Source organism: Nyctereutes procyonoides, unplaced genomic scaffold, assembly GCF_905146905.1.
Source record: "Nyctereutes procyonoides isolate TBG_1078 unplaced genomic scaffold, NYPRO_anot_genome, whole genome shotgun sequence".
In the NCBI taxonomy this organism is placed as follows: domain Eukaryota; kingdom Metazoa; phylum Chordata; class Mammalia; order Carnivora; family Canidae; genus Nyctereutes; species Nyctereutes procyonoides.
Genome location: NW_026575049.1, coordinates 28178066 through 28248010, shown reverse-complemented (window position 1 = coordinate 28248010; position 69945 = coordinate 28178066). Strand labels below are relative to the sequence as shown.

General features: G+C 54.5%; 2 protein-coding genes across 3 annotated transcripts in view; one reads left to right on the top strand and one right to left on the bottom strand.

Annotated features, from left to right (window-relative positions):
* The window catches only part of RAC2 (Rac family small GTPase 2), a 16146-nt gene extending 14523 nt beyond the window's left edge, over positions 1-1623 (bottom strand). For both annotated transcript variants that reach the window (XM_055328543.1, XM_055328544.1), the window contains exon 1: positions 1465-1623. In XM_055328543.1, the coding sequence (XP_055184518.1) occupies positions 1465-1499 (35 nt within the window). In that variant the 5' untranslated portion in view covers positions 1500-1623. The remainder of the gene's footprint in view (positions 1-1464) is intronic.
* A 26873-nt stretch (positions 1624-28496) lies between these two features.
* On the top strand, positions 28497-58947 carry CYTH4 (cytohesin 4). Its single transcript, XM_055329484.1, has 13 exons — positions 28497-28591; positions 36544-36626; positions 38695-38759; positions 40146-40212; positions 41710-41828; positions 42973-43053; positions 44964-45076; positions 46872-47020; positions 52676-52787; positions 54328-54404; positions 54749-54820; positions 55347-55501; positions 56982-58947. The coding sequence occupies exons 1-13, from the start codon at positions 28573-28575 to the stop codon at positions 57052-57054; spliced, it is 1185 nt and encodes a 394-aa protein (XP_055185459.1). The 5' UTR covers positions 28497-28572; the 3' UTR covers positions 57055-58947.
* Positions 58948-69945: the final 10998 nt, after the last annotated feature.

The following is a 69945-nucleotide window of genomic DNA, read 5'->3' as shown; positions in this document are numbered from 1 at the left end:
TAAAATGGGCCTAGTGTTAGGTTGGTGGGAAGATCAAATGAGAGGGGTTCCAGGGGGTCCAGCTCCTGGCCCGTAGTCAGTGCCAGCAACGGCCGTGGCGCGCTGCCTTCCCTGGGCCTGCGGGGCCGCTGGGTTGTGAGGTGGCCTGGGCCGTGCAGTGGGAAGTCCAGCAGCCAGAGGGGCAGCCCTGTCCCCTCCAGCTCCACTCCCGTGTTGCCACGTCCTGTGCTGAAGAGGCTGGCCACCTTCTCCCCACGGCTGCCCTCCCCAGAGCTTGCCACCAAGGTGACTGAATGACTGGACGCTGGCTTCTGCCCTCCCCTCCTCAGATCAGATACAAAGAGGAAGTGAGCGGGGCTGGGCCGGGGGCAGATAAGGCCAGACCGGTGCCTCCGAATCAGCAGAGGGCTGCCTGGTAAATGGACCCGCTCCTATGAGACTGATCAGAGCCCAAGTCAGGCCGACAGGTCAGGGCCACATCAGGGCCACGGTGACCCGGGCCCGGGAAGATCCGGGTCTCTTCAGGCCTCAGGCTGCCCCTCTGCAGAATGGGAGAGTTGCAAGGGAGGCCCGCCCAACTAGAAATGCTGGGGTGTTTGCTGGGTTGGACTCACGGAAAACCCCAGGTGGCTGGACCCAGAGACATTGTCGCTGGCCAGCACCAAGATGGGCAGCTTAGACCAGTCGTTACACAGAGACCCGCGGGAACCTGACAACCTGAGGCCACTGAGACCTGACAGCTGAGGGGGCCCCCGCCAGACCCCCCCCCACAGCCCAGCCTGGCCCGCATTGACCCTCCCAATCACCCTCCTGTCCCTCCTTGCTGCACCTTCCCTTCATGTCCCCCTCCCCCTTCTGCTCCTCACCCACATACCCGCACATCCTCCCCAACCAGGCAGGCTGAGGGGGAGGGGACAGTACCGGAGGGGGGAGGGGGGTTAATACTTCTTGAGCACTCTCTGCACCGGACAACCACTCAAAATATGTCAGGTGACCCTCACATCAATCCCGGGGGCGTGGTCTCTTCCCAGATGGCAGAGCTGAGGTTCAGAGAGGCTCTGTGGCTTGCCCAAGGACACACAGCCGTGCAAGCCAGCCACTGGAGCCCAGGTCAGCCTGATGAAAAAGGTCACCCCAACCTGCATCCACAGAGTTGAAGACGGTTCCCGTAAGAGACCTGCTCCAGCTCTCAGGGTGCAAGTGAAGGGCCCCAGGCTCCTCCACCCTCAGTCTTGTGCCCTCCACCCACCTCCACCCACCTCCACCCAGGCAGCTTCCGGAGTGAAGTGGGCAAAGAGGATGAAGCTGTCCTCTGCCCACCTCGGGGGCTCTCCCTGGGCCTCAGGACAAGAAGGGAGCAGTGGTTCCTCCCAGCTGCCCCCCAGAGACTCCAGGGCAGGCGGGCCTCAGGGGTAGCCCAGGAGAGAGCTTCTGCCAGGTGAGGAGGTGCAGCCAGGTACCTACCCGTCTCCCACCACCACACACTTGATGGCCTGCATCGCGCTCCGGGCCTGGGAGGCAGCACCGGTGACAGCTCAGGGCACAGAGCGTTTCCGCGGGCTCCAGGGGTTTGGAGAGCCTGGCAAGGCGCCCCGCCAGAGGAGCAGCAGCAGCAGGACAGGAGACAGGAGGAAGCGGAAGGGGAACTTACCCAAGCTGCTGCCCCAACAGCCGTTTGCAGAAGGCGGAGCATGCGGTCTGGTAGGACTCGGGGCCCCTCAGGTGCTGGGCTGGGACGCCAGCAGGGGACCTGGGGACCCTCTGTGCTGGGGCCTCCCTGCTTGCCCTTGGGGTAGGGCCACAGTTGTTCTCCAAAGACTTAAGGCTTCCAGAAATTCAGTTCATCTTAATTCTAAGTGTCAAGCATTTAATGAGTGCCTGCTGTATGCCAGCCATAGTGTCAGATGCTGGCGAGTCCAGGGTGCAAAAGGTACAGCTGATCCCTGGGGAAGATGCCACCTGACACATGTGTCCATAAGACAAGGCAGGAAGTGATGGGGTCAGGGTGGGGGATCTCCGGGGAGGGGAACTCAGAGCTACACAGAGGGAGAGCTGGGGCCTCTGAGCATTTGAGCCAGTGCCTGAGAGGTGGTGCCAGAGAGAGGGCACTCCAGATGAGGGATTGTGTGAGCGAAGTGCAAGGCTCCCCCAAGCAGGTGCGAGTGTGGGGGTCCTGGAGTGTGGAAGGATGGGAGGTATAGGGGGATGGGGGCGCAGCGGGGGCAGGCAGGGGGTGGAGGCCAGCTGATGGAGAAAAAGTAAAAAGGAAGTGATGGGCAGTACCCCACAGGAGCCAGTCTTGTGCTGGAGGCTGCCTTGGGGGACTAGGCACCCCGGAACGAGGATCCGTGGCTCATTTTAACAGCGGGCAAATGGAAGGTCTGAGAAGGCAGTTGGCTGAAATCGGACCCAGGGCCAGGTGACTCCAGGTTTTTCTGGCATCCCAGCCACAGAGAAGAGAAGGAGACAGAAGCCCGAGTTCTGCAGCTCGTGGGGAGGGGGAGTTCTCCCCCTTAGCCATGAGTACACTTGGGATCTGGGCCTCACTGGGCCTCCCTGTGGGATCCGAGTTCACCTGGCTCTTACTGTTCATTGTCACTGCTCCCCAAGCAAAGAAGTAAGCAGAGCCACTGGTCACCCACCCCCGACTGTCACTGAGGACAAACCAGGAAACCCCAGGACTGCGGCCTGCTCCAATACTTGGCCAGTCGATGATTAAAACCAACCCACAAATTTTGATAACTTTCCTCTGCCCTTTGCATAAGCTGAGCTGAGACTGTGGAAAACACTTCACGGTGCTCAGACCGGGTCAGGAAGGCCAGTGTCCTCCCCCGTGACCCACCCTGGGCTTCCTCCCTCACAAATCACCCAAGGACTTTATTCCGGGTGCTCCCCTGTGCCCACCTTCTTTTTCCCATGCACTGCTAGCCCCTGAGGCAACCTCTGTTAATCTAAACAACAACAGCAACAATAATAATAAATCTAAACAACAACAAAAATCTAAATGTAATGTGATGTCCAGGTTGGATCCCGGAACAGAAAAAGAACATTAGCAGAAAAGGTAGTAAAATCCAAATCAGATCTCAAATTGAGTGGACAGCGTTGTACCAATGTTTGTTTCTTAGTTTTGACAAACGGACCATGGTTGTGTAAGTGATGTTGATGTAAGGGGAAACCAGGTGAAGGATATAAGTGAATTCTCTTCCTAGCTTCGTAAACTTTCTGTAAATCTAAAATTGTTCCAGAACAAAATGTTTATTTAAGAAAAAAAAAAGAAGAATGCACCTCTTTGGTAAGACACGTATGACTTGGAAAGGGGTATATGTACTGGGTTTTATCCTGCATTCACCCCTCCGGGGCGGAGCTTCCTTATGCAGTTAACAGCCTGCCCAACCATACAGAGTGTGGCCCTCCAACTGCACCTGCCCTCCGTGCTGAAAAGCCACTCCAAAAAAACCCAAGCAAAGTTCTCCCTGACGTAGGGCTGTCAGAGTCCCTCCTTCACTCGGCATGCATTGATTATATACCACTTGAATACCTAGCCCTGGGCTTGGTACTTTAGGGGACACAAAACCAGATTAGAAAGCTGGCCCCGAATAACTTGTGAAATGTAGTGAGAGTGACCCAGGCACCCTGCAACCACTGTCTTGGGAGGTCCCGAGCTGCAGGTGGCCCTCAGGCTGTGGAGAGGCCAGGGTTGGCAGAGGAACAAGATGGGAGGTGAGCAGCCCAGACTCAGCATCCGGGTGGACACAGGGCTGAGGGATGGTAGCCATGGCTGCATGCTTCCAGCGTGACATTCACTGCTCTGAGCATGTGGCTGCAGGGGGTTCCGTTGTTCCCCCACTTTACAGATGAGGAAACCTAGGCATAGAGAGACTCGCTGACTTTTGTGGCCGTCCACTGGGAATGAATTTAGGTGCTCCCTCCTTTCAGAGGGACACTGAGGCCCTAGTCGTGTGACCACAGCCATGATGCAGCAGCCCTGGCCTCCTTTCCAGTCCTTTCCACCTTCTCTTTCTTCTTCCTTTTTAAGTGTCTATATTGAGATGTAGGTTACACACAATAGATGGGTCCATTTAGAGTACATGATCCCATTCATTTTGACAGATCTAAACACCCCCGCCTCGGATCAAGATTCCGGACATCATCACAGAACACTTCCACCACTGTGGGAACTTCCCTCCCTCCCCCCACCACACACAGAAGCTGTGATGTGCACTACTTTGCACTTTCTAGAATCTCGCATAAAGGGAATCACGCAGTATGTGACCTTTTTGCAAAGGCCTCTTTCCTTCAGCGTGTCCTGGGGACGCATCTACGTTGCCACGTGTGCCAGGGCCCATCCCCTCTCAGCAGCAGGCAGGTTCCATCGCCGGGATGTGTCACAGTTTGGTTATTCAGTCAGTCCTGTCCCCCTAACCACCCTGAATCACAGAACCGCGGGGCCTCTGAGCATGCGTGCAGGGAGCACCAAGGCCGTGTTTACCCAACCCCGCCCTTGCATCACTGGTATCCAGCCCTTGGCTCCACAGGGCAGCTGCCCAGTCCGTGCTTACATACTTCCAGTGATGGGGAACTCATTTCCTTAGGAGACAGTCTCTCCCATCCTCGGGCACCTGGGCCTATTGTAGAATCCCAGCTCATTTCAGCCCCAGTCTACCCCTCTAGCTTGTCCTCGCTGAGGTCCTGGTTCTTTTTTTTTTTTTTTAAGTTTTTATTTATTTATTCATGAGAGACACAGAGTGAGACGCAGAGAGAGACACAAGTAAGGGACAAGCAGGCCCCATGCAGGAAGCCCGATGTGGGACTCGATCCCAGGTCTCCAGGATCACGCCCTGAGCCAAAGGCAGATGCTCAACCACTGAGCCACCTGGGCTGCCCTGAGGTCCTGGTTCTGAGGCCACTCAGGTCAGCACACTCCCTCCTCACCACAAGCCTGAGGATTTGGGAGGCCCAGCCTCCACCCAGCCACGTGCTGGTAAATGTTTAACTTCTCCTTCTGGTTCGGTTATCTTTGCTGGGATGTAATCTTCCGTGATATGAAGGATATATTTATCCAATGTCCTGTGAATGGATATGTGTGAGGTTTGCAAAGCTTGCTTTACAAACAGCTCTGCTATGATGCATGCGGACTCCTGGAGCTGGTGTGTGAGGTTTCCCTAGACATGCAGTTACATAGCTGGAGGCCGCGTCCACCTTTTCCCCCAAGAGAGCTAGGAGACATGCTTCAGGGGCGCTCAGGGTCCACACTCGGCCTTGTAGGCTTTATGCTTTGTTCAACCTCGTGGATGTGAACTGGCATCTCATGCTGGTTTTAATTTATGTTAACTTACTTCTGGTGCCATCGAGCATCTTTGCAAGTATTTATTGGATATTTGTGTGTCCTGTTCCCTAAACTGCCTCTTCATATTTTTTTGGTCCATTCCTCCATTCTTTTATATTTCTTTGGAGGAAGTTCTTTGTATACTCTGATTCCCAAACTTAAACTGCCAAGTGCATTGCATATCTTTTTTTCCAGTCTTGGAGGTGTCTTTTCAGTAGTCATGACTTTTCAACAGTTTTTATTTGAATGTAGTCTCCTGTAAACCTCTTCTTTGGTGACATTGCTTATGGAGTGAGTCGTAAGAAATCCTTCTCTAGGTACTCCCATTTCATAAAGACGTCTTCCTGTGTTTTCTTCTAAAGTTTTTAAAATTTGGGGGTGCCTGGGTGGCTCAGTTGGTTAGGTGTCTGCCTTCAGCTCAGGTCATGATCTCAGGGTCCTAGGATCCAGCCCCACATCAGCTCCCTGCCCAGCAGAGGAGTCTGCTTCTCCCTCTCCCTCTCCCCACCTCGTTCTCTCTTTCTCAAATAAATAAAATCTTTTAAAAAAAATAAAGCTTTTAAAGTTTTGCTTTTCATGTTCAAGTCTTTACACACTTGGGGTGGATTTTAGGATATGATGAGATATGGATGTAACTGTGTTGTTTCCATGACCAACTGTTCTGGCACAATTGGCTGAGGCACCCTGCCTGCCTTTCCCCAGGGAGCCGCAGCTCGCCCACCTGTCTCCTGGCAGGTGTCTGCCCGGGTGTGAGTCTGCTCCTAGCTCCTCTGCCTGTTGGCCTATTTGTCATCCCTGAACCCAGCATGACGCTGCCTTAATTACCGAAATCCTATGCTAGGTCTTTATGTCTGGCAGGGTAAAAATTCTCCTCTCTTGAACTTTTTTCAAAATGGTTATCACTGACCATTTGCTCTTCCGTATAAATTTCGGAATAAGCTTGTCAAGTTCTGGGAAGAACTATGTCAGGATTCGAATTAGAATTTGGTTCAATTTATAGAGGAATTTGGGGAGAATTGACATCTTTGTAATATTGAGTCTTCCTACCCATTAACATGTTATATTTCCTTTTTATATCTTTCAATAAAGTTTTATAATTTCCCCCCAGAAAGGTCATGCACATTTTTGCATGAGATTTATTCCTTGATACCTTATTAGTTTCACTGGCATCGTAACGAACACCTTTTAAAATTGCATTTTCTGTTTGTTGCTTCTATGGAGGAAAAATGTCAAATTTTGCATATTGGACTTATATATATATTATACTTATATATATGGCCATATGGATAGAAATTCTTATTATAATTTATCTGGAGATTTTGCTACTAGCAAGTCTAAGACTGTCTTTGTAGATAGCCTTCATTTGTGGAACAGGACAGTTTTACTCCTTCCTGCTAAGCCTTACAATATTAATTCCTTGGGTTGTCTGGCGCTCCCACCACAGTGTTGAATAGAATGAGTGATGATGGGTGTCTCTGTTTCATTTCTGATTTCTAAAAGTGTGCTTCTATCTTTTCACCATTAAAGATGATGTGGGCTCCTGGCAGATATTCTTATCAGTTCAAGAAGTCTCCCTGCTATTGTTAGTAACAGCAGTTTTGTTCTGTTTTTATCACAAGTGTTTAATTTTATCGAATGCGTTCTTTTCCCTGTGTCTATGGAGATGTGAATAACACTAATCCATTTTGCTAGTGTTCAACTACCCGTGCATTCCTGCATGAATCCAACTTAGTCACTCTGGGGAGTGCTGCTGGCGGTCCTTCACTAGCTACTCTCTGTTCCTTCTTTTTAGTAACAGAGCTGCAGGGCTTGCAGCCCCACCACAGGCTCACCCAGTTCAAAACCAAATTTCTCAGTGTCCCTTGCAGCGATATGTGTCCTTATGATTAAGTGTGGCAGAGGAGGGCACACAGGGAATTAATGTGAGCAATTTCTGAGTCATCATCTCCTTGAAGGTTTAAACCCTTTGTCCTGTCCATCTTTTTTGCCCCTCTCCCCACTGGCTATGAAATAGAAATGCTGGTGCAATCCTGGACGGGTGGGGAATGGTAGATAGAGGTGGCTCACTCTGGACTTGAGACAGAAATACACTGTGCTGGGTCGCCTCGGTGGCTCAGTGGTGGAGCGTCTGCCTTGGGCTCAGGTCAGGACCCCTGGGTCCTGGGATTGAGTCCCTGCATCAGGCTTCCCGCAAGGAGTCTGCTTCTCCCTCTGCCTGTGTCTCTGATGAATAAATAATTTTTTTTTAAAAGAAAAGAAATACACCGTACCTTCTTTCAAGCCCTGTGCTTTATCAACTTTTTGTTATCACAGCTTAAACTGCACCCTTAGGAATGCAGTCGGGATGATTGTCTTGTGTATGTAGCCGACATCAAATTGTCAATATGAGGTGGGGATGGGGCCCCTGTTCATGGGTACGATTGGACATTATGTTCCTCCTTTTCTCATACTGTCTTTTGTGGGCAGGGGGAGGGAATCAAGGTTGTGCTAGTTTCACTAGAAGAGTTTAGTGACCTTATCTCTTTTTCTTTTAAAAAAAAAACATTTATTTATTTACTTATTTATTTGTTTATTTATTTATTTGAAGGGGGAGGGGCAGAGGGAAAGGGAGAGAAATCCCCAAGCAGACTCCCAGGCACCCCCTGACATTATCTCTTTTTCTATTTTTAGAGGAGTTTGAATAATATGAAATTGTCTCTACCTTGAATATTTTGTACCATTAACAAAGCCATATGGGGGCCCCTGGGAGGCTCAGTTGGCTAAGTGTGGGCCTTTTTTTTTGTTTGGGTTCTCAAACTTATTGATAGAAAGCTCTTCATAGTATTCTATAACTTTTAACATCTCCTTTTTAATTTCTGTTACAGCTCTTCTTTTCATCCTATATTGATTATTTTTGTTTCCAAACTTTGTTATGAATTGGTCCCCAGATTTGTTAGTTTGACCGAGCTTTTCAAAGAACCAACTTTTGGCCGTTTTAACCCTATTATACAATTTTTCCTCACTTAACTAATTTCTGTTTTTACCTTTATTTTTTTCCTTTGGGTTTATTGCATTGTTGTTATTTTACTTCTCAATTTTGAATGCTTGGTCCAGGAATTTTCAGCCTTCTTGTGCTCCTAATAGCAACTTTTTATGGCTATAAATGTTCCTCAAATACAACTTTAGCTGCAGCCTACCATTTTTTCTTAGTTGTGGCAAAATATACATAATATCTGTCACAACCTACAACTTTGATATGTAACATTTTATTATGTTTTAGTTCTACATATCTTAAGATTTTCATTCTGATTTTCTTTTTGATCATTGAGTTATTTGAAAGTGTGTTAATTTTCAAATGTTGGAGGAAGGAATTCGTCTTTTTGCTACCATTTTCTTAGTGGTATTGTCAAAGAACATGGACTGCGCTGCGTCACACCAATACTTTTAAATTTGTTGAGACTTGCCTGTGAGCTAGTACGAGGCTCATATTTCCATAAATATGTAGATAATCAGTGTTCTCTATATGTCTAATAAACCAAAGGTATCAACTGCCCTGCTCAAATCTTTTATATCGTTATAAATTGTTTTCATTTTATTGCTTGATCTATCAGCTACTGGAAAGGTATGTCAGTTCTTCCACCATGATGGTAAATTTGTCAATTCTCCTTGTAATTCTCTCATTTTTTCTTTTTCTTTTTTTAAGATTTTATTTACTCACGAGAGACACAGAGAGAGAGAGGGGCAGATATACAGGCAGAGGGAGAAGCAGGCCCCATGCAGGGAACCCGACACGGGACTCGATCCTGGATCTCCAGGATCAGGCCCTGGGCTGAAGGCGGCGCTAAACCGCTGAGCCACTGGGCTGTCCTCACTTTTTCTTTTTCCTTTATAAATCTTTAGGCTATATTACTATCATATGCATAAAACTCTAGAATTACTTTATCTTACTAAAAATATGTAAACTTTTATTAAAATAGCAGCCAGCATTTTTAAAGACTTTATTATTATATTTATTATGTTATATTTTAAGCTAGCACTTAAAAATTATTATAGAAATAAAAACTTAAAAAAAAAATGAGGAAACCCCTGGGAGGTGGAGGTGCCCTTGGTGTCTCTGGCAGGCCCCCTGGAGGCATCCTGGGAAGCCATTTGGGTGGAGGTCCACTCTGCCTTGGATCAGCTACAAGTTCAGTGTCACAACCAAGAGAAGTGACCAAAGAGACGTGGCCAGTTCTAAGAGCAGCCCCCAGGGGCTGGAGTCTGGTCCCCAGCCTGGCAGGGTCCTCCCAGAGTGACTGGGCTCTGGGGTCAAATTACTGAAGGTGGATTCAGACAGAAGCTGATGATTATTCCCCCACATCCGACGCATCCACCTGCAGCCAAACTCTCTGGGCCACTGGTCAGTTCCAACCATCTCCTTCCTTCCTGGTAGAGGAACCATATTTGGGGCTAACAGCTCCATAGGACAAATTCCAGATTCAAGGAGGGGATTTTTCCCATGAAGCCCTAGATGCAGAGTGCAGACCCCTCTCTTCATTAGGGGCTTTTCTTCTGCCCCAGACACACCTAGAGACCCAGCACAGCCAGCCTCCCATTGTCCCCTGCCTGGACCTCAGGGAGCACTCCCAGGCCACCCTCCTCCAATGGATGGATGCATGGAGTGGCTCCTTCTGGTTCCTCTGCAGGCACACTCTGCTGCTCTACTTCATACACCTGCTCCTAGTACACTGTCTTGGCCTTTCTCTTCACACCCTCGGGGCCACCCCAGCCACCCCAGGGCTCCCGTAGTCATTCCAGAGACCTGCTGGAGATGCCCTCAACCGATCCCAGACACCCATCAGCCTCTCCAACTCAACATCTCCCCCATCCTCCTCCCAGGATAACACAACCATCCCGCTCCCCAACCTGGGATCTAGACAGCAAACCTTTTTAAGTTTATTGGTTATAATTTAATATTTTCGTATTACTTTTAAATGAGTAATACAGGGATCCCTGGGTGGCGCAGCGGTTTGGCGCCTGCCTTTGGCCCAGGGCACGATCCTGGAGACCCGGGATCGAGTCCCACGTCGGGCTCCCGGTGCATGGAGCCTGCTTCTCCCTCTGCCTGTGTCTCTGCCTCTCTCACTCTCTCTGTGACTATCATAAATAAATAAAAATTAAAAAAAAAAAAAGAATATTAAAAAAAAATAAATAAATAAATGAGTAATACATTCACCTGGCCCCAAATTCAAAAGCTACAAAAGAGCTTATTACAATAAGTCACCCTCCTGACCCACCGCCCAGCTACCCAGTTCTTCCTAGAAGGTCACTTCCATTGCCATTTTCATGTGTGTCCTTCCTGGGATCTTCAAGCAGAAAAAAAAAAAAAAAAAAAGCATTCTTCACTTCCTTTCTCTCACCCCAAAAAGGAGCCCAGGATGCCCAGTGTGCTGCACTTTGCTGGTTTCCATTTACTGTGTACCTTGAGGTTTGTTCTGAATTTGGTTCAGAAAGAGCTTCCTGCTTCATTGTTGCAGGTGAATCCCATGTTCAGCCTAAGTTATTCAGATTAGTTCCAATGAAAGGACAGGTAGGGGCAGCCTGGGTGGCTCAGGGGTTTAGCACCGCCTTCAGCCCAGGGCCTGATCCTGGAGACCCTGGATTGAGCCCCACGTCGAGCCCACGTCGAGCCCCACGTCGAGCCCCACGTCGAGCCCCACGTCGGGCTCCCTGCATGGAGCCTGCTTCCCCCTTTGCCTGTGTCTCTGCCTCTCTCTGTGTGTCTCTCATAAATAAATAAGATCTTTAAAAAAAAAGGAAAAAAGAAAGGACAGGTAGGTTCCCCCCACCTTTTGCTCCTCCTGCCTCGTGGCCTGTACAACAGTGCACCTGCACAGTTCCCCCAGGTGCGAGTATCTGAAGGCCCCTCCCTTGGGAAGGGCTGCTGGGTGACAGGGGCGTCCTTTGTGCCAAATACCCTCCACTGGGGCTGTACCCCTTCACCCTCCACCAGCAGCGCCCGAAAGCTCCTCTCCCACGTTCCCAGCACAGGCTTTCAGACGACTTTCTTATTTCTGATGCTCCAGGACAAAAACAGCTATACTGCAATGGAGCGTTCATTTGCATTTCTTTTAGTATGAGTGAGCATTTTTCCAGAGGGTTAAAAGCCATTTGTATTTCCCTTCTCTGTGAACTGTGTTTTCATACCCTAGCTCATTTTCTTCTTTGGCGTTGGGGCTTTTCATTGATTTCCATATTAGGGAAATTAGCTCTCCCTCCATCGCCAGAGTCGTGTTTTCCCAGCTCCATCATTGGCTTCACTAAATAGTGATTTGAACCATGGAGATTTTTTTTCATCTTGATATTGTTCAGTTCATTAGGCTTTTCTTTTATGGCGTCTAGGTTCTTTGTGATTCTCAGAAAGGCCCTGCCACTCTGAAATCACATTTTAAGAAACGTTCTTCTATGGTTTCTGTGCACCGTGTTATAGTTTACCTTTTTACATTTGGTTATTTGCTACATCTCTACAGAGTAAATGCTGTTTTTTTTTTCCAGATGGCTACTCATCGGAGCAGAGCCACTTACCAAACAGTGGATTTTCTCCCGGCTGACTGAGAAGCTACCTTGACCTCCCATAAGTTTGCTCACGCATTTTAATACTCCTCTGATGGGGCATTGTTTGCTCAGTCCCAGCACCCAGCACCAGGCCCCTGCAGGGCCCTGCGGTTCTTCCCTCCTATTGTTTCTCCACTTGGGCTCCCACTTTCCACCCATAGCTTTAGTTTAATTCTGTTTTGTTTTAGAGATTTTATTTATTCATTTATTCATTCATGAGAGACACAGAGACAGGCAGAGACACAGGCAGAGGGAGACGCAGGTTCCCTGCAGAAAGCCCGATGTGAAAAGCCTGGAGTCCCAGGACCCCAGAGTCACACCCTGAGCCAAAGGCAGATGCTCAACCACTGAGCCACCCAGGTGCTGCGCCCTCCCATCCCTCTCCTCCACAGCTTTAGTTAAGAATGTAGATAGGTGAGTGCCGGTGCTGGGGGCTGTGGGAGGAAGGCCAGGAGCTTTCCCAACTGGTAATGGGATCATGTTGGCCCTTGGGGAAGCTCACTCTGATTCAAGGTCCCCATGTTTGTCCCCACCCCCACTCTTTTGTCCCTCCACCAGGCCCAGACCAGACCGTTGGTAGGTCTTCAGAGCCACACTCAGTCTGGCCTCGCACCTGCCATTCCCTCCACCCAAAATCCCTGCCCTCCCCCTCTACCTGACCAAATCCTGTTTCTCCTCCAAGACTGAGCATTTGGTGTCCCCCCTGGAGCCCCGCACCCTCTGCTTACTTCCCCACACCTCAGTCCTTTTCACGGAAGGGCAGAAGCAGAGAGCTCAACCGCAGCCTGCCCGGTAGCCTTCAGGCAGGCACATAAAGGGCACAGAACAAGCCAAAGTAGGGACACAACTTTGCCCTGGACAGACAGACTCTAGGAGTCTGGGGGCAACTTCTCCATGCCATGCAGTACATCCTCCCCATCTTGTCCAAGCATGGGTCTTGGGTTTTGATTCTCAAAGTCTCCTTCCTCCTCCAAGTACCCCCAGGCCATTAAACCCTTTGGCTCCTGCCTTTCTCCTTGTGCCCTGGCCTTGGATGCCAGCCCTCTGGTTCTGCTGGCTCCACTGCTGGATGGGCCAGGGGACTCGGATGCTGAGCAGGGAGGGGAAGACACCTGCAATCTCTGGGGCGCGGGGCTGCGGGGAGGATGGCCTCCTGCCTGTGAGCCCGTGGGCCCTTTTCGGAACACACACCAGGCATCATGCAGCCCGTATTTTTTTAATATAATTTTTTTAATTTTTATTTATTTATGATAGTCACAGAGAGAGAGAGAGAGGCAGAGACACAGGCAGAGGGAGAAGCAGGCTCCATGCACCGGGAGCCCGACGTGGGATTCGATCCCGGGTCTCCAGGATTGCGCCCTGGGCCAAAGGCAGGCGCCAAACCGCTGCGCCACCCAGGGATCCCCCATGCAGCCCGTATCTAACAAACTAGTCCTGGGTGCTAGGCCCTCGGGGAAATGGCAGTGGGCAAAGCCAAGTCCCTGCCCCGGGGAAGGTCACATGCTGGTAGGGACCCAGACAAGACACAGGTTAATGCATACAATGGTAATACAGGTGGTGAAAGTGCCGCAAAAAGCTAACAGGGGAGGCCGAGGAGAAGAGAGACGGAGAAGGGAAGCAGTCAATGGGATTAGAAGCCAGACTGCGCTCTGCAAAGACGGGGAAGGGTACTGCGGGCGGAAGGACCCGCCAGGGGCAGAAGCGGGGAGGCGCTGGGCGTCTTCAGGGGCGGCAAGAAGGCGGGCACCAGCAGAGCGGCTGGGGGCCTGGAGGCTCCGGTGACCACCGCGCCCTCCTGCCCGGAGCCCAGAAACCCCATCCGCATCGAGAAGGCGCCCCCTGGCGGCCGCCTGAGGACTAGACCCCAGTGGGACAAGGGCGCCGCGGGGAGAGCCTGCGCTCACCGCCCTGCCCTGTCCAGGCCGGAGCACCGGGAGCAGGGAGGTGGTGTGGAGGGTAGGACATCGGACATGGGGCGGGGGGGGGGCGGACCTCGGGTATCTTCTGTCGGTCCACGGGATTTGCTGATGCAGTCAACGGTGGCGCCAGTTCGATTCCTAGCGACCGCGAAGACGGACGTGTCCTTTAACCAGGAAGGAGCGACTGGGAGGACAGGGTTTGCAGTGTCAGGAATCAGGATTTCCATTGAGAAGCCTTTTATTTTATTTATTTTTATTTTTATGATTTTATTTATTTATTCATGAAAGACACAAGAGAGAGGCAGAGACACAGGCAGAGGGAGAAGCAGGCTCCCTGCGGGGGGCCCGGTGTGGGACTCGATCCCGATCCCAGGACCCCGGGTTCACGCCCTGAGCCAAAGGCAGAGGCTCAACGGCTGAGTCACCCAGGCTTCCCTGTTGAGAAGCCTTTTAGACAAGGGCATGTCAAGTGCACTGTCGCAGGATGAGTCTGGAGCAAGGGGAAAGATCCTGGATGGACATAAGCTGGAGTTGTCCCGAGGCAGTTGTACTCAAAGTGGCAGGAGGTCACCCAGGGGAGGAGTGCCCCTCAAGACAGGCAGGACCACCCGACGGCCCTACTCGGGGCTGCCTCCTTCTCTGCCTTGGGCTGCATGAGCTGAGGCTCCCTCCCATTGCCAGCCTCCCCATCCAGACAGAGGAACTGGGAGGCATTAGGAGAGAAGAAAGCCCCTTCTACCACCTACCTGGGGCCTCTCTGTGTCCCCCTCCAGGCTTTTCCGGCCCTGCCCCCAGCCATGTGCCCAGGGCCTCCTCCCCCTGAGCCCCCAGCCAGCAGCCTGTTCTTAGATCCCTCATCCTGCAGGAGCTACCCAGACCACCCTGATGTCTTCCTTCCTTGTCCTTGTCTCCACACACCTGACTGGCCCCCACCCAGGAACCTAGACCTCCTGACCCACCCCGTTCCCCTCCATGGACTCCACCAAAGGCTCAGCAAGGCCCCAGGCGCTCAGCAATCCCCTTACCAAGCCTCCAGTGCTTTCCTTCACACACACCACCCTCCCCTGACCCCATTCTGGAAGCCCCGACCTCTCCTTCAGGAAAACATGGTTTCAGCTTCCACCCCACCCAAACCCATCCTGAGAGGGCCCTGTCCTCCAGCACTGGCCTGTACCTCCCTGGAGGCACCTGTGTGCTCACAGCCTCCCCACCTTGGCCCCTGCCTCCTCGGCTACAGCGGCTCCTCCACGTGCACAGTTGCCAGGAGCAGCACGTACACCTTCCAGACCCACACAGCGGATCTAGCTGGTGCAGTTGCCTTGGTGTCCCAAACCACAGTTGGAAGGGACCTGGGAAAAACAGTGCTCTGAGCCCTCCAGGCTCCTGTATTCATGGGAGCACAGCAGAGCGGGTAGGGCAGAAGGCCAGTGAGCCAGCCCACAGCTTCATCTCAGGCCCCCTGCTCCCAGATTCTCTGCATCACCTGCTTGGGGGGCTCCTGACCCCCTTTGAAGTACTTCTGATGCGCTTACCTTGCATTGCTTTGGGCTCCTTTGCCCAAAGGAGCCCAGCTGACTCTCAATTGCAGGTAACAGAAACCCAGCAGCGGAGGCCTGAACAGGCAGGGGTTTATCCCCTTGTTCAGCAAGATGCCAGGAGGAGGCAGCCGAGGCCTGGAGCCACAGCCTTATGAAGCCATCAGGAACTCAGACTCATCCTGTTTTTTGTCCCCACCGTCCTTAGCTCTTATCCTGCATCTCAGGCTTGCTGTCTTGGCTGCAAGATGGTGGCTCCCAGCCTCATACCCACATGCCAAGAGGCAGGAAAGGGGAAGGGAAGGGGGGCCCAAATAGCATTCTCCCAATGAGCATCTCCTTCTATTTGGGAAGGGACCCCCCTCCCCAGGGACTTCCTCATTGGTCAGAATCAGATGGCCACTTTGATCACAAAGGACACTGGGAAATAATTTAGCTTTCCAAATTCTATAGGAGAGGAAAAAAATTGGGAGACAAACTGAAAATAGGTGTTGAGGGAGCCAATTTTTAATATTTGACACAGCCATAAAGGGAATTCATTGGCTTATGGAAGCAAGTTGTCCAGGCTTCAGGCATTGGTAGATCCAGAAGCTCCATAGGATATCATCCAGACTCAATCTCCTGCTCTCCATCTGTCACTAACTTCCTGTCAGGATCCCTCTGGTGGCACTAGCAGCTCCAGATTTGCATCATCCTCATGCCTGGAAATCACAGCTGAAAGGAGTTTGGTTTTCCTAGTTGTTCCAGCAAAAATCCCATGATTGAATCCCATTGGCCTTATGTTGGTTGCAGGTCCACCCTTGAGCCAATCACCGCAGCAAGGAAATGGAATATTATATTAGCTGGATCTCTGTATTGCCTTCTCCTTCCCGGATCTAGGGATGGAGTCAGCCTCGTCAATCACATGGACTGGAAGTGAAGGTGTGGTGGTCCCAAAAGACACTCTGAATCTGATGCCAGATAAACATCAATGACAAATGCCTCTAACTCCCTCCATGGCCTTCCCTGAGTAGTCTCCTCTGATCCTTCTACCTCTCTGACATCATCCTCAGCTCTGGGCCCTTCTTGCAGCATGGACCCCACAGTGCTGGTTTCTGTGAGGATCTGAACTCAATTGTCCAAAGCCTCCACGAACATGCACATGCAGTCCTACGACCTCATGGTCACCTGGATACATGTCAATGACACCCAGATACATTTCTCCTAACTAGATCTTGCTGTGGAGCTCAAGACCCATTCAGTGAGCCAATTTTTTAATATTTGCCACAGCCAGAAATACACATAACATCAAATTTCCCATCCTACCCATTTTATGCAGACAGTTCAATGGTATTCGATATAGTCATGGTGTTGAACAACCAGCAATGCCATCTGTCCCCAAAGCTCTTTTCACCCTGTAAAACTGGAACTCTGTCCTCATTAAACACTAACTCCTCACCCCCTGCTCCCCCAGCCCCCGGCCCTCACCCTCCTATCTTCTGCCTCCCTGATTTTGGCCACTCTAAATACCTCATATAAGCGGAATCATACGGTGTTTGTCTTTTGGTGGCTTACTTCATGAGCGTAATGAACTCAGGGTCCATCCACGTTGTTGCATATGGTGGAATTTCCTTCCTTCTTAAGCCTGAATAATATTCCAGTGTAAGGAGGCGGCACACGTGCTTATCCATTCATCTGTAAGGGGCACGTGTGGCGTTTCCACGTTGTAACTACTGTGGATGATCCTGCTGTGAACACGGGTTTACAATATCTCTTCAGGACCTTGCTCTCCATTCTTTTGGGTGTGTCCCCAGAAGTGGAATTGCTAGATCATCTGGTAATTCTATTTTTCATTATTTGAGGAGCCTCCATACTGTTTCCCACAGCACTGGCGCCAATTTACCTTCCAGCCCAAGGTGCCCACGGGTTCCAATTTCTCCACATTGTCACCAACACTTCTTTGTGGTTTGTTTGTTTACTAAAAATTATCCTAATGGGTGTGAGCTGATATCCCATTGGAGTTTGGGTTGGCGTCTCTCTCATGATGAATGACGTTGAGCATCCTTTCATGTGCTCCTTGGCCATTTGTATGTCTTCTCTGGAGAAAGATCTATTCAAGGCCTTGCCCATTTTTTAATCAAGTTTGGGTTTTGTTTTAAGTAGGCTCCATGCCAAGCATGGAGCCCAACATGGGGCTTGAACTTATGACCCTGAGATGGAGACCTGAGCTGAGATGCTTAACCAACTGAGCCACCGAGGCGCCCTTGCTTTTTTATTTTCAGAGTTTGGGAATTTTTCTGTATGTTCTGGATGTTAATCTCTCATCAGAAGTATGATTTGTAAATATATTCTCACATTCTGTGGGTTGCCTTTTTACTCTGATGGTGAATTTTACACACAAAATTTTAAATTTTCATAGCTCGCTCAGGATGGACAGCCAAGATGCAAACGCAGACCACCTAACTGCAGAATGCAGGTTCTTAACCATGGACAGATGGACAGGTGATGAAGGGATGGATGGTGGAAGATGGAGGGAGATTGGGAGAGAGGACAAAGGAACAGTTGGGGGGATTCCATGAGAGGCCTTCTCAAACTCCAGCTGCAGCCCAGCCATTCCCCACCTGCCCACCCTACCCCCCAACAGGGCTAGGCGAGGGGGAGGCAGGTAAGGCATCAACTCAGGCCCAGAATCTTTTTTCTTTTTTTTTAAAGATTTTATTTATTGATTTGAGAGGGAGAGAGAGAGACAGAGAGAGTGCACATGAGCAGGGGAAGGAAGAAGCAGACTCTTCCCCAAAGGGAGCCTGATGTGGGTTTCATCCCAGGACCCCGGGATCATGACCTGAGCAGACACTTAACTAACTTAACCTCAGACACTAACCTCAGAATCTAAGAGAAAGCCAAAACTTCACGAATCAAGATAAATAATAATTTGTGATAGTTTTATAAATCAAAATCAAAGCAATAAATCATGGTGGGAAAAATATCCACCACTTAAATAAAGATAGGATGTGAACCAGCCCTGGTGTGACCTCACCCACCTCACGTGGTCCAGGCCCTACTTACCAACCCAGAACCTTCCTGCCGCCCCCACCACCACCACCACTTCACCCCCACCGTTGCCCCAAGGCCAGTAATGGAGAGTCAGGATGAATGGGGTGAGGACCGGGTTGCCAGGGTCTGCTCAGCCTCCAGTCCCGCCACAGTCCCGGCCCCAGGACTCCCCCACCCCCGCCCCCAGGGAATCCCAGGCTGTGGCTTCTCTGAGTGGCATCCCTGCCGCCACCACAGGGTGGAGCCCGCGGGCTGCCTTTGGTCTCTGAGGGACCCCGAGGAAGGGGGTGACCTAGGGGACGACCCTCCAGTGCCCCCATCCCACCCCATCCTACCCCACCTCCGTCTGGCTCCTCCTCCCGGCCCAGGCTCCCTGGAGCTGAGGACCCAAGCCAGGCCCTTCCAATGCCCCCCTCACACCTATCCTCATCGGAGGTGCCGTCATTATTCCCGGTTTTGTAGGAAAGGAAACAGAGCCCAGAGAGGGAGAGGGCATGCATTCTGGGCATGTCTGAGGGTTGAGGGAATGAACAGTCCCATCCTGCAGAGTTAGAGACCAAGCTGAGCGTGGCCAAGTGATCAGCTCCCATCGTGGCCGGGAGGCACAAAGCCAGGGGCAAGGCTGGCTTTACCTGAGCACAAGCCCCCTGCTCTTTCTGTGCCATCCTGTGCTCTCAGGCTACCCAATGTGACCCCCACCTGTGAGGCCCCATGTCCTGATCTCAAAACACAATCAGGTCAAGATAGAAGGTTCTAACAGGTGGGCTTCAGGAGTCTTTTGTCCCTCCCACCTCGGTGCTGACTTTGGGCAAGTTGCATCCCACATCTGTGCCAAGGCTGTGTCGGGACCCTGGGGACCTGGGACCACACGGAGAAACCAGAGTGGCCTCCTCCCAGGGTAGCTGAGGGGAATAGAAAGGGCAATAGGAAAAGGGAATGAAAAGGAGGCCTCGGGGTGCTCAGGTCCCCGGCCTCCCGCTCCTGCCATGGTTTTCTCTTCATTAGGGGACAGACCTCAGACGATCCCTGAGGACTTTCCAGCAGGACATTTGGGGACTTGGGTCACAAGCTCACTGCCATCCCAGGCTGCTCTGTTTCACCCAACACCTGGGTACCTAAGGTTACCTGATGACCGGGGTCGCCCCCCAATATGGGGATGGCCAACCACAGGGCGAGCGTGAGGACCCAAGCTCCACACTTCCAGCCTGGCTGGAAACTGCTGCCAGACTCTGCTCTCACTTCCCTGGGCTGCACAGGGAGGGAGTGTCACCACCTCTGACACAGGTTAGCGGCGGGGAAGATGCTCAGACTCCGACCCGCTGGGAGGCTGCCTTTCAGTTTAATGGCATTGGACTGTTGCAGGCCATCATAAGTCGGGGATCCATAGGCCCCTCAAGCTGAGGCGGGAGATCCCTGACCCCCACCCCAGCTAGTATTCATTCAGCAAAACCTACCTTAGCACCAGGCCAGACAGCATAGGCCAGTCGGATAGACCCGGCCTCATCCTTCATAGAGTTTATGCTCTAGTGATGAGAACAAATTTTGAGCAAGTGATTAGGGTGATGGGTTCTAGGATTCTGGCAGAGTGTGCAGGAACCATGAGCACTCAGGTTAGGACACAGTGCCCAGAGAAAGCACAGTTTTCTGTGCCAAGGCCTAAAGCACTGGTAGGAGCTGGCCAGATACAGTGAGGAGAAAGAGTAAGTCAGGGTGCAGAAGTGCCATCTACAAAGGCCCTGGGGCATGAGAGAACATGAGCTGATCAAGACACGGAAGGATGGTCCATGGCGCTGTAGCATAGGGCAAAGGGCAGAGTGGTGGGCAGCAGTCAGCCTCCAGGGGAACTCGCAGCTCATGCTCCGGAGTCTCAATGCCATCTGGAGGGTGGGGTAAGTCCCAGATGGTTTTTAAGCAGAAGAGTGATGCGACCAGTTGGCTTTCAAAGCAGGAAGTCCCAGGGAGCCCCATCACTGCCCCAGGGTAGGGGAGGGGCCAGATTCTGGATGGCGTGGCAACTGGTAGACCAGGCCTGCAACCCACGAGGTGTAGCTGGGGAGCCCCGGCCTTTCCCCGGGCCTCTGTGCCCATGAACGTGACCCCGGGAGCTGAAGAAATGACCCCAAAATGGCAGAAAGGGGACCCATGAGAACATGTGTCAACAGATCATTTTGTTCAAGTCTATAATGACATTTTTTCTGCAAAAAAACCGAACCTACTATAAGTTTAAATCCTCAAGTATCAGATTTCAATCTTTGAAGGACAGACAAAAACTCTAGAGGAGTGGCCTCCAAAATAACTAGAACTGATGTCCCAGAAATATGACTCAAACTTAACCACAAGAACACAAAAGTCAGAACCAAACTCTGGGCCGGAATCCCTGCGTGTTGGCAGCAGCCCCTCAGAGCCTCTGTTTCCTGGTCGGTAAGGCAGGCAGTGGAGATGCCCGCTCGGGCCAGGGGAACCTTCTGGCCTTTCCCTTGAGGCCCGAGCCCCCCTCCTCGGGGCTCTCGTCCCCTCCTGCCAGCAGCCCTTCCAGCCACAGACGCCCGAGTCTCTGGCGACTTAACCCCAATAGAGTTGCTCCTTCTTAAAAACACCCTGCCCACCCCATCCCTGCTCCAGTGGACTCTACTTTTTTTTTTCTCGACATCCCTCCTCTCTGCCTCTACTTCCTCAACTCCTCCTGCCTGTGGCCCCTGTCCCACCACCTCCCACCCCAAGCTGCTAATGCACTGGGTACTCAGAGACCTTCACTTCCCCAACACCCACCAGAAGCACTGCTGATCACTTCTTCAAAGGCCGTCATCTTGGGGTCTCGGACCATGCCCGGCTTCCTTCTGGGCCTCCCTCTGCTCCCTCCTTTCTGCAACCAGCCTTGTGGCAGCATTTCCCTCCAAGGCCCCACAGGCTAATACCCAGCAGCCCCCTCCATTCCACCTCCCTGGCTGGGGGAGCCCACCTCCCACCTACATGCTCCAAATGCCAAGTGTCCTGTCTCCCAGGATTCCTTGCATCCAGATGTGAGGTCCAGGTTGACCTGCCTGGACCAAATGGGATGATTAGAGCCCTGGTGGGTGTGGCCAAACAGGTAGAGACACCTGAAACGGTCAAAGCCACCTGGCAAACCCGAAGGAGGCAGAGTGCGGGGAGACATGGACCTCGGCTCCATTCCACCCCACAACACAGCGCCCGAGGCCCCCTGGAGGCTTCTGCTTCTTCCAGGCCCCACTCCAGGGAGACTTCAAGGAGGATAGAACCTGGGGCCGCCTTCTGTGTGCACACGACATGCATGTATACATATGCTTCATATGCAGCAGTGTATTCTGGTCCCCAGAAGAAACTACAGTCCCAACCCCAACCCGAAACTCCTGTGTTGGAAAGGAGAAGTAGGGGGTGGAGGCCTGGGAGGAGGAGTCAAGGGAGGAAGAGACCTCTGAGCCCTTGTTCATGCTGTTCCTTCAACCTAGAACACCTCCCACCACCCCCTTCTCTGAAGCACAAACTCCTGCTTGACCTTCCAGAGGATTCTTTCCTTTCTTGAACAAATACCCAAGACTCTGGATGGGCACCCCTGCTCTGGGAAGCCCTCAGTGAATGGGTTCCGAGCCCCTCGAGCCCCAGGCTTGCCACTGAGTGTTGCTGGTGGCTGTTGAGTTTTCTGTCCCTACCACCGAACACACTAGGCTGCATTCAGGAACTCCTGGCCACCTACTCAGTGTGAAAAGATGACTCTCACCTAACATCTCCCCTTCCTTCAAAATTCTACCTCCTGAGTCCCATGCTCATACTGAGCCATTTGGGGATCCTGAAGACACACACATCTCCAGCACAGGGGGGCACGTCTTCCGATGCCTGCACTGGGCATCACACCTAGATGCCAGCTGGCTCTATATCCCATATGCACCTGCACCATGAACACTGGGCCACGACCCTTTACAGGTTTTGCTTTTGCAACCTCCTCCTCCACACAAAAGAGGGAGGCATTCTTATCTCCCCTTTGCCAATAAGGAAGCCAACTCACAGGGTAAAGTCATGTGCCCAGGCCACACAAGTAGGGCTGGATCTGAGTCCAAGTCTCAGATGAACAGAGAAAATGCAAAGAAGATTCAAATAACCCCAGTTCCCACAACCCAGCAACAATATATCTGTTAACATTTTGGTGGACATCCTTCCCTCCTGTGTTTATAGCTGAGGCATCAAACGGGTGAGCCATGAGCCAGATCCACCCATTTTGTTGGCTTTCGCCTCGCTGTGCAGCTCAGCATTTTGCATTTTGCAATTAAAAAAAAAAGACTTGATTATTAATATCACACACAAATGTGTAAATCCAGTGATCCTTTTGAAACAGAGATCTGACCATCCCTGGCTCTTGTCTTTTCAAGGCAACAGTCAGCTGGCCACTTCACACGGGGCAAGCCTCTCCATTTTACCACAAGCACCCCCCCCATTTCCTGTTATGCCTGCAAGGAGGTCCGTGTCCCTCATTTAGCTTACTTGACCCCCGTCAGGCTGACAACCTCTGCTCTAGGCATCTACAAAGGCTAGCATTTATCCAAAACCTACAACACATCAAGCACCAGTCAAATGTACTTGACACAGGTTAACTTCTTTAATTCTCATAGTAATGATATGAAGTAGGCACCGTTATTATGCCCATTTGACAGATGAGGCAGCTGGGGATCGGTTGCTCAAGACCATGGTGAGAAAGCGGCGAAGTCGGGATCGGAGCCCGGGCAGTCTGGCTCCAGAGTCTGCCTCTGACCCCCGAACTATATGTAAAGACACACACACTCAGCCCTGGGTTGAGGATCACATTCCATACCGATCCATATAGTCCAGGATCATCTGCAGCATAAAAACAAGAGTCACTAAAAAAATCAATATTTACCCACCAAAAAATAGCAAGAGTGGACATTTGTTGCTTTTATCCACCCAGTTATTCTTCCTTTAAGGAACTTCCCTCCTCCTGGCAGTTCTGGTGGGGCTGTTCCTCTGCTCTCACCTGCCTCTGGACCAGGAGGCGGGGCATGTGACCCAGGCCTGACCAATCACAGTGTTCCTCCCATAATGTTGCAGGGATTTGGTCCAGAGATGGGTACGTGACCCAGGCCTAGCCAATCAGAGTCTTTCCCTGAGATTTTTTTTTTTTCTTTTGGTAGGTTGTCTTTCCAAAGGCAAAGGTGATCTGATATGAGACTGGTGGTGTCTGTGGGCAGGCTGGCCCTGTGGAGAAAACTCATCTAAGCCTAAGAAAGAAACAGCTCAGCTAGACTGAAAGAATGGGCAAGAGGATGAGAGAGAGAGAGAGAGAGAGAGAGGCATCTTAAGTCTCTGATACCCATATCCCCGAGGTCAACCACATCCCTGACTCTCCAGGAACTGAGCCAGTAAATCCCGGCTTAAGCTAGACTGAGTTATGTTTACTTAAAACCAAACGATGCTTGACTTCTACATCTTCATTATTTTCTTTAATGACTCACGCTAGCCCCTCATCTGGACTCAGCATAATTTATTAACCGTTCAGTCCCTGATGGGTGTTTGACTCTACCCAAATTCCCCTGTTACCAATCACGTGCTTATCCTTTTCCAAGTGTGTGCAATTATCTCATGAGAGGTAGTTTCTAGACATGAACTTGAGTATCACAATATGATCAGATGCCCTTGACCTCCATCCCTGCCTTTGGCTTACAAGTCGTGGACTGTCCCCCAGCTCCCCCCATCCCTCTGTGCCACAGGCTCCCAGTAAGTCTTGCAGCCAAACCTGGACAAGGAGTGATGGGGGACTGGGGGACATCAAGCATGTTTGTAAAGGCCCCCCCAGAGTCCCACTTGCAGCTGGGGTCTCACAGGCCAGAGCCTCAGTGGTCCCAAGATTCAGGGGGCATTCCATCTGCCAGGCAGAGGCTCCCTTCCAGTTCCGAGTCATGAAAAAAATTAGAAATTAGAGAAAATTATGAAAGGGAGGGACTTCAGAGATGATTCATCCCAGACACACACCGTGCCCACCGCCTGCCACATCCCAACCATCCCAGATGACTCCATCAAGTACCCCACAAAGGTCAGGATCTTTGTCTCTCTTGGGTGGGTGCCAAGAATAGCATGTGGAATGTAGTGAATGTACACACATCTACTGGATGAAGGGATGGAGGGAGGGAGGGAGGGAGGGAGGGATGGAGGGATGGAGGGAAGGATGGCTCTAGCTGTGCAGCCAAAGGCAGGTTCTTTAATACTCACTCTATTAAAACCCTCTCTCTCCAGGTCTCCGTTATCCCACATGTAAATGAGGTCATTGAATTAGACCAGCCCTAAGCTCCTGCAAGCTCTCTTGCTCTCAAACCAACTGTGACCAACACAGATGAGGAATCCTGAGCTTTTGGGGCACAGAAAGCATCATCTACATGGTTTTACTACAATAGAATTCAAGTGCTGGACCTTTCCTACCTCTCCCCTGAGAGGTGGGCAGGCCATTAAACTTATTTCTAAATGTTTGAAGTCACGCTTGCATAAGTTCAGAGTGCAAATGAAGTCAGGCAGCACAGAGCTTGAATCCGAGCTTGCTTCTTCCTGGCTGTGTGACCTTGAGCAAGTAACTTATCCTCTCTGAACTCAATTTGCACATCTATTAAACAGGGATAGTAATACACTTTGTTGGGTTGTGGAAAAGATTAAGAAAAGATTAAATGAGAGGATTGGCAGCACTTAGAACAGTGCATGGCATGTAGTGAGCACTTCATAAATGATGGTTGTTGTTGTTGGTTGTCTACAGTCCCCTATGTCTGGGGACTGCCGTGTGTTGTCCCATAACCAACTGTGGACCAACTATGGACCTCCACATAGCTCACATGGAAGAAGCAGAGCCTCATTTCAGGGAAAAGGGCTGATCCCAGGCCAGAAATAGCCTCAGGAAGAGGCCTTTAAGGGGAGCCTTTCCCATCTTCATCCTTCTTCCTACCTGAAATTCAGGCACAATGGCTGGAAATCAGGCAGCCACTTTGAGCCATGAGGAGACCTTGAGGATAGAGGTAAAAAATTAGAGGGAGCCTGGATGCCCGATTCTCAGGCTTCTGTGAGAACAGCCCTATATTCCCTACCTCAGGCTTCATTCTCATAAGAGGTAAATATACCTCTAATTTCTTTAACCCATTGTTATTTGGGTTTTCTATTTCACATAAAGAAACTGAATTCGGTCTGCCCCCATTTTGCAGATGACAAAAAAACAAGTGTCAGATGGGAGAAATTCTCACAGCTAGCCAGCACTGAGTTGGGGTTTGAATCAAGGTCTCTACAGTTCCCCTGCTATTGATTCTACCCACTGCCACCCACAGTGGTCCCTCCCTCCTAGACTACCTGCACACAAGCTGTTAGACGTGACCAGGGCTAGGGGGACAGAGGGAAGGGCGATGCAATCATAGAAGGCTTCACGGAGGAAGTGGCATTGGAGTTGAGTCTTAAAGAATGAGTTAGTAATAATAACTGAACCATTTGACCAGCCCTTCAGACAGAACGGGAAGCCCCAGATGCCAGCCTGTGGTCCCGGGCAAAGTACATCCACTGGGCCTGGCGGCAGCATTAGAACACATTTCAAGGGGACCATCCTCAGGTTCAGTGATTCACCTGGAGGACTCACAGAACTCAGCCCACAGCCTTACCTACAACTATGATCTGTTACAGCAAAAGGGTACAAACAAACCCAGTCAAAGCACCTGGGGTGAGGTCCACAGGAAACCCTGCATGGGTGTCCAAGGATCCTCTCCTGCTGGAGTCACGCAGGAGCCACTAAGTCCTCCAGTAGCAAAATGTGCAAATGCATGTGAGATGCTGTCAACCAGGGAAGCTCAGCAGAGACTCAGTGCCCAGGGTTCTTTATTGGGAGCTGGTCATGGACGCACCCTCTGTCCAGCATACTGCACGCTTCCAGATTTCCAGAAAGAAAGCAAGGGTTCAGCATGACCCACGGCGTTTGCACAGTTTAAGCTCAGCAAGCCACTCTCATCAGGGAATAGCAGGAATCCTCTGGAAACCCAAGTTCCCAGACCCGAGGCGAAGGCCAAACCTGCAAACAGGCCTTGTAAATGATCACCGTCCAGTCTTGCTGGGTCAACTTTTCTGCACAGGAAATGACACCTTCCTCCCCGTTTCTGTTTTTGAAGTGACCCAGGAAATGGGCTGTTGTGCCTCAGACCCAAATGTGTAGAGAAAAATCTATTTCCTCTGGAGACCACTTCAACAGATTTCCTAGAGAATGACCTTGAGTTATGCAAGAGCCCAAGGGCAGGAGGGGGCTGCTTCCAAGATTCCTGAGAGCACAAGACTGGACCTAGGATGGCCACTAATCCAAGTTGGTCAAGCATGTTCCAGAAATGAGCCTCAGTTTTCACTTCAATGACATGAAGGCATTGGATTTCACCTGTACTGGTGAGCTTGTGCTGCGTAACAAACCACCCCCCAAATTGGTAGCTTAAAACAACAGCAAACTTCTGTTATTTCTCACAGTTCCATGGGACAGCCATGTGGGTTGGATTCCACTTAGTGGTCCTTCTCTTGGTGTTCCCTGGACTCACTTATGAGGCTGCAACAGGATGCAGTCAGGACAGCTGGGCTTTTCTCTGTGTGGCCTCCCACCCTCCAGCAGGCTAGCCCAGGCCGGTTCTCACAGCAGCTGGGCAGGCAGGTGGCCAGAGACAGACACAGCCCAGTCCAGATTCAATGGGAAGAGAAATAGACTCCACCTCTTGATAGGAGGAGGGGCAGTGTAACCATACAAAGGGGTGTGCACACAGGGAAGGGTGGAAAGTGTAGCCAACTTTGGCATCAACCATACTACTTCTCCTATGTTCCTTTTATTCATTCACTCATTCATTCATTGCTTTTACCAGACATGAAGACGTGGAGGTGACCTTGTCCTCATGGGGCCTCCAGACTGGTAGGGAAACAGACGAATAAATCCATGTGTGACACACAGTTACACCAAGTGAGCATTTTTTTTTTATAGATATTTCTTTACACAACGCTTTTTTCCACAAAGAAATTGGATCAACCTGCTGGAAAAGGCACAAGCATTAAATTGGGAATTTTAACCAGAAAGAAAACTGAAACCAAAAGGAAAAGAAGATAGTGTTCATTAAGCACCCACTATGTCCCAAGCATCTTATGCACATTTTTTCCACCCTCTTTTCTATAACCCTGAAGTTAAAAATATATTTTATTTATTTATTAGAGACAGAGAGAGCACAAGAGGTGCGGGCAGGGGAGGAGCCAGAGAGGGTTAGTAGGCTCCCCGCTGAGCAGGAAGCCCAATGCAGGGCTCGATCTCCAGGACTCTGGGATCATGACCTGAGCCAAAGGCAGCTGCTTAACTGACTGAGCCCCCAGGCACTCCTCTTATTCCCCTTTTATAGGTAAGCAAACTGAGGCTGGTTGCAGATAAGTGACCTTGCTGGAGTTCTCACAGGACCCGAATGGCAGAGCTGAGAGCCACACAGCTGAGTCTGGCCACAAAGTTCATGTGCTACAGTGGAACAGTTGTAAAGGAGCTTCGGATTTGACTCTGAGTTTCCTAGCAGCCTGGGGGAAAAGAGAAACTAAACAGACTGCCAATTGGTCACTAGACAGGAAAGAGCCAGGCATGTCATCAAAGGGAAGCAAAGGCTTTCCTAGCACTGAATCCATTTTCCTTTTCCTAAGGCTGAGGAGATGGAAGAGAGCTTGTAGGGCAGAATCTTTGGGGCCCCGCTGTCCAAGGGTGACCCTTCAGCTGACATCTGGGGACGTTGCTAAGTAAATGCCCGACGTCCTCTGGAGAAGGCTGTGTCCCCCAGCAGCCATCATTCTCTGCACACGTGTGTGCGCATGCGCGCCCGTGGTGTGCCACTGTCTCACTTTCTCTTTTTATCCCCCCAATCCCTCCCTTTGTTTGTTTCCGTTGTCTCTAAATCTCCCTAGCCCGCACCCAAAAATGCAGAGTCCCTGCTACACAAAACTCTGCCAGTTTTAGGAAGTGCTGCTTTGTCAAGAGCCTACACACCAGATCCTAGCAGACAGGACTTCCTCCCCACACGGGGCTGGGCGGGGCGACCCGGAAGGGGCCTGATGTAGCTGAGGTGACACCTCTCTGCCTGGCCAGCTCGAGCAGCAGCTGGCTCAGCAGGCGACAGGAGCACAGGCCACCCTTCCTCAAGGCCTCAGAATGGACTTGTGCCACCCAGGTAAGCACCTGGGCCCTCTCTGGGCCTCAGTTGCCTCTTCTGTAAGATGGGGACAATTGTGCTTGCTTCGCAGGACCCTGGGAGGAATCAATATGTAAATAGATATAAGGTGGGAAAGGCAGAAGCATGCAATGAATGTTTATGAGCTCAAGCTGGGGGCCAAGTTGTGCTCCAAGAGCTGGGAGTGCAGTGAACAAAGCAGGCCCTGTCCCTGCTCCCATGAGCTCACGCTCTAGCGGGGGAGACTGTCAGGAAAGGTATTAATGTAATATGTCAGGAGGTGACAAGCAGGAGGAAGAACAGTCAAGGAGGGTAAGGATGATGGAGAGGGTGCTGGAGAAGGCCTCAGAAGGAGGCACCATTTGGGCAGAGACCTGGAGGGGGGAGGGAGTGATCTATATGGGTTTCTGGGGAAGGAATATTCCAGGGGGAAGGGACAGCAGTGCAAGAGCTGAGGATGATAATGTTGGTGACAATGGCTGTCTGGGTGGCACAAGGGTCCTCAAGCTCCTGTCTAGCCTTTGAGGGTGGGGAGGCTGAGGGCAAGCCTAGAACGCTGGTGGAGGCCAGGGAGGAGCAGCGGAGACCCTCCCCAGTGAACAGGAGCATGTCCGGGGGAAAGAGGAGAGGTGTCTACGCAGCTGGTAGGGGAGACAACAGGATCCTGCTGCGTTTCTGCAAGGCAGGGAGAAGAGGGACAAAGCCTCTGTGCCCTGCAACCAGAATATCCCAGCATTGCCTGGAGATCCAGGAGACGAGGCTGCTGGGAGCTGTCCAGTCCCCGAGCTTCAGATGGCATCCACCCCGTTAGCAAGAGAACCCTTTCTTCCAACAAAACCAAAGGCAGAGCCGTGTGACCCCGCCCCCCGGCCTCCCTGGCTCCGCAGGCTCTGGGGAACACACAGAACCACCCATCCCTTCAACCCCGTTTGGGCTTTTGGTGGCAGGTGGCTCACAGACTGGACGGGCTCCGTGATATGTCATAGGTGGCGACCAGAAGGCAAGAGGGGACCCAGTGAGGAGCAGCACCTGGCTCCTCCCATATCGCCAGATGGGAGGTGATAGGAGACACTGAAGTCATGGAGCCCACACTGCCTGTCTTCCCACCATTATTACTTTGCTCTCACAGCCCGAGGTCCTTCAGAACAGGGAGGGTCGTCTCCATAAAGAGGAAATGGAGGTGAAGTGGACGAGAGGGCTGACTTGCCTGTTAGTGGCCAGGGACGTGAACCTGAGCGGAAAGAGAGCAGGGGTCAGCCCGGGCTGTGGGAGGCTCCGGGAGACCAAGAAGGTGGGCTGCCACTTTGCTTTAGGCTGGCCCTGGGTGGGAGTGGGTTGAGGAAGGTCAATGCAGGCGGTCTGCTGGGAGATTTGAGATCTCCATGGATAGGGTCATTCATTCATTCATTCACTCATGCTGCAAACAGTCCTCCGGTGTGCAGGTCCTGTGCCGGCTGAGCTGTGCCAGGACAGTGGGGACCCAGCTGTGGGGGGAGCTGCTGGTCCAGGATGCGGGGGGAGGGGGAGACAGATCCTGCAGACAATGACCCAGGGCAGATGAGGAAGCGACTTCTTCCACCTGGGAGGGGGGGGAACAAGCTGGGAAAACTTCCTGGAGGAGTCAGAGGGAGGGAAGGAAGGTCATCCCCCATTGTCCAGAGTGGGTCTTAATCAAAGCTCCTCCCCAGCCAGGTGACTTCCCTCTCTGAGCTCAGATTCATCATCCATAAGGGCCCCTCCACCCCCAGTCTGAGCTGGGAAAGTAGGGAATGATTGGGGGGTGGGACTCACCCCACCTGGCTAGGGGCCCAGCTCTGCACCAACCCACCAGTGGTCATGATGGGCCTTTTATCCTCTGTGGGCTCTGCTTCCTCACCTCTGCCATAGACAGGATGGGGCCGGGCTCCCCCAGGACAACCTGGCCTCCTCCAGCTTGTCCTGCCAAGAAGCAGATCAAGCCCCCTCCCCCAGGGCCTGCTGGGAAGCTGAGAGGTCCAGGCAGCAAAGCCCCTACGTGACCAAAGACAACAACTTGGGGTTGGTGCAGCGAGGCTAGGGTGCAGTTAAAAATAGAGACAGCTTGGTTCTGGGGGTGGGGAGGAAGCCACACGGGCGCCCACAGAGCCTCAGGGGCTGGGGCGGAGCCATTCCGCCAGACACCCCCTCCTGCCTGGGTGCCCCTCACGCCGGAGACTCTGAGGCGCCTCTGCCCCCCAGGGGGGGCCCCAGGAGAACACCCTCCTCTCACCCTGGAAAGCGGAAGCAAGGCCAGCTGTCCTGGAAGCCAGGCTGCAAGCAGAATGATTTCTAAAAATATGATGGGAAAGAGGAAGGACAAAGGGGAAGCAGGGAGGAGTTGGGGAGGTGGTCGGGGTGGGCCCCCGGGCACTCCCCGCAGCCTGGGCACGGGTGCAGAGGGCAACCACAGCCTGCAGCAGACGTGGGCTCAGTCGTCCAAAAGTGGCCCTTGTGAGGCCTGAAAATCAGAGTCAAGCTGAGGAGTCAAGTGAGTTCATGGTGGTGGCTATTGTCCTTCTCATGTTATTATTGTTTGTGTTTTATCACTATTGTCATCAAAACCCATTCTCACTGGTTTGGGATGGTATCTCATTGTGGTTTTGATTTGTATTTCCCCGATGGCAAGTGATGCAGAGCATTAGGGTGACTGGATGACAGGCACTAAGGAGGGCACTTGCTGGGATGATGGGAGCACTGGTTGTTATACTATATTTGGCAAATCAAACTTCAATAAAAACAAATAGAAAAAAAAAAAAAACACCTCCAAGGCTTGAAACGCCAGCATCACCCGGCTGGGAATCAGAAATGGCCCTCTCACTCTATGTCCCTGTCACCCCCCACTCACTCTGTGTCCTTGGCACCCTCCCCGAACCATCTGGACCCTCTGCGCTGAAATGCGGAGGAACCCCAGTTTTGAGACAGGTGAAGGGTCCGAAGGCCCCGCGCTCCACAGGACAGTTGCAACAGCACCGGGGCCACCTGTTGGGGTCAGAATCCTGTCAAGGTAACAGGGCCCTGGGAGGATTCATGGACACATCCGTCAAGCCACAGAAGAAGCCCTATGGAGACGGAATGCCAACAGCCCCTCCTCCCTGCCCCCGCCATCCTGCCATCCTGAGGACACGTGGGCCCGTACCTGTGCTTCTGTCCCCCCAGCTCTAGGAAGTTGGCTTTGTTTTCTCTCTCACCCCCCAGAAAGGGAAAGAGGAACAAACCGTAGGCATCATTCCACATCCGGCCTTCATTTTCAAACAGGGAGCCACGGTCAGCATTTCCATGTCAGGACAACCAGGGCTAGTGTCTGATGGGGTTTCAATGATTTGCATGAAAATATCTGGCATCAGACCATCATCAGCATCATGGGTGTGGCCTTGGAGTCCTAGCTGGGCCTGGGGGTGACTCCCAGCTCCACCACCTTCCAGCTGTGTCACATCAGGCTGGCCACTTGACCTCTCTGAGCCTCGGATACCTCATCTATAGAATGAGACCAGATGTTCCTTCCTCCAGAGCTGTCATCAGGATCAGACGGGATAGACAGAAGACGGCAAGAGCCTGGAGCGCCTAGTAGGTGCTCGAGCAGTGAGCCACCCTCTAAGGGACAGTGCGGCTTGTTTGTTGAGCAAATCTCGGAGCTGTCCACGAAGAACTGTCTCCAGAACTGCTGCGGGGACAGGAGGGACCCGAGGGAGAGGCCCAGACGCTGCACGGGAGGGCACCTAAGGGGGATGAGCGGGAGCTACAAGGTGGAGGGGAGAAGGAAAGGCATTCCAGACGTGGGGAACAGCAAGCACACAGGCCCTAGGACCAGGCGCACTGGGAGCAACCAGAGGACTCCGGGAGGCCTCAGGCCTGGCACAGGATGGTGCCGTGTGAGCTGAGGATGGGGGCGAGCCCGTGGGATGAGAGGGCCCTATAGACCTGGGGTCTTGTCCCCAGAACAATGGGATGCCGTGGGAGACTGGATTGGAGGTGCAGAGGGGAGGCAGGGAAACACGGGGATGCCCTGCAGTCACCCAGGGCCCCACCTGTGGTCTGCGTGCAGGTGGGGCAGTGGGAAAAGGTGACGGACAGGGCATGGCTTGGCAGGGGGGAGACATGAGGGCAAGAGAGAGAAAGAGAGACAGCTGCGTGTCAACATGCCTCCTGGGCTCCTGGCCACTTCCAGGAGCTGTGAGGATTAAAAGGCATAATTTATGCTGTGCTGCTGGCATAAAGTAGGTGTTTTTGATCTGACGTTTGATGGGACCCTTGCGTTGTCTCCTGGTACAAATGACACCAGGATCTTCCAGCCAGCCGAGCTCAGAGTTGCAGGGACAGAGATGAAAACACCCAAGTGGGTCACTAGGAGGAGGGTACACGGAGCCTTTCCTCATTTCTGGGTCCATGTCAGTGACCTTTGGGGACAGAACACTATCTAACAGTCATATCTTACATCCTGGTACACGGTGCCCCATCCGAGCAGGATATTGGCTCCAAGCTGACACCTCATCTGCACCTTCCAGAAGCTGCTCCATTGCTCCATCAGGCCGGCAGCTTCTGGTGGTGAAGAGTCGGTGAGGACACTTCCTGGCCGGGGCTCTGTGGGAAGTAAGGGCCACTGCGTGTCCAGAGTACGTGTGGCTTCCAGTCAAGATGGATCACTGGCACCAACACTGGGCCGGTTGGTCAGAGACTGGCTGAGGTCACCAGCCGGGTCATTCCATCTGCTTGGTGGAGCAGGCCCTCTCCTGTGGTGGGTGGTTGCTGGGGAACGTTAGTGTGCTTCACAAAAATTTTCACCCCCCAGGGACGCCTGGGGGGGCTCAGTCGGTTAAGCATCTGACTCTCGATTTGGGCTCAGGTCGTGATCTCAGGGTCGTGGGATCAAGCCCCACATTGGGCTCCATCCTCAGTGGGGAGTCTGCTTGAGATCCTCTCTCCCTCTCCCTCTGCCCTTTCTCTCTCTCTCTCTCTCTCTCTCTGTCTCTCAAATAAATAAATAAATAAAAATCTTAAAACAAAAAATCTTCCCCCTCCGTGTCCACTCCTGAGGGACCATCCACTAGCTCTTCCCCCAGACCTCTCTGCTCCTGATCTTCCAATCTTATTTCTTCTTTCCAGCCTCTGACTGAGAAGTCAAGCCATCCTCTCCTGGCCCTCGTTAACCTTAAAAAATAAAACTGCCAGTTCTTTTTACCAGCAAAGATGGGTTTATTCCAAAATAGTACAGAACTGTGATCCAGGATAAGCAAGCTACGGCCAAACCCCAGGCTAGTCCACAGAACAAAGGAGAGGAGGCTCTTTCATGGAACTCAGGGGAGTTGGAAAGGCTGCTATGAACAGTCCAGTGGAGCTAACTGGGAGCTTGAGGCGAAGTGGCTCTTCATGGGCTGAGCTGTGACTTTCCCATTCCCTGGGCTGTTGCCGAGGGAAGAGAAAAGCTTCCTTCCTCCTGCTGGGAGAGTAAAGTAGGAGCTGAAATCTTTCCCACTTGCAAGGAGCATGTCCCCACCTCCAACCCCCCCATTGCATCTGGAGTTGAGGAGGAGTGGTAGTGTGTGAGAGCTCCCCCTGCTGGCCTTCGGGCTTCCTTATAAAAGACTTTTTTTTTTTTAATTAATTTTCACACCACCTACGCCTGTGTATCCTTACTTGGCACCACTGCTCTTTGCCCACGAAATGGATGAGCAGGTGCTCCTCCACGGTTCTGCCCTTGGGAGGATTTCTCATCTCTGTCTCTCCAGGACACCTTCGAACAGGACTGTGGTTCAATAGCTATCCAGTTTTTACTTAGCCCCAAACAGGAAGCCACTCATTCCGGAACCAAGTTCAGGTGTTTTGCTCCTTTGCTAGAAAGATCCCAAGGGACCTACCGATGTGTGACATAGTGTGTGTAGACATAGTGTGAGATGAGGGGCCTGGGTGACCTGTCCATGGTGCCTACTGGAGCCCTCTGGGTCTGTTCACACCTGTGGAGAGTGAATCACTTATGAAGGATTGTGCTCATTTGACTTTATGACTCAGTGGGTCACACAGACCAACCTTGACTGCTTGGCCAAGGCAGTCATTATCAATGTATCATTATTGTATATAGTTGCCCCAGCATTACAGGACCCTTTGTTCTGGAGACCCAGCTTCCCCTTCAGTCAACAGGGTCTGGGTCTGAATACTGGTAGAGGTCCATACACTAGGCAAAAGGTCTTGGCTTTTCACGAGTGGGCTGTCCTTTGGGAGGGGCATATCCTTGGGTGAGGCACCTCCATTTGGCTGAGTTAAGCTCCTGGGGAAGAACTCAGCTGTGACAGCAGCAAACCACCCCCCAACCCCACCCCCAGCTCCAAGAGAATGGGTGCCTTGGTCCTGAAGGGGAGAGCTGATGGCACAACATGGCACCCGTTATACATGTGTTGGGCGCCCCCTGTATACTGAATACCTGCTTTGTGCCTCCCCATCTCCATACCCAGTTTCCATCACAAAGCCCAAGGTGGCTCTCAGTCAATGAGAAGGAAGGGTAGGGAAAGGGAGACCTGAATAGTCTCTCTGCTTTCATTTGGGAGGGATAATATCTATCCTCGCAAAATCTTAAAGAAATGGGACCAGGTATTCCCTAGAGCTAGGACTTAAAGAGTTGGGGAGCATGTGGACAGCAGACAGGAGAAGGCATCCCAGGGTGGAGGAGCTGCAGAGGCCAAAGTGGGAAACAAGATTGAGAGACAGTTTGGGGACAGTGAGGAGCAGGCAGGCTGGACTTTCAGGTGCTTTCTGAGAATAGTGGGGAATAAGGCTGGGTAGGGAGGCCAGGACCAAATGAGAACTTTGTCTCTAAGTAATAGGGAGTCTGTGGAGAGTTTTTGATCAGGTGAATGTTGTGGATGGAACAGGAAGCACGATGGGTTAGAGGTGCGTCAACTGACCCCAGGGTGGGAATTGTCATAGCACCTTTCACAGAATACCAGCACCCATGTGTCTCCTTTAATTCATTTCTAGGCAATGAGGAACAAACCCAGGCTTTGTAGCCTGCCCAATCCAAGTTCCTCTCTGGCTCAACAGCTTGTCCTGTGCAACCCTGGTCAGGCCACCTCATCTCTCTGAGCCTCAGTGTCTGGGGCAGGAACTATGAATTGTCTCCCTAAACCCAGTCTCCCCATCTTACGTAGTAAAGGTATCAGGACCACCATACTAAAAGCTCATTTCCTAGCTTCCCTTGAAGCTGGGTGTGGTCATATAGCTCCATCTGGCCAATGGCATAAGAGGCAAAATGATACACCACTTCCTGGTTGTGCAAATAAATAAGTGGATAAGTGATAAACAGGTGATCTAGGGAAAGAGTACATGAAAGTCCCAAGGAAGGATAAATGCAAGTATTTTGAGTACTGCCTATCTGTCGGGCTCTTTCTAGGGGCTGAGGATGCAGCAGTGAGCAACACTGAAGTGCCTGCTTCCGTGGTGCTGGGAGTACAATGCGTAAAACAGAAAATATGCAAATAGGGGCGCCTGGGTGGCTCAGTGGTTGAGCATCTGCTGCCTTAAGCTCAGGGTGTGATCCCGGGGTCCTGGGATTGAGTCCCACATCGCGACTCCCCACAGGGAGCCTGCTTCTCCCTCTGCCTGTGTCTCTGCCTCTCTCTGTGTGTCTCTCATGAATAAATAAATAAAACCTTTTTTTTAAAGATGCAAATAAACAAGATGGTTCCAGGGAGCCTGTACCCAGAAGGTACCAAGTTTGGTTGAACAGGAGGATGGAGGAAAGGCTTGCTTTTGAGGGGGTAGTCAGAGAAGGCCTCCTGGAGGAGGTGACATCTGGGCTAAAGCCTGGGTGACGAGGGCAAGGAAGCCATGGTTTTCTGGAGGGAAGAGGGCCCTGGGGAAGCAAGGGCTGGCCTGTGTGGCTGGAGCCGAGTGGTGGAGGGGACAGTGGTGAATGGGCCAGTGACGGCAGCTTCTTCTCTCTCCAGACCCAACGGAGCTGAGCAGCGGGGAGACAGAGGAGCTGCAGCGGATCAAGTGGCACCGGAAGCAGCTTCTGGAAGACATCCAGGTGTGTGTACACCCATGTTCATGCTGACATTCCCTCCAAGCACACCCACCCACGCACACACCCTCCCACAGCGCACACACCTCCCCACTCACCCCTGACCCGAGACTGGTCGGACAGGGGGGCCGGACTCCAGCCCGCACCTCAGTCCCGGCCCCCAGGAATGGGGAGACCAGAATCCCAGGGGGGGATTCCCCACTGCCAGGCCCAGCTACCAGGATCTGGAGAGAGCCAGGAGCATGGGGGAGGGAGGAAGGGCAATAGGCGAGGCAGCTACTGTGTGCTGAGCCCCACCCGGTGCTCTATACACTTCACGGCACAGCAGGTTCTACTCCCGTCAGCTCTCATCTCTACGCTGGGCCTTAGTTTCATCCCCCTAAAATTTAAACCATTTCGTCAAGATAACACCAGTATGTGCCAAGCACTTGCCAATGCACCAGTTGCTCAGACGTTTCCTCATCGTATTCTTAGCAACCCCTGAGGCAGGCCGTGGTTCTGTTCCTGGAAATGTGCTGAGCTCAGTCCTACCCCTGGGCCTTTGCATCACACACATGTGTCCACATGTCCACACACACGCAGAACTCAAAATCCCATTGTCTGGGACTCTCCCAAGTTCTCTCTGTGGCACCTCCTTCTCATTACGTCATTGTCAGCTCGAGTGCCACCTCCTAAAGACTGCCCTGACCCACCCCTGGCTGTGGCTAGGACCCCACCCCTACTCCCCACCCCTATATACCTGAGAAAGCAGAAGATACAAAGTCATTCACTCAGCAACTATTTTACTGAGACCTACCATGTGCCAGGCTCTCCTTATACCATAACTCAGATCATTTTATTTCTTTTTTATTTGAGTATAATCGACACACAATGTTCCATTATCTTCAGGTACCACATGGTGATTGGACAAGCCTGTCCCTTACACTGTGCTTGCTCAAGTGTAGCTACTCTGATCTTTTTTGCCCACTCATTTCATTTGCCCATGAGCACCATGATCCCAACCCCACCATGAAAGCTTGGGTTTCTCTTGCCCACCACCATATCCCCAGCTCAATAGTCAGAGCACAGTAGGTGCTCAATTAACACTTGCAAGTGAATCGTGGGGAAGCTGCTCAGTGACTTGGCCAAGATCACATGGACAGATGCTGACTGGGCTCAGGTATCGTCTCCAGGCCCCACGCTGCCCCTGGGGTCCCAGACAAGCCTGGGGATCACTCTCACCCCAGAGATTCCAGTGGAAGATGAGGAAGGGCTGGGTGGGCTTTAGGGGCTCTTGCCAGGTGCTCATGGTGCAGCCTTGAAGAGGAAGCTGGACAGGTGCCCCTCTGCTGTCTGCCCAATGGTCATGGTTGGCGGAATTAGAGGGTCCTCTGCCCCGGAGGTTTAAGGGGCGTGGGGAAGACATGGACTTGGAACGAGGCCTTGGACATGTCACTTCACCACCCTGTACTTCAGTGTCCTCTTCGGGAAATCCCACTGGGATTACAAGGTCCCTGAGAAGGTGGCCTTACTGTCTGACACCCTGGTATACCCATAGCTCCTGCCACAGAGCGAGGACCAAGTCAAGGGCAAGTGACAGAGTAAATGGATGGGGAATGGAAGCCAGAGAGGAGTTGGAGCCTAGTCTGAGGTGGGGAGTTCGAGCCCCTTGGCTGGGGAGGCAGTAGGGAGCCACAGAGGGAGTTGGGAAAGGGTGGGCTCCAAGCTGTGCTTCAGGAAGCTGGCACCTGGTGGAGGAGGGCTTGTCGAGTGGGTTCAGTTAAAGGGCAGACGACCTCACAGCTGCAGAGGGGAAATCGAAGGCTGGAAATAGAGTGGGGCGAAAGGTGGGCCTTGGGGACTACCTCCCCCAAGACAGGAGCCTGCGGAAATTGGGTATAAACAGGCAACAGGTTGGCATGGGATTGTGAGGATAAGAAACATCTGGGAAAGGGATCTACAGGGGTAGGGTCTCTCAGTGGAGTCAGGGGTCATGCCCAGGGGTGGAAGTGGTTGTGAGGGGGTCAGGAATCCCCTTCCACCCCAGCCTCCGTCCCTGACTCTCCTACCCTTCGTGCCCCCTGCCACCCCACAGAAGCTGAAAGATGAGATCGCAGATGTATTTGCCCAGATTGACTGCTTCGAGACCACGGAGGAGAGGTGAGGGGCTAGGCCAAGGGCCCCTGGGAAGCTGCCACACACCAGGAACCAGCATGAGGGAGCAGGGGCCATGCCTGGGCCTGGGGCCCTGGTGAAGTCAGGGGTCCGCCTGGAGGAGGAGGCGGTGGAGACAGGATGGAACAGGGAGGGCCCTAGACTCCACCACGTGGTCTGGCCTGGTCCGCACTTCCAGCAGCCCCCTCTCTTGGGAGACACCTCCTCCCTCAACCCCTCCACACAGAGTCTCTCCCAACCCACCCTGACCCAGACAGTGATCAATTGTCAGCCAGGAGTATCATGAGAACTCAGCCCTGAGGAGGAGGAGGAAGAGCCAAGGCCTCACGGGGACAGAGCCTGGCCCATGGCAAGGCCAAGGCTGGAGCACCTCACCGCCCCCCCTAGGGTGCCATCCACTGCCCCTGCTATGGGGAGAGTCCCACTGGCTCTGTGACCTGGGGTGGGTCCCTGCCCCCCAGTTGGGCCTCAGTTTCCCCACTTGTGGGGCACCTTGGTGGCTTAGTCAGTGAAGCGTCTGCCTTCAGCTCAGGTCATGATCCTAGGATCCAGGAATGGAGCTCCACGTTGGGCTCCCTGCTCAGTGGGGAGTCTGTTTCTCCCTCTCTCTCTGCCCCTCCTCCCCGACTGGTGCTCTCTCGTAGTCTCTCTCTCAAAAAAAGAAAGAGATAACTCTGGTCCCTACGTAATTCCCTAAGGCCCCAGGCACTGACTCCTACATATGTGTCTCAGGAAATCACACCCTGCTCCCACCACCCCCTGGTCTCCAATGCCTCTGGTCACCATTTGAGCCCGACACCCCTCACATGCACGCAGGCAAACATGGGCACGCGCATGGCTGCCCTGCATCTCCAGGTGCCCTGTTCCGGCTCCAGCAACAGTATCACACTTACGCAGCACCTACCACCAAGCTGTTTTGAACTCTTGAACCTCTCAACAATGCTGGGAGGCATGGGATGGTTTCATCCCCATTTTAGAGATGAAAAAACTAAGTCCCCTGAGATAAAGTGATTTGCCTGATGTGGCTCAGCTAACAAAGCAGTGCAGCAGGATTTGCACCAGGAGCCCGGCCCCAGAGCCTGTGCCCTCACCCCCAGCCTCCCTGTAATCCTGCCCCCACTTGGAGCACAGGAGCCCTTTGAATGCTTTCCCTGGTGGGCAGCTCTGGGTTCCCAGGGCCCATGGGAAGAGTCTGATTTAGTAGCTCTGGGAGGGGCCCGGACTCTGCATGTCTCAAGCTCTCTGGGTGCAAGGACCCAACTTGGAGGTTCTTGGGGGAAGCTGGCTCTAGCTGAGAAAAGCATCCTTGGGCATTGAGGGGGAGCCCTGGGGTCCTAGGGGCAGTCCAGACTCACATCTTTGTGTCTGCAGCCGGTTGGCCCAGAAGGAGAAGGAGCTATGCATTGGGCGTAAGAAGTTCAACATGGATCCCATGAAGGTAGGCAGTTGAGGGGGACTCGGGGGTCATGGGGCTGGGGGAGCTGCGTACTGGACCCCTTCACAATGTCCTCCTGTTGCCCTCAACTGACCATTACCCACCTTACAGATGAGGAAACTGAGGCCCAGCCGAGCCCAGTACCCCATCCAGTGTCCACAGCCTGTCATGGCTGAAGGACTGTCACCCCAAAGCATAGCGTGAGGTGGGAGCCAGGAGGACGTGGGCACATTTTGTGAAGCCCACCAACCTGGAGTCTCCTGGCCGAAGCCTCTGCTTCCTCCTTTGTGAGTTGGTCTTTGGACAGTGGGGCCCTGAGATTCTGGGGCTCAGTGCCCCGAAGTGTCTTCCAGCCTCTCTGCTGGGGGCAGCCAGTCTGGGGGCGCGGGCAGGAAGCATGGAGGGTTCAGGGCTTGGCCCCTGCTCGGCCCTCCCTCCCCCACCCAACTAGGTGGCAGCCAGTTCCCTTCCTGCTGGAACAAAGACCAGAGGAAGCCAGAGCTGACACACAGAGGTGGGGTCAGGGCAGCCAAGGGGTCCCTGGAAATTTACTGCTCTGGCTGAGACGGCTGCCTCTTCCTCATCAAGTGACACAGGCTCACAGGGTCACACACCCACGCGCCTTCTGCAGCCTCAAGACCATCACACGGAATACACACCCGCACGCAGGTGGATGTGTGCACATGGGCCACCAGAGCACCGGGAGGGGCCCCCGAGGGGTCCCCAAGACCCTCTGCCAGTCACTGAGAGGCCCCCCACACCCTGCCCCCCTTCTCCCAGCAACGTCTTCCCCGGGTCAAGTGGGACACGAAAGGGCCCTCACTGAAAACCAGAGCCCGACCCCCCAAACTCCCAAAATTAGAAGGACCGATTCTGAGTGCCTGAGCTGGGGAGGAGAGGTGTTAGTGACATCATCAAGTCAGAAAAGCGGTGTCATGTACAAAGGGAAGGAAAGTTGTCACAATGGACACTGTCTCCCTCGGAAAGCTGCCACAATGGACACTGTCTCCCTCCCTCCCCATTGTGGGACCTGGCAATTTCCTCTCCTTTTGATTTAGCTGGGGTTTTTTTTTTTTCTAGTTTTTATACAATGGACATAGATTACTTGTGAGAAAAAAAAAGAAACACTATTTTTAAATAGATGAGTATTAAGGGGACAAAAGAAGTGTCTGAATCATTGACTCTTAAAATTATAAATTCATGGAATCATTGAAGCATATAATCCAAGAGTTCAGACTGAAGGAGACCTGGGGAGCACGTGGCGTGAACCTGGCTCATTGCTGAAATGCTGTCTCTCTTCGCATGCCTCTAGTGGCGGGGAACTCACCACCGTACAAAGGCAGCGTCTACTAAGGAGGGACACAAAGTCTCAGAACAGTCGAGGCCAATGTCAGGATGCCAGGCCCCTGTACCCCACCCACCGCCTGGTCCCCTCCCTCCCTCCCCTCAGGCCAGCTGCTGTGTGGGGGCTGATGGTGGGCTCTGTGCACCCCCCTCCAGGGCATCCAGTACCTCATCGAGCACAAACTGCTGACCCCCGATGTCCAGGAGATCGCCCAGTTCCTGTATAAGGGTGAGGGCCTCAATAAGACAGCCATCGGCACCTACCTGGGGGAGAGGTAAGGTGGGGCATGGCCTCAGGGGGATAGGGATGAGGGTGTGCAGGTGCACACAGGTGAGTGTGTGTGTGTGTGTGTGTGTGTGTGCAGGTAAATGAGGGAGTGAATTATGTTAGGGAAGTCATAACTGTTGGACTTGAGCCGGCTAACTGATCACTCCCTCCACCTCCAAGCCTGGCTTCCTTCCTTTCTTTATTCACCCATTTGTTCAACGAATAAATATTTTTTAGTATCTGTTGTGTGCCAGGCAGTGTCCAATCCCCAGATTTATATTAGTGAACAAGGCAAAAACTCCTGCCCTCAGGGAGAAGCATTCTAGTGAGAAAGACAGATCCCAAACTATGTAATGTATGTTAGAAAATTGTAAGTTCTGTGGAATGCGAATAAAGCAGGGAAGGGAGATGAGAAGCATGGGGAATGGCAGGTCATGGACTGTGACTTTAAAAACTGTGGATAGGAAGGGTCTCATGGAGAAAGTGATGTTGGACGCTTAAAAGAGGTGAGCAGTGAAGACATCTGGGGGAGGAGCATTCCAGACAAAGGGAACAGCAGGTGCAAAGGCCCTGGGGCAGAAACATGCTCAAGGAATAGCAGGCTGGTGAGATTAGAAGAGACCAAGGGAGGGAAGAAGTAGTAGGTGACAAGGTAGGGCCGCATGGGTGGGTTCTGGGCAGAGAAATGGTGAGCAACAACCCCTTTGGCTGTTGAGAGTGGCAGGTGGGCTGCAGGTGACAAGGGGTGAGCTAGTGCAACAGCCCTTCTCCCAGGCCCCCCAGTGAACACATTCCTTCTCCTAAGAGAGCGAGAGATGCAGGTGGCAAAAAAGGATGGAGCTTCCAGATTTGACCTGGGAAGAGGGAAGGAAGAGATAGGAGCAGGCATGGTCGGTCTCTCCGTTTTACAGCTGAGGACACTGGGGCTGGGGGAGGTCCTCCAGGCAGGAAGTGACACAGCGAAGGCTGCTGCAGAGCGGGAGCTCCCCTCGGAGTGAGAATGGGGCTGGCGAGCCATGGGGGCCTGGGGGGTGGGATGATGTGGGATCAGAGGGTGTGAATGGACTGGAAGGTGCTGGATCAGGAAGGAGGACCGGAGGAGGGTCCAGCAAGTTCCCAAGTGCCTATGCCCTCCTTCCTGCCCTCTCCAGGGATCCCTTCAACCTGCAGGTCCTCCAGGCCTTCGTGGACTGCCACGAGTTTGCCAACCTCAACCTCGTGCAGGCCCTCAGGTGAGTGGTCCAGAGAGGAGGAGGCGGCAGCTGGGGAGGAGCAGCCTGGGGGAATGGGGGGATGGGGGGGATCAGGAGAGGAGAGCTGGGCAGGGGGCAGCTGAGAGGGGGGCATCCTGGGGGTAGGGGGGGATCAGGAGAAGAGAGCTGGGCAGGGGGCAGCTGGGAAGGGGGCATCCTGGGGGTAGGGGGGGATCAGGAGAAGAGAGCTGGGCAGGGGGCAGCTGGGAAGGGGGCATCCTGGGGGTAGGGGGGGATCAGGAGAGGAGACCCAGGCAGGGGGCAGCTGGGGAGGCAGGGGGATCAGAAGCCACACAGGTTAGTGGCACAAACACAGCATCAGGAGCCAAAAGGAGGAAGCAAGGAGCAGGAACTCTTGCTGAGCATAGCCACCCCGCGGGCAGAGGTCAGGCGGCTCGTGGGTGTGCCTCCCGGGTGCCCCTCGGGTTATTACATTGCGTCATTATAGCCTAACAAGCGTGCTTGTTACTGCTACTTCTGCCCACCCCACACTCTTGAGCTCAGTGTTTTGTGTATTTTATTAATACAGCATAGTAGGTCTTCCCTTTACTATTACATATTAAACTCTGGAGCCGGACTGCCCGGTTCATATCCCAGCTCTATGACTCACCCCTGGGGCAAGTCTCACACACAAACATACACACACACACACACACACACACACACACACACAAACTCTCTGTCCCTCAGTTTCTTCATCTGTAAAATGGGAATAATAAAAATACCAAATTAGGGGCACCTGGGTAGCACAGTCAGTTGGACATCCAACTCTTGGGTTAAGCCCAGGTCATGATCTCAGGGTCCTGAGATTGAGCCCCACATCGGGCTCTGCACTCAGCAGGGAGTCTGCTTCTCCCTCTCTCTCTGCCTCTCTACCCCATTCATGTTCTTGTTTGTGTGCTCTCTCGCTCTCTCTCGTCAAATAAATAAATAAAAATCTTTTTAAAATAAATGACTAATAATAATAATAGTACAAAATCCATAGGGCTGTAGAACCAAACAGAAAGTACTTAGAATTGGCTTAGCAAGTCTTACTGCTATGGGTCATGCCTGGAAAATCAGCTCCTGAACGGGGGCATTTGACCTGGGCTTTGAAGGATGAATAGGAGTTTGCAAGGCAGAAAAGGAAGAAGCCACCACCATCCAAGCAATGTGGGCTTCCCTCCAATTCCCATTCTCTTTAAGGGAGAGGGGGAGGTGGTTGGGAGTCTCCAATATCCATTCCTTCCTTCTTTTCACTCATTACCAAGCAGCCCATGAGTGCCCTGGGCCGAGATGAGACCCAGCTGGAGATGTGAGGGGAGCAGCACAGACAGTCCTTGCCCTTGAGGAGCTAAGTTTGAAGCTCTGGAAGTGCTTAGGTTTGAAGGACAGGAAGTCCAGGCAGGAGGTGGCACCTGCCCAATGGTCCCCAGTCAAATCCCAGGGCAGACAGAGGCCCCCCTGGACGAGGCAGAGGGGACCACAAAGGGTGCTAGGTCCCAGACGGGCAGAGGGGAGCACACACTCCACTCCTGTAGTTGTTTTGTTTTTTTTTAAGCTTTATTTATTTATTTATTCATGAGAGACACACAGAGAGAGGCAGAGACACAGGCAGAGGAAGAAGCAGACTCCCTGCAGAGACCCCGAATGGGACTCGATCCCAGGACCCCGGGATCACAACCTGAGCCCAAGGCAAACACTCTATCGCTGAGCCACCCAGCTGCCCCACTCCTGCACTTTGAAAGCAAGGGCATCTCCCTGTGAGCCTAGCGACAGCGACAGACTCTCGCATTTAGAGGATAAAGACCAAAGCTCAGAGAGACAGAGCAGCTTCCCTGGGGTCCCTGGACCCCGTGGCCCCGAGATCTGCACCCGCCCCACTTCCCACGGCCCCTTTCCTCCCCCAGACAGTTCCTGTGGAGCTTCCGGCTGCCAGGCGAGGCCCAGAAGATCGACCGGATGATGGAGACGTTTGCCACCCGCTACTGCCTCTGCAACCCAGGCGTCTTCCAGTCCACAGGTGACTGTGTGGGAGGGGACCGAGGGCCACGGGACCCCTCGGGATCTGCAGGCACCATGGCCACCCCCCCCGGGGTCTCCCCACTCTCCACCCCAAGCATCCAGACTGTGGGAGCCCAGACTTCTTCACTGACAAGGCCCTCTGCTGGGTGCTTGTCAGGCAGAGCTGCCTCGGGGCACGGTCCTTGGGAGAGGAGGCAGGAAATAATGCACAGTACCCCCGTCTGAGGGCAGTGATGGGGGGTCGCAGATCCAGGACGGCTTCCTAGAGGCAGTGGAGGCTCACCAGGGTTTTAAAGGATGAATAGGAGTTCTCCAGGAGGTCAAGGTGGAGAAAGGACCTTTCAGGCAGGAGTTTCCATCTGAGCAAAGGCCAGAAGCAGGAAACACTCTGGGCAGGACACCGGGGGCCCAGGGTATAGAGAGACATCAACAAAGATGAGTACCCCAGACCACCACCCGGACCCCAGCAGGGCGGGCAAGAAGTCATCACGGCAGGCTTGTCCTAGCCTCCTCTCTGTACCTGAAGTTACCATGGCAACAATAACAAGCATTGAGCACTACCTGTGTGCCATTCACCTGTGCAAAGGCAGGTCATCCTTGCATCCATTCTGAGGTCAGCGATGTTCTCCTCTCTGCATGTAATACCGACTCAGAGGAGGGACGTGGCTTGTCCATGGCTGTGCGACCGTAGTCGGGTCCTACCTTGTAGTTATAAATAAATTGGGGGTGTGCTTGTCACCATCTGTCACCTCCACTAGCCTAAATACCCCATGGGGTAGGGACCATATCAAATCTATTCACCAACGAAGCCCCAGTCCATGGCACTTCACGGGGACCCAGTAAATATGTGCAGAAAGGACGGAATTTTAAAGCCCCCAGTTTGAATCACATTCTAACGACATGATGTTTGCGACCTCGGGCATGTAACGGGACCTTCTTGTGCTCCAGTTTCCTGCTCTGTAAGATGGGGTTAGTCACAAGGTCTCAGGGCGGCTGGGGAGCTCAGCCTAGCGCAGGCACCAGCCACTGTTAGATTGTTCCAGTGGGTATCACTGTTTTCAGAGGTAGGATCGTCGGTGTTCTAGGGCGTGAAGATACTTCAAGCTCAACCTAATAATGTCACAGATGGAGAAGCTGAGGAGGTCAGGTACTTTCCCAAGGGCCACCAGACAGTTGGGGACGCAGCTGGACCTGGCTGGCTCGGGACCCGAGGCCTAAAAATGCCCCCAGAGGAGCAATCCCCCCACCAAGTGCTCAACCCAGGCTCATCCCTCCCTGGGTGAGGTCTGAAGACTGGAAGGGGGGGAGCGGGGGGGGGAGCTCCGCCACACTGGCGAGATTGCCAAGCAGCATGTGACTAAGCCTTGAACAGTGTAGCCAACAATAAATGTCCTCCGAGTTTTGAGGAGGCAGAGAACAGAGTGGGCAGGGAGGCTGGGAGGGCTGGGGAGAGGCTGGAGCTGGAGCAGGAAGGGGAGGGTTGACATGGGGAGCAAAGGGAAGGGGCCTGCGTGCCTGGCAGGGGGCCCCACCACCACCCTGGCAGGAGCCAAAGTGCAGGCGGGGAAGGCGTGGGAGGGGCTCAGGAGCGTGGCAGGTGGCAGACCAGGTCTGTTTAGAGCAGGGAGGCCTGTGACACTGGGGAGGAGGCTGGGCCTCGAACACCCAGCTAGGACAGCACAGACCCCTTTGGGGCGTTGAGACAGGTGAGGCTTGGCCCCTGGAAGTGGGGTCAGGGCAGAGAAGGGGACAGTGACCAGGGCCAGGACTGTGACCGCTGTCCCGTCTCACAGACACCTGCTACGTCCTGTCCTTCTCCATCATCATGCTGAACACCAGCCTCCACAACCCCAATGTCCGGGACAGGCCACCCTTCGAGCGCTTCGTGTCCATGAACCGAGGCATCAATGACGGTGGTGATCTGCCCGAAGAGCAGCTTCGGGTAAGAGGGGCACAGCCACACCCGCCTGGTCCCAGGATCCGGGAGGGGCCCATCCTTAGCTGGACAGCCGAGAGGGGCTCCTCTGAGGTGGAGCACCCAGGTCGGCAGCCATCTCCAGACGGGCTACCACAAGGGGTTGGTCCCCAGAGGGGTGTTCCCGGTGGCCCTCATCGTAGTCCACCCAGGAGGTCCTCTCCGCCTTCACCCTTTGGGGGGACTCTGGGCACCCATCATTCGCACCTTCCAGAAGGGGTGCTTCACCCAACTCAGGTATACTGCTTGGAATCCCAGGTTCTTACACCCCGTCAGCATGTCAGAGGTGAAAGTCCTCAGGGTCTGCTAAAAGCCTTCCCTCCTTCAGAGAGGGGGAAACTGAGGCCTTCCACAAGGCAGCTCGTGAGCCAAGCAGAACACACACCTCCCATCTCTTCCTCAAACAGCCCCCACTGCTGCCACACTGCACTAGGCCGTGTGCCGGTGAGGGGTACCCTGGGATGAGTCAACCATGGGCCCTGTCCAGGCCGAGCTCAGGGTCTGGCGGGAAGATGATACACATGTGAGTTATAGCCCTGTGTGATTCATGTGGTGCTAGCTAGAGAACATAGCTACAGAGACGCAGAGGGCACTACTATCAATCTCCTCGGGGCAGAGAAGGGTGCCATCCTGGAAGACTTCACAGAGGAGGTGACTTTTGAACCGGGCCTTGAAGGTTGAATGGGAGTTTTCACAGAGTGAAACAGAGAAAGAACATTCCAGAAGGGGGGAAATAGCCAGAACCCAGGCCTCGCCTGGCTGGAAAAGGAGAAGCATCCAGAGTGGCTGGCTGAGGTTGTGGGGTGTGTGGCCAGGGACAGGGGGCACAGTGGAGCCGGAGCATCCAGGGCTTCCAATGACAGCCTCAGGAGCTTGCATGGTTAACCATGGGCAACACGGAGCTAGGAACAGTTTTGCAAACACAGGAGTGAGATTCAGAGCCTGGTGCAGCAGAAATGAACTGACAGCTGCGCCAGAGGAGGGGAGGAGAAGGAGGGAACCCCACCCTCCCGGCTGAGCACCCTGCGAGGTCTGCGGGAAGCCTGGGTCTGGAAGGACTCGGTGTCCCCCCTCCATGCTTGAGAACTGCCACGCCCTCAGCCCACCACCCTCCTTGGTCCCCAGAGGGGAAAGTTTATCATGGGGTGGGGGGAACCACAACACCGAATGAAGGCTTGAGAGCTGGTTAGAGCTCGAGTCAAATCCTGTCTCCCCTCCCTCCCCCCACCTTTGCCAGCCCGTGACCTTGAGGAATGACTCACCCACCTCTCCAAGCCACCATTCTCTCAACCAGGATAATGACGCCTGCGTCACGGAGCTGCCGGGAGCAGCAATTTGTAAAAATGTAAAGGGCATAGCCCATGCCAGGGACAGAGCACTGGCTCCAAATGGTGGCTTATGTCACTATGAAGAATAATTAATAATAATTTTAAAACCCTGGCGCTTAGTAAAATGCCCCAAATCTAAAATGCACTGGGGAGTCGGTAACTCATCTCATATGGTGCTGGTGGCAGGAGGCTGTCCTGGTCTGGCAGGTAATGAGTTAATGACACAACAACATTTGGGGCTCAGCACTCCCCCGCCCCCCCAGCCCTGGGCACCTCCCTCCCAAGGGTTTTTTCCTATTCAAGCCTTTTGTTAGTAACAATGCACTACATTTGTACAGAGCTTGTAACTTTCTAGGGCTTTAGGGTCTAGAATCTCAATTTAGCCTCACACTCTGCCTGGGAGGTCTGGGAAGGGTTTATTATCCTAGCGGGCAGCCGGGCAGCCGGAGAAGCAGGCGCAGAGGTGGGGGGAGAAGGGACAGAGCGTGGGAGTCACAGCCACATCCAAGTCCTGGCTTGCCCCCTCTCTGGTTGCGCGCCTTCTAGTAAGTGGCTTGACCTCTGAGCTCCCAGCTCTTAGGACTGGTGTAGAACCGTAAGGCGTTGAGCAAAATGCCTGTGTCATTAGAGTGACTAATTAATCCAGAAGCTTCCCAAGGGGCAAAGAGAACCACACAAGCCTGGTCCTTGCTGTTTAGGGCTTTTCCTGCAGAAGTCTGGGGCGGGGGGCGGGATGCCCCGGTGCTGTGTGGAATGGGGGGCACCTGCCAGCCTTCTCTCAGGGCCTCACCTTCCCTGTTTGTAAAGCAAGAACTCACCTTTACGCAGCTCCAGGTATTCAAAGTGGGCCTCTCTGTGGCAGGATTCCCTGTGCTGGCCCTGGAGCTGGGGCCCTGCCGAGGATCATAATGCTTTCAAGTGGGAGGGGGGCGCTGCAGGAGGCAGGGGGCGGCGGGCTGAGCCCCCTCCCCAGGCTGTCCTAATAGGGATGAGGCCCAATGCCTGAGAGACTCAGGGCCAAGGTATGCGGTGTGGACTCACAGGATGGGAGATCGCATCCCGGCTCGGCCCTTTCTGGCTGTGTGACCGTGAGCATGAGCCTCGGTTTCTTCACCTGCCAAGGGGGCAGGTGCCGCCGCCCTTGGGCAGCTCTCCTGAGAAGCAGAGGTAATGCGCTCAAGCTCCTGACGCTCGGCAGATGGCAGGGGCCCAAGAAACACCAAGAAGGGAACCACTCCCCTGCCCGGAAAGGGAGCTCCCGGTGGAAGAGGGAAAGAGGGGGAGGCCAAGAAGTGGGGCTCTCTGGCATCTGGTGTTACAGGTGGAGAAACTGAGGCTCAGGCAGGGGAAAAGTCTCCCAGGTCAGGGCATCTTCTGCTGCGAGCAGTCCTGGACCTCCTGGGTCCTTGTCCAAACGTCTCCATCAGCACTGACCACGTCCCGGGCCCAGCTGTGGCACTCCGTGTTCTCACTAAGTCCTCCTGACCCCCTTAAGCAGTGGGTACCAATCCCAGTTTCCAGCAAAGAAAACTGACCTCCAAGAGCGGTAGCTGGCCAGGGGTCTCATAGTTTGTGAGGACACTGGATTCGAACCCATGTCTGTCTGACTCCAGGGCCCTTCCTCCTGCAGAGACCAGAAGGCAAGGTTTTGTGATGGAGGACTTGGCCATGTATCCCAGCTACCCGTTGCTTTCTGGCCAAAGGAATCGCAACTCACGTAATGGGAAAGATCAGGGATCCATTTGGCTTCAGATCTTTGGGCTTCAGGCTCAGCTAGATCCAGGTGCTCAGTGAAGTCAGGACTCAATCTAGTGTCTCCAGCTCTCAGCAACCTTCTCCTCAACAGACTGTCTTCAAATTGCAGCAGAGATGGTCCAGGCAGCTTAGCAGCTAAAACTAAAGTCCCAGAATTAAGGCGTATTGGCTGGCTTGGGTCACATGTCCTCCCTGCACCAGTCACTGTGGCCAGCAGGAGGAAATGTCCTGCTTGGCCAGGTGGGAGTCGTTCCCTCATTCCTGGAGCCTGGGGGAAAGGCAGTAGGTGCCAACCCCCCCCCCCCCGAAACCTGGACAGAGAGTGTCGGGCTGAGTCGTCCCCAGAGAAGGGGGCGGAGGGGGTTGCGGTGCAGCGAGAGAGCCGGATACAAGACCAGCAGAACCGTTGGAAGGTGGCCTTGTCTTTCTGATCACAGTGCACCCAGCCAGGCTTGGTGGCCGCCCCACCGCCCGCCCGCAGGGGTGTTTACCTGCGGGGGAGGGCTGGCGTTTACAAGGGCAGGAACAGAGCCCAGACGTTTCCTTTGCGGAGGGGGTGAGGGGCAGAATGTGCGAGCTGATCGGCTCCCGGCACCCGCAGAAGTTGCCAGGGGGCCCCTTGTGGGTACCATGGAGGATGAGGCCGCCCCCCACCCCTGTCTGCCGCCCTGCTTGCCTCCTGGGCCTCCCAAATGTTTGTCTGCGCTGACAGCTTTGCTGACAAGGCCTTTCTGCCTCTGGCCTTTGTTCGACAGGCCAGCACATCTCGGGCCTTCCCAGAGCCCAGCTGGGCCTGGGCAGGAGGGGCAACAGGGCTTCCCAGATGCGCTAGAGGTGCAGGGGCTCCCCCAAAAGAGCAAGCGGTCCCTGCTGCTGCCTACACCCACCCCAGAACAGCCAGGCTGAGCCAGGGACTCTGAGGTTGGGCAGAACACACCTCCCTCAGGCCCAAGAAAACCTGCTTGTGGTGGAATTGTAACCAACCCCCCATGCCCTGAGCTATCAGGTCAGAAAAGGCCTTTAAAAGCCAGCAAACACCATTTCCAAAACTTTGGGGGAATCAAACCGTGCTTGTGAAATTGTTCATTTAAAATCTCAAGGAAACCATCTGAACAGCATTATACACAAATGCAACAGAAGGAAATGATTTAATTATCTTCGAGATGGAGATCCAGCATTGGTTTTAATAAACAGAAACAGTTTGGAATGTTTTTCCAAACACTTGGAAATATGGGCAGGTTTGGCCATAGAACACAGGATCCCATGGCAGGGGGTTCAGCACATGCAGGGATGATCTGCTGCAGACATCCACAACTCAGCCACGGGGAGGTCTCAGCCCTGGCTTGTGTACCTCTGGTGACGAGGAAGTCATTACCACACCAGGTTGCTCCATCCATATTCCAGCAGCTCTAACTGCTAGAAGGTCCTGCATGGAGAACTGAAATCTATTTTCTGGGAACTCTCCCCCTGCGAGCACCATCCACCCAGCAAAGGTCCCCCTTGCCCTTGAGAGCCAAGTGCGGCATCCATCCCACCTTGAGTCTTTTCCTTGGGCCGGGCCTCTCGACATGGGCAGTCAATCCCCACCTCCTTAGTCGCTCCTCTGTGTCCTCCTCCCTGAGGTACACCTGGAAGTCTCTAGGTGACTGCAAGGAGGCAAAAGGGGGCTCCACCCCTCATGGATGTTACCTAAGGAGGCCCTAACCCTGGCTGCTATGACCCAGTGCGTGTGTGTATGTGTGTGTCTGAGCGTTTATGTGTGCACACACACAGGTGAACATGTGGGGGTCTAGAGGTCCTAGGTGAGCATCCTTGCCTGCAACACTCTAGACACAGGGGTGACTGTCTCTGACTCCCTCATCTGACCTCTAAGAGCAGTGCTGGGGGGTGGGTGAAGGCAAGAGCTGTACTCCTCCCTCCTCTTTACCTTCCCCTGGACTTAGGGCACAGAGGGGCTCTGACCCCTGCATAGTCTGTTTAGTGGGCTGCCCCCCACCCAGAACTCTGAGGGATCAGCACCTTTCTGCTGTTAAGGACCAGCATCTCAGATAGGTTGAGGCACATGCCCAGGGTCACACAGCCATCAAGTGACTAAGCCGCGAGTTTAACCTAGAGAGCCTGACACCCAAGCTCTTGTGACATGCCACTGGCTGGAATTCCAGCAACAGGGGTGGGGGTGGGGTGTCAGGGGGACAAGGAAGGGGGTAGGATGGGCATCAACCACCTGGTCCTAAGGAGTTGCTAGTCTGTTTTAGGCCAGGCCCTGGGGGAGTCCTGGGGCTTGTGACACCCAGGCCTGCCCTAGGGGAGCACCCTGCCCAGTGGGGGAGAGCCACCCCAGCAAGCGGACATACAGACAATGCCAATGCCTCCTCCACTCACCGTGCTCTGGCCACAGAGCTGGGGAGCCTGGCCTGCGGAGGGCCTGGAGGTGCAGACCAGCAGCCCGGGGAAAGCAGGTAGCGTTGCCACACAGGCCCAGGCTCCCAACTGGGATGGATGTCACAGCCGGGCCTTTCCCTCCCTTCTCTGAGGACAGAACCTCTTCGACAGCATCAAGAGTGAACCCTTCTCCATCCCGGAGGATGACGGCAATGACCTCACTCACACCTTCTTCAACCCCGACCGCGAGGGCTGGCTGCTGAAACTGGGTGAGGCGCACACGGGCACGCACGAGGGCACGAGGCAGACACACTCAGACACCCATGCACGCCCGGGACACATGCACACGGGGACATGCGGCCTCAGGGGTGGAGCCGGGTAACCCCCCGCTGTCCTGACCCCAGTGCAGCCATCTGCCTGCCCCATCCCTCCATCTGTCTGTCCTGCGGGGGAAGGGGACAGTGTGGGAGGGGAGGACAAGCAGGAAGAGGAGCTGAGAGGCTGACGGGCCTTCAACCACAGCTCTGTCTCTTCCTGGAAGGTTTCTGAGGAAGCCAGGCCCAGAGAGGTTGGGGTGCCCGTCTGAGCCCACACAGCCAACAAGTGGGTGGGCAGAGGGTTGGGTGTCCCTGCAGGATGGGGGAGGGAGTGGGACAGGATGTGGTTCCGGGGAGCTTCCCTTCAGCATGATGATGGTTGGGGAGGGCCTCCAGCCTGCAGAGAGGAGCCTGGTGGGGGCTGGGGTGCCGGGCTGGCTGCAGAATCAGCAGGGGAGCTGCAGGCCTGCCTGCCCTGCCCAAGCACACTCCTGGGTGCCTCCCCTGCAGAGCCAGCCCAGCCAGGGACTGGGGCGTTGGGAGGCAGGTAAGGACAAGGACAGATACCTCGTGCTGGAGCAAAGACCTGGGCTGGGGGTGCCCGCTTGAGCCCACCACGTCCCCATGGCCCCTCTGAGCCCTCCATGTCCTCATGCCCCGCTGAGCCCTCCCTGTCCCCGTGCCACCCCAAGCCCTCCACACCCCCATGCCCCTGGAGCCCTCCACATCTCTGTGCCCGTATCCCAGTCTGACCCTTGCGTGGACCACTCAGCCTCCTTTTTTGCCCTCTGGACCATTCTCAGCCCCAGGGAAGCTCTGAGTCACGGATCCCAGCTCCTCCACACATGTGCCAGGGGTCAGGTTCCTCAGCTTCGGTTTCCACAGCTGTGAAATGGGGATCACAGTCCCTGGGGGGGGGGGGGGTTCAGTGTGTGTCACAGCAGCCGAGCACCCAGGCTCAAGAGCTGGGACACCAGGCTCAAATCTGAGCTCTGCTGAAGGGCCATGCACAGACAATGGTACCTCCCTATGCCTCGGGCTCTTCATCTGTAAAATGGGGTTAATAACAGTCCCCTCCTCATAAGCAGTTCTAGGGATTAATAAGCAAACATTTTCTAAAAACGTCTAGAATGTTGCCTGTCAGGCAAAAGATGAAATGCTTTGCACAGTGCCAGTGGGGAAGTAGGCCAAGGGATGAACTGAGGGGGAAGGATGGCAGGAAAGCACAGGGAATGGGCGGCCACTGGTCCTGGGGCCTGATTGCCAAGGAGCCTTGAATGCCAGGTCAAGTGGCCAGGGGAGGCCTGGGGTGATGGGTGCCACCAGGATGTTTGAGTGACCAAGGGACGGATCTGGGGGGAAGTGTAGTGGGCTAGGGGTCGGGAGGCTTGAGAGGAGGGGGCAGAGGAAGGCTCTCCAGGCCCTGCTCTCCTGGGAGGAAGTGCCGGTGGCCCAGGGAGAAGTCTGCTGACTGTGCCGATGGCTCCTGCAGGCGGCCGCGTGAAGACGTGGAAGCGCCGCTGGTTCATCCTGACCGACAACTGTCTCTACTACTTTGAGTTCACAACTGTGAGCAAGGGGTCCTCCCCAGCCCCGCCCCCTCCCGGACTCCCACCAAGCAGTCCACTAACAGAGCTTGGGGCCCCTTCGAGATCATTCAGCCCCTCTCTGCACCCATTTCACAGAGGGGAAGACTGTGCGGCAGAGAGCAGGAGGGGCAGGGCCACGCTTGCAGCCTGGCCCAGTGACTCCCAGACCCGAGCCGTGCCCTGCTCCCTACCCCCCACCAGGGCTGGACAGAGTCTGGGACGATTCGTGCACTCCTCTGTGGGTTTGGGGGGCCCTTCGAGTTCACTCCCTGCCCTGGGTCTCAAGGCTGCATTTGCTGATCCTATCCCCCTCCACTGCTGCAGGACAAGGAGCCCCGGGGGATCATACCCCTGGAGAACCTCTCTGTGCAGAAGGTGGCCGACCCCAAGAAGCCAGTAGGTGGCACAGCGGGGTCCTGAGAGCCGAGAGGCGGTGGGGGAGGTGGGAGGGAAATTTCTGAAATGGGGTGGGAGGAGAGGGCAGCTGGCCTGGGCCCTCCAGGAGGTCCTCCACCGGGCTGGGGGTCGCCTCCGTCTCCCTCCTGAGGCCATGGACCCTGGGGGCGGGTCACTGTCATCAAAGGGGCGCAATCTCATGGTCTCTCAGAACCTGCCTCTGACACTGGTGAATGACCTTGAGTAAGTCTCTGCCTCTTTCTGAGCCTCAGTTTCCCCGGCCATCAGCCGGGGGTCTTAGGGGAATGGTGGACTTCGGAGGAGCCTTGCACATAGGAAGCCCTCAGTGTGAGGAAGAGCAGCTCCTGCCCCTTTGCCAGCCGGGGAAGCAGGCCCGGGGTGGGGTGGGTCTTGCTGTTTGTCCGAGCCCCAAGGGGCTGATAGTCACTGAACCCCCAGCAAAGCGCAGCCCCGCCGCCCCCTCCTCCCACCCCTGCCCGGCCCTCACCCCTCCGCCTCCCCACAGTTCTGCCTGGAGCTCTACAACCCCAGCTGCCGGGGCCAGAAGATCAAGGCCTGCAAGACGGACGGTGAGGGCAAGGTGGTGGAGGGCAAGCACGAGTCTTACCGAATCTCTGCCGCCAGTGCCGAGGAGCGCGACCAGTGGATCGAGGCCATACGGTAGGGGCTGCCGGGGCCTCCTGGCCCTTCTGGAGGCCTCTGCTTCTCTCTGGGCCTTGTCTCCTCCTCTGTAAAAGGGGCTAAATCTAGAATCTCCCCCTCGTTTCTGGAATGCAAATCCCTCCTGCCCATATGGTGTAAATACCTCCTCTGGTGCCAGCCCCTGGCCAGGCCCCGCGGGGGACACGAGAAGGTGAGGCCCCAAGGTCATGGGCTGGCCAGAGGATCCCGAGAGATGTTGCATATAAAGCTCTTTGCCTGGTGGTAAGTGCCCGTGAATGGCACACTCATTAGCACCAGGATCCAAAGGGGCCCTGGAAAGACCTAGTAGAGATGGAGGGAAGGACTTTCTAGGGGCGAGGACCAGGACTGGCAAAGACAAGAGGGCAGGTGAGCATGTGGCCTCCCTGGACAGCACCCCAGAGGCCTGGGCTTTGCCTCTGGGCATTGCGGGGGTGGGGAGGGCGGGGGGGAGGGGGTTGCAGCTGGCTCTGCAGGGATCGGGCAGTGGGAGACCAGGCCCCCAAGGATAGCAAGGACTCTGCCACCATGGCAGCTAGTGTGGGTTTCTCCTGGGGGCACTGGGGAGACTGGTAAACAGTAGCGGTGTGGCCAGGTGAGGAAGGCCACGGTGTCGGGACAGATTTGGGGGTTCAGAGATGGGCAGTGGAGGGGCAGATGGAAGGGAGCCAGGTGAGGGGCAGGAGCAATGTGGAGACATGGGTGACGGTGGGTCCTGTCAGCCAGAGGAAGCCACCGGAGTGGTCACTGGGCCAGGGGCTGTGTCCTAGGGACTTGCGGGGTCTTTCCCATCCAGCCTGGCAGGAGTCCTGTGAAGCTGCCAGGCCAAACCCACCCTTAGCTCCATTTCACAGACGAGGCCCTGAGCCCCCCACGGGAGGGACTTGCCCCACCACACAGCCGGTGGGGGCAGAGCCAGACCCACAAGGGGGTCTGCTGGCTCCACCGGGGCTCTTTCCACCTCCTCCCAGGATTCTTTTTTTTTTTTTTAAGATTTTATTTATTTATTCATGAGAGACACAGAGAGAGACAGAGACACAGGCAGAGGGAGAAGCAGGCTCCCTGCTGGGAGCGGGATGTGAGACTCCATCCCCGGACTCTGGGATCACAGCCTGGGCTGAAAGCTGACGCTCAACCACTGAGCCCCCCAGGCAACCCTCCTCCCGGGATTCGGAAGAGGGGTCCACAGAACTTTGGGGGCAGAGTTCTGAAGGCTCTCAGCCTCACCCTCTCCCCCCGCCTGTGGGACTTTGGGCAGGGCTGACTCACCGCAGCCTGGCCCTTGGTGGGGCCATCTGGCCTTTCTCCTGCAGCAGGGCAGGTCGTCCCTTCCCTGGGAGACCCACACCCCTATTCGAGCCCTGGGAGCTGAGGACCGCCCCCCACCCCACCCCACCCCACCCCCACCCCCTTGGCAGCCAGCCCAGCCCTGCAATCTTTTCACCTGCTCTCATTTCAGAGCCAGCATCACCCGTGTCCCCTTCTATGACCTGGTCTCTGCTCGGAAGAAGAAGATTGCCAGCAAGCACTGAGCTTCCTGGAGGTGGTGGCCAGGGGCGGGGCCTCACGGGAAGCCTACCACCTGTGGTCCCGGGAGACACATGTCCCACCCCAGGGCACCCTTTCCTGGGTCACAGACATCACCCCCGTCCCCATTACTTTAAGCTAACAGGAGCGTGGCAGGGGCGGCAGGGTTCCAGAGGGTGGGTGGGAAACCCCGAGGGCTCAGAGGTGGCACTCGGATCCCCTGGCACTGGGCACCCAGGCACCACTAGGAAAGGCCCCCACTCCCTGCCCCGAGTCACTGCAGCAAGGAGCAAGGGAAACAGCCGAATAGGAACCAGCTCCAGCACCCAGCACCCTGTCCTGCATTTGGGCCTCAGTTTCCCCTTCTGTTAAACATCTCCTATACCTGAAATGCTGTGGGCCATTGAGGCAGGAGGGGCCATGGGGATCCTGAGTGCTTCCTGCCCTTGGCCATGGTGATGCCTCTTCCTTCTGCTCAGGGGGTTCTCAGCCAGCCCCTCCCCTGTTTGCAGCAGGGGCTTAGCCCTCCCTGCCTGAGGGACACGCACAGCTCAGACCCATGGACGGAACCGCTGGCAGACGCCAGGAGCCCAGTGCCCGTGGTCTTGGTCGCAGCTGGTCTCCAACTTGATGTGTGCCTGCTGCCAGGTCACAATCTTCTGGTTCTTGGAAAACTGTGGGGTTGGGATAGAAATGTCCTGGTCCCTTCCGTGTCCCCCCTGTCCCCAGCAACGGCAGATCCCAGTGCTGCCCAAGTCGTCCCCTCCCTCCTCACGGGCCACTTCCTGTTGGAAGTGGATCCACCCAAGAAGCTTCTGGCAGGAGGTGTTTGAGCTTGTGGACTGATCACCGGGAGGGGCTTGCACCCAAGGCTGCAGGGAAGCCAGGATCAGAGTGGGCTCCAGTCGCAAGGATGTCCATTTTGGAGGAAGAGCAAGAGGAACTCTTGAAGAAAGGGGAACATCCCAGACACATGTTCATGCGGGACTGGTGGTATGGCCAGGAAGCCCAGAAAATAGAGCTTCATGAACTGTGGTTACCGGGAGGGCTGCCTGGAGGCAGCGCCCATGCCACAGAGCGACATAGGAGCTTGTGGCAGAGTCTCAGCCATAGCCTCCGGGCTGAGCGCTGACTGGGGGTCCTGTGGAGGTGAGGGGCTGCCCCAGCCAGGACCCGGCATCCTGAGACCCGCAGTAGGGCCGTTGAGAGTTGAGCTGACTTCCCAGCAGGCAGCTCTGCCTCCAGGGTGGCCCCAACCAGGAGGAAGACGCCTTGAACAGGCGCCTTCCCAGAAGCCCTTCTTCCCCCGTTGTACAGGCCCTGCGGGAGTCCCTGCAGGGTGGTTCCCCAGCAGGAAAGCAGGATACGTGATTGCCTCTGCCCCAGCGCCAGCCCGTGGGCGAGCCAGAGCAAGGTGGATTCCCCAGGGCACGGGAGGCGAGCTCTCCTCCCCTCCACCCCCACTGACACTCACACACCTTTCATGGAGTCCGGGTAGAGTAGCTGTCTTTCAAGTGGTGAGATCCCCGTCGCTGGAGGTGTGCGAGTGCCTGGTAAGGACATGGTGCTGAAGAGGGCCCGGGTTGGGCATCTGCAGGGGGCCTTGGAGGACATTTGAGGACTTCTGCAGACCCCACGTCAGCCTGGGAACTGAGGGCCACGTCTGCCACCGCCTCTGGCCCCTGAAAGGGCAGCCAGGGGCCACGGAAGGAGCACTGGGCTGAGGGTCATGGGCTCCAGAGTCCTCTCCTGTTCCTGGCATAGGCTGGCTGGGTGGCCTCAGCCTCCCCGTTCCCGCCCTGGTCCTCAGCTGCCTCCCCCATCATTGAGAGGGTGGAAGCAGTTATTTTCCAGGCATAGCACCTGTTCTTGGAATCACTCAGAAAAGAGAATAAAGCTCATGATTCATGTCACCAGTGGGGTCTGTCCTCTCTGTGACCATATCTCCCATCCTTGACCCCACCCCACTCATCCTCATTTCTTTCCCAGATGAAGGCTGGAAGGCCAGACAGGAAAGTGTGGGTCTTCGGAGGGCCCTGGGCCCTCATCCTCAGGGCTCCAGGGCTGTCACCCCAGACAGATGTCCCCAGAGGCTGCATTTGTGACGGAGGTCCCCTCAGGGCAGGGCCAGGGCCCAGGTGGCTCTGCCCAGGCCAGAGAAAGGCAGAAGAACTTCCCAATGGGCAGCGCCGGCCACAGGGAGAGTGAGCGGCTGCCTCGGGAGGGAGGTAACAAGCCTGCCTCAGCGAGGCCCCAAGTGCCGGCCGGCACCAGTAGTCACTGGCGAGGCTCCGAGCTTGAGTTCAGTAACCTTCATTTATTTGTACTTTCCACAATTTTTATTAAGTAGCTAGAGTGTTCCAGGCGCTGCAGGGGGACAAGCCCACGTGTGGTTCACAATCTGAGGATCCTGAATTCCAGGATTCTAGGCCCCCCTCTGGATGCGCAGGGCGAGGAAGAGGCCCCCACACCCTAAGCCAGCGTCCCGCTAGGAATTCCACCGTTGAGCTGCTCCTTGAAGACCTGAAGGTGCCGAACTGATGGATTTCTCCGTGCATTCTCTCCTTTGGCCCGCGCACCTTCCATGCACCAGGCTCCATGCCCAGCACCAGGCATGCAAGGATGACAGAGATAAGGCGGTCACCCTCAGGGGTACGTGGTGCTGGTGGGGGAGACAAGTGTGAAAGAGCAGGGATGGCCGAGACCAGCCCGTGCCGTTAGAGACGGGGGCGCAGGGGCCAGAGAGGGTGGGCTGGGTGGGCAGAGAGGCTTCTCAGAGGAGCTGTGCTTGTTGGCAGCCAGGTTGGGGGAAGGACACACACCTGATCTCACGGTGAGCTCACCTGGTCACTGCCTGCACCTCCCCACACACACACTGACGGTGAACGTCCTCCTCTCCGAACTGGACTGTCCCTGCTCCACCCCTGCTTCACGCCTGGCACACAGTAGGTGCACAATAATTTTTAGAATGAAACCAACTGAAAAGGCTCCCTTGGGCCTCAGCCTCCGCGGGAGCAGGTGTGTAAGGGCAGGGGTACTGGGAGCAAGTTGGTGCTGCCCTGGGTGCAGGGAGTGGCCAAGGCAGGGCCCACATCCCAATCAGGGAAGGACCAAGGGCTCTGACTTGGGGCCAGGGGCCGCCTGGGCGCACCTCCCCCGAGGTCCGCCACTCCTCGCTCTGGGCAGCAGGGGGCTCCCACCACACGTGAATGAGAGGTTCCACCTTGTAGCCAAACCCGAGGCTGCCCTTGGCCGGAGGGGGGCTCCGCCCTGAGCAGAGCTGTGGGCCGAGCATCCTGGAAAGGGAAGCAGCTGGGATCTGCGGCTCCAGCAGCCCCCACGGGCGCAGGTGAGCACGGGCCTGCGCTCTCCCCTGGCACCGGCACCGTGGCGCCAGCTCAGCCCAGGGGTCAGATACCCTGGCTCTCTGCCGCCTGGCTGTGGGACCCCGCACGAGCAGCCTAGCCCCTCCGGATGCCATCTTCCTCCGTGAAGGGTTGGGCCGGGTGACTTCCATGGCACAAACCTCCAGTGAGGACCTCCCTGTGCAAGGGACTCTCAGACATGGGCACAGTGCAGCCCCTGCCCCCTGCCCCTGCCGGGGGCGGGGGGGGGGGAGGCGGGGGGGGGGTGGGAATTGAGACTGTTTGGGGAAGAGGGGGGGCGGGGTCGGATGAGAAGGTGCCAGGAAAGGCACTCACGGTGAAGAGCCACAGGGGGGCAGTAGTGAGAGCCACCCAGAGGGCCTGGGTTCAAGGCTTAGCTCTACCCTGTCTTAAGCAACCTTCCCAAGCCATCTGAGCCTCAGACTTCCCATCAGTAAAATGGGAATAATTCAATATGTTCAAAATACTTAGAACAGTGTTGGGTACCTACTCAGAGTTATGTTAAGTGCTATCATTATTACAAGGCAAACTGTTGCACATGCTTTCATGGTACAAAACAGGCTGGGCCCATCGGAGGAGGAAAGATTCACGGGGGCAGGAGAGTTAAAGATCTGGGAAGCCTTCTTGGAAGAAGTGTCCATGAAAGATGAGCTAAGCAGAGGGCCGGCTGAGCTGCAGGCATAAAGGTGTGATCGCCGAGTCTCTGAGACCCATGTGCCCCTTGTCATGAAGCTCTGACTGGGGATCCAGCAACCCGGCTGCGGAACAGAGGCCATCCCAGGACAAGGGAGGACAGGCTTGGTGCAGGATGCCCTGGGGCGGAGTAGGAAAGAGCAAGGGGGCTCTGGGAAGCCAGGGGGCCGGCTGCCCCTGCCTGGGGAGGGGGAGTGCCTCTCACCCAGGAACCCGGAGCTGGCACAGGGTCCCTGGGCCCAGATGCCAGCAGGCGGAAGATGGGGGGCGGGCAGCCAGGAGTCCAGCCGGCAGGTGTGAGAGACCTGGAGAAATTGATTTACTAGGGACAATGAAAGGAGCTAAATATGTTTGCCGGCTCAGCGATGACTCAGGCGTTCCCCAGGGGTCCGCAAAGTGTGAACATCAAAGAATCAGAGACAGGCCTCCTCCCACCCTGGCAGCTGGCTTTGAGCCCCTCCTTCCCCCGACCCACGAAAGCCCCCCCCTCCCCCGTCCCCTGACCTGACAGGGCAGCAGAGACCCAGCCATCCCACCCAGCCTGCATGCCCCCCCCAACCCTGCCAGACATCCCCAGGATGGCTAAAGAAGTAAGACACATCTAGGTCAAAGCCCTGACCTTGCCCCAAATTGCTGAGTGATCTTGGACAAGTGGCTGACCCTCTCTGGACCCACATCCACCAGAGATGACCAGGCCCCACCAGCAGCCCTTCCTCCCCCACCCTGTCTGGCGGTATCGTTCCCACCCCACTCAGCTTCCTCTAGGCAGCTGTGAGCACAGCCTCCTCTTCCGAAAATCCAACTTCCCTCCAGGAGAAAAGCCAGATTCCACAGGGCCTCCCTGGGGGAGAATATGCTCTTCCGGTACCTGGTTCCAGGCCAGCACTGGGCTCCAGGACAAACACGATGTGTCTATGGAGTCTGAGGCCAGAGGCAGGGAAGAAAGAAGAGGGAGGGACAAATGACCTTCTCGAGGGGCAAAGCACTGGGGGCGGCAAGGGGGTGTGGGAAGGGAAGGGGAGGGTGTGGGGGGGGCGTGTGGGAAGGGGGCCTGAGAGGAGGAAGGGAAGGACACCTGCCAGAAATGCTCGGAGCCCCAGCACAGAGGCGTGGCCTGTTGGGGAGCCCCCCCAAAGCGCTCAGTGGGCACAGAGGGGATATGTACCCAGAGGGCAGACCGCTGGGGGCCTGGAGCCAGGGAAGGGCTCCCACAAGTGGCTGGAGGCTATTAATGGGAGGTCCCTCTGGCTGTTTACAGGGGACTAAGGAGGCACAGGGCAGCAGGGGGCTGGAGCAGAGGGGAAGGGACCCGAAGAGGCTGGACAGGAGCAGCAGGGGTAGGGGTGGGGCGGAGAGAGCAAAGAAGCTTGACAGACTTCTCCTGCACCCACGGGGCCAGGCAGGAGCTAAGGCCTCCATCACTTTTGCCCTTAAAGGCAGTATTTATGAAGGTTTCCCTTTATTTTTTATTTTTAAAAGATTTTATTTATTTATTCATAAGAAACACAGAGAGAGTCACAGACACAGGCAGAGGGAGAAGCAGGCTCCCTGTGGGGGGCCCGATGTGGGACTCGATCCCAGGACCCCAGGATCATGACCTGAGCCAAAGACAGACGCTCAACCAATGATCCACCCAGGTGCCCACGGAGGTCTCCCTTTATGTCCCGCTGTGAGTTCTTAGCTGACTCTCAAAACCAGCCTACCAAGACCCAGTGCTCCAGATTTGATTTGACCCCACCACCCCACCACCCTGCCACCCCGCCATCCCGAGCATCAATAGGTCATGGCCAGGGCCATAGTCATGGAGCATAACTACCTCCACAGCCACTGCCGACAGGGTGCCTCCCAACCTCCCAACACCCTCCAACGTGAGCACGGTCATCCACACTTTATACATCCCCACTTCCTGGGGGCACGTGGCCCAGCCAGAAGGGCCCGAGCCGGCATGGAATCAAGGCTGCCTGACTTGAGACCTGTGTAGATGTAGAGCAGCCATGTCATCCAAAGTGGGACCCGTCTGAGAATACTAGAAGGCTGGGTTAGAGGGGAGTAAACCAGGCTGCCCCAGGGACCCCAAGACATATGCTCACCCAAGAGACTGGCCATATCCACGGGAGTCCAGCTGGGGACATCCAGGTGACCCAGTGGGCCAGAAGGGACGTGACCTATGACTGCTCAGTCCTAGAGAAGCAAAGGGCAGTGGTTCTATCCAGAACCACCACCACCACTCAATGCCAGTGAACTCGTCCCCTTCATGAGTTTCCCCAAGTCCTGCCCCAGTGCTAGTGTGCGGGCCCACCACAAGGACAGTGAGCCAAGTCCACCACAGGCCCTCCACAGATATTAGCTGCCACTCATATTATTATCATTATCATCATTATTATTATTTGCCACTCATTTCCTTGCAAGGCCAAGAACAAGGGTACCCTTATAGGTGCCAGGACCTGCCCACACCATCCTTCTAAGACCAGCTGAAGCCCTCTTCCTACAGGAAGTCCTCCCTGACCACCCCCATCCCCTTTAAAGACTCCAGTGATACCAGAAAAACAGGTGTGCTAGCCCCAGACCTCCGAAGGAGACCCAGTGCTGCTTTGGTCCTGACCTTAAGTGTTTACAGTTTTGGCTTTTGGCAGGCCGGTCTTGTGGTCTGGGGCTGCAAGTCTCCAAGGGAGGGTATAAGCTTTAGTTCTGCTGCTGGACTCCCAAGTCCCCAAGCCCTCTCCTTCTCCCTGTCTCTCAGCTTCTGCACAGGGACCTCCAGCCTCATCTGGGGATGCATCTGCTCAACTGCTTCCACGGGGCTGTTGAGGCCAGGAGGACCTGGGAACCGGCAGGGAGTTTGCAGACGCAAGTGAGGCTTAACTCCTTGACCTTCACAGTCCTTCTGATCCTTTGAAGCAAAAGCTTAATTCCCTTCCCTTTCTCCTCCAGATTTTCATTTAATGAATAAGAGCCCAGAGAGAACCTCCACTTTGACCCAAAGAAAGTATTTTTTGAATAAAATATCCCTTATTAAAAAAAGAATAAGGCATGCTCATTATAGAAAATTGGATAATGCAATCATCAGGAAGAAAAAACTTAGCTCAAGAATTCCTCTACCTGCTTATTATGAAAACTTCAGATTATTTCCAGCACACCTGGAAGCTTTATGCGTTAGATCTGTGCCATGCTACACAACATACAAGTTTGTAACACGTGGCTTCCTTAACACCATGAAATTTTTTTATTCCCCCAGGGGTAGCAGTCAGGACAGGCTAGGTTATGCTGCGGTAACAAATAATTCCCACATTTCAGTGGCTTCACACACAAGAGTTTGTGTCTTGCTCACATGGTATGCCCAGTGGGGGGCTCGATAGGGGTCTCTGCTTATCTGTCCCTCAGGACCCCAGGCTGAGGAGGTGCCATCCCAACCCAGGCTGCCAGGAGCGTTGTCTGGATATAACACATCGCATTGGCTCCACATTTCATTGGTCAAAGCAAGTCACATGGCCACCTAACTTCAAGGGGGAAAAGAAGGACCATCCTGCCACCTGCCCTTTGAGAAGAGAGAACAGAAATACTTGGACTGCAAAGCTGATGCCCATTACATCCAGGATGGCCAAGGGTCCTCATTTGTAGGGGTCAGTGGGTTTCCTAGAATACAGGACTGTCAGAGCTAGAACTAAGAACAGTTCTGGGCAAACCAGAACCAGCCGTCAACCCTCACTGGGCCGCGTTGTGTATTCTTCGCAAACTCACTTCTCAATGACAAAAGACCATCTAGCAGGTGAGTCAGTTTTTCTCCCCAATCCCCTATTGTTGGAGACTGACATTGTTTCCAGTTTTGCACATTTAGAAATACATAGTCTACAAGAGCGTCATGAATAAAACCTTGTCCATACGGCTTCTCAGGAGTGCAATTACTGACCGTTTTTTCGAGCTCAGAATACCTGCTATGTATTCATATTTCAAGAGCTGGGCCAGGGGAACTTGCCTTCTATAACGTGAGCAAGCGCCCTCTTCTGAACGCTCACCCAGAGCCCGGAGCAACAATTTTTGAATTTTAGCCTCCGAATCCCATGGCGGGCTTGGTAGAATGCAGAGAGCAGGGCCTCAGCCCCAGAGCCTGATTCAGTAGGTCTGAGGTGAGGCCCGACCCCAGCATTTGTACCAAGTCCCCAAGGGAATACTGGTGCCTCTGATGTGGGACCACACTTTGAGAACCACAGGCCTGGTGGTTAAATGCCCCTGGCTTGGCAGTAGGTCAGGGGCTTCTGCCCAGATACCCTGCAGCTGTGTAACATTGGGCAAATCACATAATTACCCTCTCTTAGCCTCAGTTTCCTCCTCTGTGAATTGGGGTCATTGTGAGGATTTGCGGAGCTCTGAAAGGCTCGATGCAAGAGTTCAGTTGAAGATAGTCTGATTCAGCGGTGGATCAAATTCGTATTTTGAAATATTTGTTAATTTGAATTGAATCACATTTATGAAAGTTTGCATATCTTTCATGTCTCTGAGCTGGAATGGATTTTTTTTCCATGTGGTGGTGAAGCACCTGTGCTTCCTTTCCAGTGTGAATCGTTTGCTCCTGCCCTTTGCCTGGGTACCTGTGGGTTTCTCAGGCTCATTATAGAGCAAAGACAGCAGCACCATGGCCGCTCTTGTTTTCTACAACAATTTTTCCAAGGCTGCTGCTTGCCTTTTACTGGGGTCATTTTTCTGGCTCACAGAGTGACCAAATCCATCTGACTTTCCCCGGTTTTATTTCCTCCATCACTTTTAAGCCGAGATTGCTCTCCCTTCTCTGGAATGTGAAACATATAAAGGAATTGGATTTTGAATGATGGGATTTCATGCACCTACGGTTGGAGGGGTGGGAGGAGGGGTCCTCCAGGCTCACCTCAAACCCTCTGGTCAAGGCATGAGGCAAAGACAGGAAGTGGGGGCCTCTGCACTACCCACCACCCCTCACCCTTCACTCTGCCCCACACGTAGGCAGAGGGTCTGTCTCCCCATCTGCAAAGGCCCCCTCCAGACAGGTGTGGGGAGCTCAGGGGGCACAGAGGCCCCTGGAAGTCCAAGCGGCCTATCCTCCAGCTGGAGACAGGAGGACCAAAGGTCTGAGAAGTGGCCACAGGTGTTAGCAGCCTCGGGTTCAGATTTCTCTGGTGTTTACCCTGTGGGCTTTGCCTCTTCCGGTCTCTATCTTCTCATCTAGAAAACGGGAGTGATAACGCCCACGTGGATGGAAAATGTTAAATAGATTAACAGCCACAGTGCGCTTAGCAGAGTGCTGGGTGCAAAGCGCATGCTGAATAAAAGGGACTTGTGGTTATGCCCCCATCCCTCTCCCACGGGGGAGGACGTGGGCCCCACAGCCTTTGCCTCCCTTTGGACTCCAGATAAAACCAGCACTGCAGCCCCCAGTCCCAAGCACCTCAAAGCCCAGACCTTCCAGCTGCAGCTCTGACCATCAGCAGCTCTGACCATCAGCCCTGCAGAAACAGAGCGGCCCAGGCTCCAGCACCACCAACGGGCACGCTGCTCAGGCCTGATTTCCATAATAATCAGCCACAGATCTTCCTTTCGAAAGGCCTAGAGCCACCGTCACCGCCTCCACTGCCACCCACCCTGGAAGCTCCAGCCACCCACCTGGGAAGCTCCAGCAGGCTGGTGCCCCTTTCCCAACCACCCCCGCCACCCCAGGGAGGGGGAGCCTCAGTTTTAAAAGCTTTTGAGAAACCAGTTGACACTGGTGGCAGCTGAGAGAAACCAGGGGTGTCATTCTCAGCGTTAAGGATGGAGGGGGGGTTGCACAGGGTGGTTGGCTGTGGATGCAGGAGGCACAGAGGCAGAGAGGCAGAGGCATGGAATAGTGGAGACCAGGCTCAGAGATGAGGGGCAGAGGAGGGAAACTGAGGCCCAGAGAGGTTTCTGGTCTTCCCAGCCGATAAGTGGCTGGCCCGGTACCCTCTTCCAGAATGGCAGATCCAGAACTCATGGCCCACCCACCCTGCCTCCTCCCCAGGCCTGGCTGCCTGGGAGCAGGGTGCCCATGTGCATCCCAGAGGACCGCACCCACGGGACAGACTGAGCAGAGCCCGCGGGAGGGAGGCGGACTCTGGAGCTGATTGGGCTGGAAGTCCATGGACTTGCAGATCGGGGTTGGAAACCCAGCTTTCCCACCTCCTATCCAGGGGTGGCCAAACTGCAGCCCACAGGCCAGCAACAGTGTCTTGATACAACCCGGAACTGAGCATGGTTTTTACATTTTCAAATATTAAAAAATATATATCAAAAGAAGACTAATATTTCCTGACACATGAAAATTATGTGAAATTCAAATCCCAGTGCTCATATGGTTTTATTAGAACACAGCTATACTCATTCATTTTTGGTACCGAATACAGCTGCCTTTTCCACCACAATGGCAGACTGGAGTCTGGTTGACAGAGAGGTATGGCCCCGAAAGCTGGAAATATTGCCTACCTAGCACTTCCCAGAAAAAATTCACCTGCCCCTAACCTATTGGGACAAGTGATGAAGTCTCAGAGTCTTGGTTTCCTCATCCGTACAAATGGGAATGATATTCAATGAGGATTAAATGAAAAGAGCAGCCAAGCTCCCTCTACTCCCCCATTGGAAACGCCTTTTATTTTCTCCTAGCCCTGCGCCTCCCTGCCTCCCCCACCCCGAATCACAGCAGGCTGGGGAATGCTCCATGAGCTCAAAGTGCCCATCGCCCACCCCCTAATTCTACTTGACTTCATTCCGCGCTCGCTGGCGGAGCCCCAGAGCCACCTACCTAGTCAGTGAGCAAGCCTGGCTAGTTCCGCCTCTGGTGCCCAGCACAGTCCCTGGCACACAGTAGGTGCTTAGCAAACATTTCTAGATGGATGGCTGGGTGGATACTTTGCAGGCTTTTCTTTTATCCATCCCCTCTGCTCTGACCTTCATCATCTCCTGCCCAGGAGGTCTGTCCCCAGGGAGGTCTCTCCATTTTCTCTCCTATCTTCCAGACAGGGTGACCTGCCTGTGCCCTGCCTCCCTGTGGCCCCTGCTCCTGGCCCCTCACTGCCCTCTCTATTCAGGTCACGCTCCCTGGTCAGCACACGGGGGGCTGAGCTACTTACTACCCATCTTCTGAACACCCAAACTACTAGCAATTGCCTGAATCCAAGAGGGTGGGTCAAGCATCCAGTGGTTATGCTGTTCCGTCTCGCCTAGAATCTTCTTTTTTATCTCCAGTCCAGTGGGCCTGGCATCCTCTACTGAACACCCCCCCCCCAGACTCAGTTCAGACTCTGACTCTATGAAACTTTTCCAGATCTCTCATCCACCTCCGCTGTCCCCTGTATACCAGAGCTATCCTGGCAGCAGTGGGGCTTCAGGGCTATTACGAATGTGAATGAATATGAATGCACGAATATGCATTCTCCGGGTGAGCCTGTGAGCCCCTGGAGGGCCAAGAGTGTGACTGGTATTTCTGCATCACCAGTCCCAGCAAAGACATGGCTAGAGAATGAACCAATGACAGAAAGAAGGAATCGACACAGATGATATTGAGCAAGTTGTCCCTTGCTTAACAGATTCCAGGGGCTCTCCGGTTCTCTATAAGGGCCAGCCACTCCACCTGGTCTCCAAGTACTCAAGCCCTGGATAAAGCGGCTCTGATCCCCTGCCCAGGCCTGTCTTCCCAAAAGTGTCCCAGTCTCCGAGCATTTGCTCATTCAGTTCCCCCTCTCTGTGAATCCTCCTCACTCACCCTCTTTTGTGCCCATGGGAGCCCTGACCAGCCTCAGAGATCTCACAGGGCTCCAGGGATCAGGACCGCCTGGAGTTGGGGGCCAACTACTCTCACATCCTCCCAATCCCACAGCAAAAGACAGTGAGTGGGGGCTCTGACAGGAGGACTTGGGTCCAGGGTGAGGCCTGTCGATGTCGACCATGGAGACATCCGTTCATGTCTGGAAGTGAAATAGAGAATAACACCTGCCACGGTGGGCCGCCGGGAGGTTAGAGAGGCTGCTGTCTGATGTTTCCAGCACACAGTAGGTGTTCGATAAAGAGCAGCTATTTCCAGTCCTGCTCGGGGGTCCCTGCCCAGAGAGGAGGCCCAGGGAGCCGACCTAGACCTCTGTCTTTCTCCCTCTCTCCCTCACCCCGACACCGCCCGCAGCCAGCGACGGGTGCTGCTGTGGACAGAATGCCAATGAGGCCGGCACCTCAGCGAGCCCATCTGCAAGGCTGAGGCTGGGACAGGGCTCAGAATGAAGGCAGGGCTGGGCCAGGACAGGGGCCAGCAGGAGTGAGGCAGAGATAGGAGAGGGGCAGGACAGCGCAGGGGGGAGGCTGGCACTGGGGAGGAGCCAGGCTGGGGCAGGGACTGGGTTTAGGATGGAGATGGTGCTGTGGCAGGGATGGGGACAAAGTCATCTCCACCTCAGGGGCAGAAACAGACTCTGAAAGAGTAAGGGGTCCTTCCAGGCCAGGGGACAGAGGGAAGCAGTTTGGGGAAGAGTTGGGGAGGAAGAAAGAGTATAAGAGGGGAGTATGAACAGGGAAAGCAGAGGCAGGAGTACCCGACCTTGAGTCACAGGGGCAACCCCACCTCTGTCACCCTCCTAATCTTGCAGGTGGCACCAGTGCGGCGCAAGGGGACCAAGGACTCACCCAGACCCCAGCAAAGGGGGAGGGGGTCAGGGTTCAACCAGACCCAGAGAGGAGGCAGGAGGGTGGGGGAGTGGGAAGAGGTAAGAAGGAGAGTGGGGTTCTGGCTTAACCAACCAGACAGCGGCCCCCTGCCATCCCTCTCAGCTTATTCCAGCCCACCCCGCA

Bases quoted from the DNA above. Each gene is read 5' to 3' on its own strand.
- CYTH4 (XM_055329484.1), top strand. The intron at 54,821-55,346 runs GTAGGTGGCACA...GCCTCCCCACAG, and splicing joins TGGCCGACCCCAAGAAGCCA to TTCTGCCTGGAGCTCTACAA. The intron at 55,502-56,981 runs GTAGGGGCTGCC...CTCTCATTTCAG, and splicing joins CAGTGGATCGAGGCCATACG to AGCCAGCATCACCCGTGTCC.